Below are 72,089 nucleotides of genomic sequence, written 5' to 3'. Positions count from 1 at the left end.
ATACGTGCTTCTTTCACTGTTTTCATAACTATTTTCAGTTCTGTAAATATTTGTTTTATGAAAAACTCTAATGTTTCTTCCATTAAGCTTACGAATAAAGAAATATTATACGGCTCTTTTTATGGATAAGGTATTTGAATAGAGAGATTGTTAATAATGCATAGCTTGGCATAAAGAAAGTCGTTATTGTTTTCCACGAAAGCAAAAAATTCTCACAATAGAACTTTTAGGAAAATAACAAGCTCCAAAGACATACTACAAGCCAATAAGGTCTGACGTCTTCATCCATTAAGTGAAGCGATAGCTACTCGTAACAGATTTCCCATTATACGTTTATTTTAATATCTGCGTTTGTTTCAGTTTGATGCATGTAACGTGTATTGTTGGATGTGTATTGCGCAAGTTCCGTCTGTTTTCTAAATTTATAGAAGATTCTCGAAAGTAAGAATCAACAATACATGTTTTACAAAAACATTAGCGTATCTTCGAATATTGTTGAACATTTGAGAATCTCGCCTTAAAATATATAAATAAACGCGGCGATATAGTGATATAATATTTTTTAATCGCTACAGTCAGTATACTATAAACTCGGAATCAATAATTGTTATAAACGCTTATGAGTCGAAAAACTATAGATATTTGACCACGAATGTTTATAAATTTCGAACATTACAAACCCTTCAATGCCAGAGAATTAACTTCGGACGTTAGTATTTGTACGAAGACGTCGCATAACTTCAGCAGAAAAAAACTCACGTGTAAAGAATAGAGCATTTCCGTCAAGTGAAGTGCATCTGTATATCAACAAAAAAGTAATTTGCGCCTCGTGGACCTAGACCATTAATAGAATATTCAGTTTCAGACCATATAGAAGACTGAATATTGTTTGTCAGTTTGCAAACGTTTTACATATTTTAATAACCGTTATTATATGTCTCTTTGAATTTCGCATAAAGCTACACGAGGGCTGTTTATGCTAGCAGTTCCTAATTTAGCCAACTCTTGGGTTACTCATTTACCAACAACTAGTGGGACTGACCGTCACATTATAAAACTACCATGGCTGTAAAGGCAAGCATAGTTGGTGTGAGACAGATTTGAACCCGTGACTCTCAGATTACGAGTCAAGTGCCCTAATCACCTGGTCATGCCGGTTCTATCATTATTAAGAATTATATTGTTGTTTGTATATTAAAATATATTTGTGTTAAAAAAGAAAATTGTGTGTATCAATCGTGTTGGCAAAATCATAACTTTGATACATACTGACATTTAATTAACTTCTAAATTCAAATTCATATTTCCGGCTTTTAGAAATTGTAATAAGGAATGAGCGTAACATAATAAATCAGGGACTCGTCCAAGATAAATTATGATACGTAACATAATATAACTAAACAGAATCCTCAGATCCAAAATTTCTGCATGATGAAACAATACATATTTGATGTCACTATTTATAAAATAATAAGCAAGAATCTGATGTTGTGAAGGTTTTGTAAACCACAAAAGCTATAAAATTTCTTTCACATTTGAAAACAAAAATCTGTTTCCCGAAAAAGATTTTGTCAAACTAAATTGAAATACTAATTGCCATATTATGAAATAAGGGGTCAGTGTGGCCATATTATAAAGTAAGGGATCAGAGTGGCCATATTGTGAAGTAAGGAGTCAGTGTGGTTATATTGTGAAGTAAGGGATCAGTGTGGCCATATTGTGAAGTAATGGATCAGTGTGGCCATATTATGAAGTAATGAATCAATGTGGCCATATTATAAAGTAAGGGATCAGAGTGGCCATATTGTGAAGAAAGGGATCAGTATGGCCATATTGTGAAGTAAGGGATGAGTGTGGTCATATTATGAAGTAAGTATGGTGTATTTAACTTTCCACGAGCTTAGCTTAGTTGTGTAGTGCACAGACTAGATTAATGATGTCATGTCAACAATCTTCTAGCGTGGACGTGGTTACATAAAAAAAAGTCACTTTATTCTGGGTCTACTTAGCTTCAAATAATTGAACAGCAGCTCTAACAGTCTCTACTCCACTTAAAACTCACAGCTATAGTTTTGTCTTAGAGATTTTTCAGTAACTAAATTTGAGATGACCACCATAACAACAAATGATCAAACTTAAAGATAAATTGAGAGGTTACGTTTTTTCTAGGGTGACCACATACTCAACAATTTTTTTTTCCAAAAGCAGCTCTAATGGGCTTCTGTATTTTCTCCTTGTTAAAAAGTCGTCTTGAAGACTTACGTCCGCATAATCCGGAGAGTCTTGGTAAATATTGTCAATATGTGTAGTCTAGGAATGACTTTATCCTTACAGAAGTCAAATGCGATGAAAATTGTTGTTGAGTAAGTTTGGTTTGTTTGAATTTCGCGCAATGCTACTCGAGGGCTATCTGCGCTAGTCGTTCCTAATTTAGCAGTGTAAGACTAGAGGGAAGATAGCTAGTCATCACCACCCACCGCCAACTCTTGGACTACTCTTTTACCAACGAATGTAAGTATTGACCGTCACATTATAACGCCCCACGGCTAAAAGGGCGAGCATGTTTTGCGTTACGGGCATTTGAGCCCGCAACCCTCAAATTACGAATCGAGTGCCTTAACCACCTGGCCATGCCGGACCGTGTCAGGCAGTAATACACAATTAGGAGAACATGAGTAGTGGCTGATGAAAGAGTTCTAAGGGCAGCACTGGATCTGGAACACTTTTCTTGTGGTTAACTCTTAGTCACTAAAGGATGAAGGATGCTTACATTTATTATATTATTCTCATTTTGTTTGAAGGGCTATCTTAACACTAAAGTGAATAGATTAAAGGAGCTAATATCCAGGCTAAAAGACTAAAACGTAAATACGTAAAAGGTAAATACAAACTTTATTTAAGCCTAAAAAAAAGAATCTACTATGTCCTGTATAATTTGCTTGAGAACGTCTTACAAAAAAGTATTTGAAATAATTTTAAGTTAACAAGAATTGTTTCAAATCTCTTTAGTTATACTTAAATATAATGAGAATTCTGTTTTCATTGTGACTTTCCTAATTGCTGGTTTTTATTCCATTAAAAGTTAGCTTAACATTGAGGTGATTCTGCTCCAATCTTACTACATCAGAATTAAAATTCGTTATACTACGCACAACTGCGCATTCAGTGGTTAGTAGATGATTCTGCAGGCTTTCGACGCTAAAAATCGAGTTTTGGTACCCATTGTGCGACATTATGTTTAACAACAATCAAACCAGACCATTGTTGTCGTCTTCTTTCTTAACTATTAAACTGGGTCCTAAATTCAAATAGAAGCCGATTAAACATTTAGCCACTTACAATTTGCTTTTACCTAGGGATACAACTTTTAATTGATAGAATCATGTATGCAAACAAGTTTACATAAAGACGAGCAACATTTCGGAAATCAAAAGTTAAACGAAGACTTTCCACCGAAATAACTTCTATCTGATCAACTACATTATGTCTATAAAAACAAAACTTACCAAAACCCTTTAAAGCATCTCCATCAACCTATTAGTAAAATTTTAGTAAACAAATAAACAACGAGATATTAACAAAAATAACAGCGTGTATTCTCAAGTTTGAATAGTTGTTTATATTTGAGAACCTTTAAATCGGGTCATCAATTAGGATTTTTAATAATAAAATATTTTATAGTTTTGTGTGTGTGTGTTTTCTTATAGCAAAGCTATATCGGGCTATCTGCTCTGTCCACCAAAATGAATTGAACTCCTGAGTTGTAACTCCGTAGAGTTACCACTGTATCAGCGGGGTACTGTAAAAATATATCATACCCAGCATTCTATTCTATCTTCATCTGAGAATGTGAATCTTAATCACTTAGCACACCAGCTACTACCACGAGCTCCAACTGCTAATCCTTATATCACACACAGATCTTAAGCATTTACTTTAGTGACTTTATCACACTTAACATTCATATACTTACATACAGATTGCTTATTTGAAGTTAAGCACAAAGCTACACAATGGGCTATCTGTGCATTAAATACAGAAACAATAATAATTTGATAAAAGTAAATGTAATATATTGATGGTAATACGGATTTATTTTCACATTAAAAAATGCCTCATCATATTGTATTCTTGGTTATAGAAAAAAAAAAACACCAAAAAACTAAAAGCTGAGAAACAGTCGAGTTGCTTACGTGTTACGGTTTTTATTGGCTGAAGTGATTTTTATAACCTTATTTTTCATGACACATGAGCATGTTTTATTCATCTACGTACTAGCATCATTCCATACGCCAAGTATTTTCTTATAGCAGTTCACATATTTGTTTTCTCTTCAGAAAGACGGGGTTTAGTAAAATGATCCAAATGCACACGTTACCACTGTTGTTCGGCCTTTGAATTATGAGCGTTTTGAGCTAACAAAGTGCCACCTATTAAATTTATAGCGCATAACAACTAAACTTATGTTTTTTTCCTAAAAACGTTCTGTTGTATTTTGATATCATACCCTTCAGCCTGTCTTTTCATTTCGTTATGTGACTTTTTGAATATATCGAACTTTTCATTCTGTTTTTATTAATGTTTACTACTGGCTACTGGGGTCTTACAGATTCTCTGTTATGTTTCCTGTTTTGAAAGGTGACATTTATTCACGTTATTCATATTACTCCTGAATTTCTGTTCTATAACAAACTAAAAGACTACATGTGGGCGTGAGTGTTTGACAGTTACTACTGTTTTTAATATTTGGCAGAAGTTGACGAATTTTACCTTCTTTGAGTTGGGAAATCTGTGTTTCACTGGCCATCAGTAGCAATACTCTTTACACACACACACACACACGTATATATATATGTGTGTGTGTGAACAAATGTTACAAACAAATATCTTCCAGTATCAGCTTTTGATTTTAAATATGAATATCGAGATTCTGAAAATGCTGTATATGCTATATCAACTTCTTTAGAAATTATGCTAGTTTAAATAAAATTAATATCATATGAAACCAAAATATGAACACTGACCAATGTCAGTTTCTGAGGAGTTTCTTCTGTAATACAAACTTTATTAGAGCAACTGATGAACTAACTCGAGCGACCGAGTTAATTTACAAGCACGTTCTCTATTATACAGCACATAACGGTAGTTCTTCTTTAAGATGTTAAAAGAATGCAAATGGGAAAAACGTTGTTTTGAAATACATAAAAAAACTTTAGACCACACACGCAAGGCTTGAATTATATTGCTCTAAAAACAACATAAACTTGTATAAATCAAGAACATGATCGACAAACAACATCTATGTTTTTAATCGTGAGAGAGGGAAGTAACTTCCTTGAATTGTAAACATTATCACAGCAAGGTAAACATGCCTAAACAAGTGAATATCTCCAAATCTTCATTGTCGCTATCGTCAAGTTGTACTGTTGATTAAGGATTCCATAAGGAAACTCTTAAATTCAAAATAGATATAATCAAAACATTTTCACATACGGAAAAAAGAACCAAATTAGAATAAAAGGGTCAGTCATATGAAGAAGTAAAAACAACATTGGACAAATCAGCCAAGGCGTTTGATTAAACAAATGCATATATTGTGATAAAAACAAATTACGAACCTTGTAGAATTTCATATATGCTAACGTTTTGAAGACAAATCTTTTGGAAGTTAATCTCAACCACTTATAAACCTCTTACAAGTTACAGACTATCAGATAAATTATGATAGTTACAAACAGTGCAAAACAACTACTGAAATAACTTCTTTGATCAAAATATTTTATATACACAAAAAAATAGAATAAGGATAGATTTAGTGTAAGATTAAGCAAGTTAAATAAGAAAGATTTAGGAAACGTCTACCCCGATTTCTGAATTTGTTTTGAATTTCGCACAAAGCTATACCAGGGCTATCTGTGCTAGCCGTCCCAAATTTAGCAGTGTAAGACTAGAGGGAAGGCAGCTAGTCATCACCACCCACCGCCAACTCTTGGGCTACTCTTACCAACGAATAGTGTGACTGATCGTCACATTATAACGCCACCACGACTGAAAGGGCGAGCATGTTTGGCGTGACGGTGATTCAAATTCGCGACCCTTGGATTAGGAGTCGAGTGCCTTAACCACCTGACCATACCGGACCTTTTGCATTCATTTGGAACAAGCTACAATATCAATATTAAAGTAAGCAGAGAGTTAAGTTTTTCCCCATTTTTTTTCTAATTGTTTAACTTACCCAGGTTTAAATCTTGACATAGCTTGGTCTTGTGTACAGCCTGGTTCAGTTTTAACTTGGTGGTTGTGAGGAACAATCAACCAATAAAACGATTACTAAACAAATGAACATATTCATTTGTTTTACATAATATTTTTCCTTTTGATAAAAAGGAGAAAAAGAACAATAATTTTACCACTTTTCAACTGCTTATTTCGTTTAATTAAAAAACATTATACAATTTGTTTGTTATTATGCACAAAGTTACACAAAGGACTATCTGTGCTCTGCCCACCACGGATATCGAAATCCTGTTTCTAGGAGTTTAAATCCGCAGATACACCACCGTGTCACTGGGGGCGTGATATACAACGATATATGTTGAGAAACGTAATGACAGTCGCATGTCAGCATTTGGAACCGATGTGATAACACTTTAGATCTGACCAAAAATTCGACACGTAAGCATTTCTCCTTCCTTCTAACATGTAAGGGGTCCCTAACGTACTACTAGACTACATATTTTTAGCCTCTTTCTATCCAGTTTTAAAGTAAGAATAAAATTATTTAAGGCAGCCTGTAACTTTACATGTTTTGTTGATGTTTCGGCTCTGTCTTAAGACTCACACGAACCTACACGCTAATGCAAAGAGTTGAATCAAACGCTTGCCTCAAGTGAGTGCAACAGACTTGTTCAATCAAACTTTCCTATTATCTCAGCTTAAACCAACGGTGAATGTAGTTTGCATAGAAAAAAACAAGAAACGAGAATACTTCGATGAACTCACTGATATCTGAAGTAACTCACAATAGATCAGACTTAATCTTTTTAATAAAAGTATTGAGTCGAGAAAAAAAAAACATCTTGAAGTCAACATCACTTTCCTCAGTAATCCATAAATTTTAAGCAGAATAATATGTCAAGATGGAAAAGCATAATTCTTCTATAAGATAGAAAATCATAATATTTTTAAAAAATCATACAGCTTTTACATGCATGTTAACAAAACTGTGGCTGTTAGAAATTATCAACAGAATACTTCAATCTTTAAGAACATTAAAAATATCAATCTAGCTAATTTTTTCGACAGAATATGAAACCGTTCTCCTCTGATCTTAGGTTTCTATTTTTCTCCAATAATAATAATTATTTCATTAATAGCAAAATGAAATCTGTATTTAAAACTTATTTTCACAATTTTGACAGAGGAGCAAATCTTTAACGTTGCTCTGTGGAAGAGTACTGGTGATTAAGACACTCGATTCGCTTTGGGTCGCGGGTTCGAATCCCCCTGCCATTGTCTCTGTCAGCCGTGTAAGCGTTATAAAGTCACGGCTAATTCCACTATTCGTTGGAAAGAGCACTTCAAGAGTTAACAGTGAGTAAAGTTGAGAAATTGTCTTTTGTGTAATGTATCACTGCTAAGTGAGGAACGGATAGCTCTCTTGTAGCTTTAGAACAATTCGAAGTTTCAAACATATGTTTTAAATTGTTGTACAATATTTCCATGGGAAGAAAAATTATTAAGATAATTTTTGCAATACCGTTAACAGAAATTATGTTTATGGCATATTAAGATAATTCGAATATCATTTTCATTTCGAACAAATCTACAACTAGGGCTATCTGTGCTATCCGTCCCTAATTTAGTAGTGTAAGAATAGAGGGAAGTGAGTTTAAACAAAGTTTGGAACGATCTCTTTATTTGAGGCTTGTCTCCAAATTTTATAATAGGCTCAAACTGTTAAGCTCAAACACTGAATGAGACGCGACGACAGAAATAATTTGACAAAAATGCCACAAAACTCTTCCTATGCACTTTTCGCACTTGAAACATATCAAAATTTTTTGTTGTTGTTTTTAAACATTGTTTGAAATATATATACTGTCTGTTGAACTTTTGTATCGAACATTACAATCAACTTAACGTTGGAATTATTATTAACCACATCAAATAATTAATGTAAATATAAACATCTATAAAAATAGTCTTTTGGCTGTCTTGCTAAATAAGGAAAGAGATCCAAAATTAGAAGAAAATATTTCTTCCATGCGGACGTGTGACTAGTTTCAATTCGAATATTTTGTTTGTTAACATCTTTGTTTGGCCCGGCATGGTCAGATGGTTAATGCACTCCACTCGTCATCCGAGGTTTGCGGGTTCGAATCCCCATTGCATCAAACATGCTCGCCCTTTTAGCCATTGGGGCGTTATAATGTAACGGTAAATCTCACTATTCGTTGTTAAAAGAGTAACCCAAGGGTTGGCGGTGAATGGTGATGATTAGCTACCTCCCTTCTAGTCTTACACTGCTAAATTAGGAACGATTAGTGAAAAGATAGCCCTCGAGTAGCTTTGCTCGAAATTCAAAACAAACAAACAAAACATCTTGCGATTCCTAACATGTAAACTCGATCAGTTCACAAGAACAAACATACAAAAAATTTAAGTTTAGCTTTTAGCCCACCATGTTCACATTGGAAAAGTGTGAAAGAATACAGTTAATTTTCAATAAAAAAAGATGTGATATGTTGCTCGACATTCTGTTGGAACTACTTTTTTTATACGTTTGAGAAGCAACGAAAACTTCAAACGATTAAATAAATAATTTATGTTAGATATTGCTTGTTTGATGTTAAGCGCAAAGTTACACAGTGGGCTATCTGAGCTCTAACCGCCGTGGGCATCAGAGCCCGATTTTTAACGTCATAAATCTTCACACAACCTAAATGACACGGCGCTGACTCATATTGTTTGAAGAAAACTGCACTGTTGTGAAAAACTATTTTCAATAATCTCTTGATATAACCACACGAACTTATTAAATTAAATTCGAAAATATATTTAATACTGTTTGATATTCATAAACACTTATGCAATTTCATATATTTATTGGATGAAAAGTATGCAAATACGGTGAATGTTATTTATCAAAACGATTTTCTTCTTGTTTTCCCAGGAGTTGCGGAATATACTTTAATACAGTGATTCTTTAATACAGAGGATTTTTCACAAGTTTAATCATCACTGGTATTGTGTAAAACAAACACGTAATGAAAGGGAGGACAATTTAACAAACACGTAATGAAAGAGAGGACGATTTAACAAACACGTAATGAAAGAGAGGACGATTTTCATATTTATCGTTTCCGATATCATCAAAATTCACACTATGAATACTAAAATGAAATCACAGCAATGGCCTCCGGCACAGTTGTATATCATGCGAAACCGGGTTTCGATACCTGCGGTGGACAAAGAAAAGATAGCTATTTGTGCAATATTTTGCTTAATATCAAACAACAACAATTATTGCAATTGTTTATACTAAAAGCGCATGACAAACCTCATTAACTTAGTGGATATTTTTAATAATGTTTGCTCTTTCAATTCTGATTCTACACTCAAGCGCTAAATAATAGAAATATTGAGCTTGAAAAAATAAAATTAGTTCTTCTTTTAATACGTTTTATTATCACCAGTGTTTTCCTCATGATCGTGAAACTCTTCAGTTGGCTAAAATACCTTGTGATTGTGGAACTGTTCGACTGACTAAAAGGCCTCGTGATCATGAAGCTTTTCGATTAGCTAAAAGACTTTGTGATCATAAAGTTGCTCTGCTGATTGAAAGGCCTCGTGAACACAAAGATGTTTGACTGACTAAATGGCGTCGTGATCGTGGAACTGTTCGATTGACAAAACGGCCTCGTAATCATGAAGCTGTTCGACTGTCATACTTCCGTAACTTGAAATGCATCTTTTAAAAATAAAAGAGAGCCTATAATTCAGTCTTCACGGTTGTTTTCATATAATTTCCAGGAATTCTGTTAGCATTATACCTTTATTTTCCAGTTTATAAACTGAAATCCTATGTAATACACTATTGTTTTCAAATAAAAACACACTTTGAGAAGCACTGCTTGATTGTTTTATATAAATGTTCGTCCTATAAGCTCCAAGTTTTACTGTAATGACAACATGATGCGTTAGAACATTTTGAACTCTCTGAAAATCTGAGAAGCTCTTTCTGAATTCGTAGCAGGAAACAACTCCGTTGAATCAATTTCCATTCGGATTTCTGTCATTGGCAATTGCTAATAAAGAAATATTTTTGAAATCATTCCATTTAGCTGATGACGAATTAAATTAATCACGACATCCATTTTAGACTATTTCTGTAAGAGTTAGTGATGTTACGATAGCTCATATAAAATTCGTTGTATCAGTAAATACATAAGCACCTATTGTGATGATTATGAAACAGATTTTCTAACTGACTCGTGAAAACAATAAATGAAATCTACATTTGGCGAATGCCAAAACTTGGATGATACTGAATAACGCATAAGCCGCAAATTCATTGCATTTAAGATAAAAATATTCACTCCATTTTGCATTAACACTTAACTACAACAATACTAAGTAAGCCAGCTAGTGTGTAGACTGATGAGTATCTGCTCAGACTACGAATACAGGGGTTCATGGTTTCCAGCTAGTTGTCACAAAAATGCTTAAGTAACTATTGTTCCGTAAGACATGAGAAGAAAACTTTGATAAGTGATAATGACGAATAAATTGGCATGTTTAATGAAAATTATTTTCTACTATGTTTTTGCGACGTTTCAGTGAAATGCCCTTCGCCAGGAAGTTGAGACCGTATTATAATGGAATTAGGCTCAAAAAGAATCGTTGAAACGTAAAATATACGAAGGTTCTAATTATACGGACTTAACGTGGAGCACAATGACAACAATACTGATAAAACTTTTATGGGATTTTCATAAACATTTTAATCACCAATAAAATAGTCCAAAATAATTTATGTATTTGTATAATTTTAGACTTGTGCCTAAAATTATATCATTATTCCATACTATATATATCAGACCAACTATTTAATGATTGCATATATATACTAAAGAAATACAATTAGGCCTCCTATAATGGTTGTAATGGTGAAAACTGACACAAGTTGTGTGTTTTTTTTATTTCGCCCAAAACTACACAATAGATATCTGCGCTAGCTGTCCCTAATTTAGCGGTATAAGACTAAAGAGAAGGCAGCTAGTCTTCACCACCCACCACCAACTCTTGAATTACTTTTTACCAACGAACAGTGGGATTGACCGTCACATAATAATGTCCCCATGGATAAATGAGCGAGCGTTTTTGGTGTGATGAGGATTCGAACCTGCGACCCTCAGATTTCGAGATGAGTGCCTTAACCACCTGGCCATGCCTGATTGGTTGTACTTTGAGCTGTTGACTTCAGTCTCGTCTTTTCAAGGCTCATCCACATAGCTTGAGGCCCGGCATGGCCAGGTGGTTAAATAATTATGGGAAGGAGAAAATGTGCTTTGTTATTTGGGGTGATGAGTTCACTATGATGACTTGTGGTGGTCAAAACTCACTATTCATTCAAAAAAGAGTAGCTGATGAGTAAAGATGGCTGCCTTCCCTCCAGATTTATCAGTTAAAAATTAACTAATAATATCATAAAAATGCTATGAACGTTTTCTTTAGCAATTCAATCAATTTTTTTACATAATCCTATTATTATCAAAAAACATAGTGAAGTTAAAAAACGTGACGAAAAGAGTTTAATGTAGTTTGTTTATGAACTTGTAAACAATTCATCCATGCAACAAAATTTGTTTCTGAAATCTAGCTTTAAAGCAGTAAGAACAGAAACCTGAATCTGTTCAATAACTAAGTACAGCGTTACAGTAAAGTTTTCTTCATACATTGGCACCCTAGGTAACTAACGGTAGAACCAGTAAACCAAATATATTACACTCACGTATTGTAAATAATACACTTAGTTAGGCCTCAACAATACGTGACAGGGAACAATGAATGTGCACGACTCTACTTCATAAGCTAACCTCCAAAAAATATATCTTACGAATGAAAACGATGAAAAACAATTAAAATAAAAAGAGAAAAAAATACAAGTGAATTTGCTATTCTTGCAAGTAATTGTGCAACAAATGGGTACCACAAGTAAACATTAATAAATGAATTACACTAATTTGTGTTAGTAGTAGGCTAAGCCTACTTTTTCCACGTATAATTAATATCGGATCATTCGTGGTAAGAACAATAAATGTAATGCCCCACGTATCACTCTCTTAAATTCTATAAATAGACATAAGGAAGGTGCTACGATTTTCAGCAAACACAAACCGTCTGATTACTGGCTAACTAAACATGATAACAAACGTACTTTACAGATATAAAGGTGGCATAAATAAATATACTTTAATCGCTGTAACTAATGTGAAGGTTGTTTTGCTGTCTGCCTTGTAAGGGGTTTTACATTTGTTGTGATGGGGTAATTTGGTACTAACATTCACATGCAACCACATTCCCATCCATTTGTTACATTTTAGTCTTAGAACCAGCTAAGGTTCTGTATTTCTGAGATGTTTGAACGCTAAGATAAGAGTAAATTTCTACATTTACATTAACTGATATCTAAAAACAAGATTCCGTGATCTTATCCAACAGGTAATAAAAATCAATAGATCACGCAACTGTGTTGCTTTCTGAGTAAACTGTACAGAAGAGGTAAATATAATAAATTGTTTGTAGTTCTTTGTTAATGGTGAAATGTTTATTTGTTTTGAATTTCGCGCAAAGCTACTCAAGGGATATCTGCGCTAGCAGTCCCTAATTTAGGAGTGTAAGACTAGAGGGAAGGCAGCTAGTCATCACCACCCACCGCCAACTCTTTTACCAACGAATAGAGGGGTTGAGCGTAACATTATAACGCCCCACGGCTGAAAGGGCGAGCACGTTTGGTGCGACGGGGATTCGAACTCACGACCCTTGGATGACGACTCGAACGCCTTAATCCACCTGGCCATGCCAGGGCCTAATAGTGAAATAGAAGAAGAACATTATACTTTAGATTTCGCTATTTGAAAGCACTCGGTAAGGAAATCGGACAAACTAAAACCTGGTTAGATTCCATAACAAAATAATGTTGAAAGAAATAAAAACTTTCATTGCTACTCCAGTTGTTTCAATGAGTACGTGAATAATGAACAATAAAGCAGCTTCGCTTAATCGTGAAAGAATATCATTTCTTGAAGCATATTCCATGTTCTCTTGCCATTGTCAAAACAACGTCTTTATTAATCTGTTTTCTAAAGCTGTTTCGCTAATGAGCCCAAGTTTCTGTTGACAGTGATGTGTCTTTACTGTAGAAAGGCTATTATTAAGGTACAGGTGTCTGTGGCAATCAAACCCAATTAAGCATTTATGTGTAGCTTTTGTATACTTGGAACAATTGGGACAAAGTGGCAATAACATGGAGAATACTTATTAAGCAGATATCTGTAGAGTATAGCTAAATGTGTGTTGTTAGTGATAGATGTGTACTCCTATTTGAAAACCAAGTATACATAGATATGAAGATTCAATGTATATTATAAGTCAGCCTAAATATTAGTCTAGACAAACAAGTGATTACGTTTATTGTTGTTTCCAAGGGCGATTTGTTGTCAATAAACCAATCAGAAATTAACTTTTAATTATGTGTTCCTAAGGCGACCTTTTGTAAATTCAACTAACTTAAGATTAGTAAGGTATTATAAAACTTTAGGTGGTGTCCAAAATTGCCTAGAAATACTTTAGCGAGATAAAGATGTCTTTGTATTAATTTCTCTAAGTACCTTTACATGTACTAATTTATATCGTTATAATTTTACTTTGAAAATCATCGTTATTTGAACAAGTGTTTGAACCGCTGAACGTTTTACTTTTCAGTTGTAATCCTGCGAATAAAGATATAAATGTATTTATTGAAATGAATAACAGGTCAAAATTTATATTATTTGGTTTTGTTTTTTTGTAATTAAGCACAAAGCTATGCAAAGGAACATCTGTGCTCTGGCCACCACGGGTATCGAAAGCCGGTTTTTAGCAGTTGGATCCACAAACATGCTGCTGTGCCACTGGAGAGGGGGGGGGCTTATTACTTACTATTCTATTTCTTTTCGGCGAGTTTCTTAGCACCTTCTGTATAAAGATAGTACAAAGCTCGTGTTAAAGTAATACAAAACACTCCTGTATTTTGTTCTGTACAACTCATCATCATCTAGATATAGGGGCTATTTGGCAGAGTCGCTCAATATCTTGTGTATGTGCCACTTTTCAGCTATCCAGAACGTCCCAAAATCGATTTATTTGTTTGTTTAGAATTACGCACAAAGCTACACAATGGGATATTTGTGCTCTGCTCACCACGGACATTCGCAGACATACCGCTTTGCCACTTGGGACTTCCTAAAACCGAAAATCGACGAATAGCTAAAACCGAGATTTCTTTTATCGCTCATCATTATTTCTCTTCAACTGGCTATGATATTATAATATCTGAAACAGTCTTCACGATTTTGACTAGATATTTTATTATTATGATATGCAAACCTTTATAAAACTTTAGAATACACTCTACAACCTAACAACCCACGTACACCAACTTATAAACAAGTAAGAAAACAGGTATAAGGTTATAAAGGTATCTCTAACATATATATATACATAGAGCTGGCTACTGAAGTTGAAATAAAAGGACTCAAATAAGAATAGAGATGAAGTTGGACTATATTATTTGATTCGGCTAACGTTCACATAGTAGACTAAGCTGCCTCGAGTTTACATGGAGAATAAAATCTTTACATTATTAACTTTCTCAGCGGCAAAACAAATAGAATACGATTTATTTTTAACCTGTAACGCTAGTGCAGTGGTTTTTAAAAATGTAAGATATGTGATATTATTCTAGTTTGTGTCGTTTCTTTTTAACTTTAATTTACTATAAAACTCTTTGAGTTTCTAGTAATAAAACTAGTTGAAACATGTTTCTGGCATTAAACTTCTTTTAAATATGAACCAACTGTAAAAGAAAAAAATTCTCAAAATAGTAAGTTTTTCAGCTATCTTTCTCCCCAGTGTTCTCTGATGGTAATTCTACGTATTTACAACAATATAAGAGCCAGGTTTCGATCCTCGATGGTGGACACAGCTGATAGCTTAACGTTAACTCATATTCAGGCCCAGTTTGTCAGCTTCGAAGTCCCAAGCTCAATCACAGATCCAACCTGTGCTTTAAAAAGATAAAAAAAAATTCTGGTTTTCTAAAGAATGTAAGGAACATAGATTACAGAAGACAGACCAAAACAAGTGTGTAAATCAAAAGGAAATATTCACTGTATACCTCTGTGTCTCCCGGTTGGACAACTACAGACTTGTGATGCTAAAATCCATGGTTCGATTTCCCACGGTAAGCACAGCAGACAGTCTATTTGGCTCTGCATTAAAAAACAAACACATTTAACATGTGTTACGATTTACGACAGATCTAGTCGGCTTCTTTGTCTTCGGGAACTAATCTAATCAAAGCATTTTACAAAAACTTTTAAATAACAATAAGAGGGGCAACGTTTAAAAAAAAGTGTCATTTAAACAACGAAAAACTGGAGTGTTTGGTCCCCGCTTTTTATTACAACTGAAACAAATATCAACTGTGATTATTATTAGTTCTCAGTCCCGAAAGTATATTTCAGAGTCCTTGCTCTATTCACTGAGCATGTTCACACCTGAACTGTAGTTTAATCATCTGCACGCTTTCAGGCTGTATACCTTTCACACTTAGAAACTGCAAACATACAGTAATGAAATTTGAAATAGAACGAAAACGCATGATAAAAATACACTCCTGAAAACAAACCTTTGATCATTGTATCAAAAGACAAAATAAATAAATGTCGTAAGATAAGTGTTTAGTGTTTTGTTGTTTGTTTTGTTTTTTTTTACAAAATTCTTGCGCAAAGCTACACTAAACGTTATCCGTGAATAACTGCTCTAATTTGTAACTGACAGGCAAGAAACAAGGAATATACCGTGCGCTATGGTAAAAGTTGACCAATTCTCGTCTGACCTACTAACGAGATTTTACCACTTACTTTGTTTGTTGTTTTTTTTTTTAATTTCGCACAAAGCTACTCGAGGGCTATCTGCGCAAGCCGTCCCTAATTTAGCAGTGTAAGACTAAAGGGAAGGCAGCTAGTCATCACTACCCACCGCCAACTCTTGGGCTACTCTTTTACCAACGAATAGTGGTATTGACCGTCACATTATAACGCCCCAAAGGCTGAAAGGGCGAGCATGTTTGGTGCGACCGGGATTCGAACCCGCGACCCTCGGATTACGAGTCGAACGCCTTAACACGCTTGGCCATGCCAGGTCTTTTACCACTTATTCATAAAGTGCACCTACGGTTCTAAAGAATACGTTTTGCAGGGTCGCAACTAGAATACTGAACCCTCTTCTTCACAGTCTGGGTATATTTGGGTGTTTTTCTTTTAACAAAATCACATCTGCCAATCTGCTGTGTCCACCGAGGGGAATCGAACCTCTGATTGTAGCGCTTTAAATCCGTAGACTTACCGCTGTACCAGTGGGGAACTTTCGCAGTCTGAGCATATATAACAAATACTTCTCATTCTGCCGGATACTGTCGTTAACAAATGGGTGTGTGTGTGAGAAGTGTGAGATTACCAATGTAACATTTTCAACCTTGTAATTCATGTATGAAATTCGTCTGGTCTGTAATATTAACGAAACTGAATTACGCAATAGTCCTTAATTATATGATTCATTAAGAAAGAGTTATCTGGGATATAAATCGGTGATGCATTTTAAATGAATAGTGATTAAGTTAATTAATTTGATGGTTATCATACTCGTTCACGAGCTCAATGTTTGTCCGAGTTAGGTTAATAACTTTTGTTACAGCATGAAGTTTTCAACACTTTCAGTCACTACTAATGAAATCTTCAGTAGTTCTTATTTGGTTTTATTATTACCGTAAATGATTTTTAGGAATCAGCAAGTGTTTGGTAAACACAATTCCGAAAATGTGTGTTAATAAGTATCGGAGATACAGTTACGACAAAAAGTGTTCGTACCCCTGCGTCGTGAGTATTTTTTCCTCATAACTTAAAAAGTATCACGATTAGGATAATGAAAGTATAGTATATTAAAAATATTATATTAACACACGTAATTGGTATGAGCAAAAATCTACTCGGGACGCAAGGGTACGAACACTTTCTGTCGTAACTGTGCAATGCAGTTTCCGCTGTTACAACAAATACATTTCAACAGCACCTCGCGTCTACGTATTTATTTAGAGATTGTTACTTCAATCATAATCTTCCGAAATTACTTTGTCTTTAATTTATTGCCTTGTACATTTTATTCTCCTAGAGAGCTTAATATTAAATAATATTAAACTAACGTTCAAAATTAACGTTTCTGGGTCTTGTTTCGATTTGAATTTCGCAAAGCTACACGAGAACTATCTGCACTAATAATCCCTAATTTAGCAGTGAAAGACTAGAGAGAAAGCAATTAGTCTTCATCACCACAGCCAACTCTTATGATACTCTTTTACCAACAAATAGTGGAATTGACTGCTCATTATAATGCCCCTATAGCTGAAAGGACAACCATGTTTTTAGGAATCTTATCACAAAGATGTTATATTAAGGGTGTGTGGTAGCATCGATTACTCCAGAATCTGCTGTCTCAATTTCCATAATTTTTCTTATGCTGACTAGTTACTGTCCGATAGTGTAACTAACTTCTTGTTTTATGATTTTTTAAAAATTGGATTAAATAATGAAATGTCTTTTCTTATTCTCAATCGAAGACTCTTCTATAAACTACAAACAAACAGTGTCGTTTTTGTTGGTTTTTTTGCAATGTATTTAATATTTACAGTCTACTAGCGTATATTTGACTTTAATGTTTACTGCTTGGAGGAACATAATGAAAGTACGTGAAGTCTTGACGTTAACAAAAATATACGAGACAGTAACAAAATTGAAGGATAACAAAGTTTCTATTTATATTGGCACTAATGAGTTCATGTTGGTTCGCAGTCTAATCTCAACAAACATATTTAATGATAGAGGTGGTGAACTAACCGGTGACTTTATAAGGTTGAACTAACTTCTCGTTCTATAGAATTTACCTGATTTATAATATCAATCGACGAAAATACGTGTGACGTAGCCAATAAATAATTGGTATTCAAGTTCCTGGTCTGAAATATACAATAATTTTTGTAAGTACCTTCATTCATATGTATCAGATATAGAAATCAAGTTTCACTACACACACACACACACACATACACATACATATGCCTATAGTTTCAAAGGTTTCCTTCCATATCTGTTATTTGTCTAAACTCGTTGTGTAAATTAACTGTTAATGCAGTTTGTCTAATATCTCTAAAGTCATGATTAGATCAATATTTTGGGTTCTAAGGTGGATGTATTTCCAAGTTCAGTGACAAGAGTAGCCTTATTATCAAAATTTCACCTGTACACATAATGCTATTTATGTGTTATTGTTAAGAGATAGACGATCAAAGATCTTTCAGTATGTCATTTATGACAAACAATATTACTTCATACAACAAAGTAACAATGGCTATTTAGTTGTCGTTTGAACAAAACACAATATTATAAATCTATAAGAACATTTTTGCCCTTAACGATAAAATGCTACAAAAGATAAAAATAATGTAAAAATAGAATGATTAACAGCCCTCCTACCACCCCCACCAAAATGCTTAAGTGGACCTTTATGCTTCACTCAAAATACTCAAGATATTTTAGTGTTTAGCTTTCGGAGAATCTAATTTCTTCCCTCACGGAATGGTACGAGATATTAAGAAGGTCTATTATTCTCAAAATTTGCCACAAAACTGTACGCATATGACGCATCAGAGTTCTCACAGTAGATATCTTGCTCAGAGTTTTAGGTTATATTAATAAATTTGAAATGAAAGTAGTTCTAAACTTTTGATACATGACTGATTCTGAGCACTGAATGAAACAAATTTGATAAAGCTATAACATTTTGAAAACTGATTGAAACGAAAATTTTATAAACTATTGGTTAGAAAATAGCACGATCACAGAGAGATAAAATAAATTAAATGTACTCGCGAAAATTATAAAATTGATCTAAACAGGTATGTATGATTTAAAACATAAATCTATATTAAAAACTAAGATTATATATGTTTCCTTTAATAAAGCTTCTCAAATCGTTGCTAGCAGAGCTATTAGGCCTATTTATTTTGACAGAAATGACAAGCATATTATCGCGGAAGTAATATATTTAACCTATAAAATGTTTTAAATGAGATTCATTATTAAATGTGACTAAATACTTTTCATATATTACTATATATATCACTGCAAGGCGAATAAAAGATCAAATATTAAACGTAACTGCAACATTAGGCAGTAACAAATATTTGGTGTTAAAAAAACACTACATCAAGCTAAAAGCTTTAAAAAGTTGTTTGAAAGCTAGAGAATTATTGGATGAACTAACAGGTCTATGAGACTTATTACACTTCGAATAATCTGCTGCTGACTAATCGTGGAGTTAGATATGTTACTAGAGCCTGGCATGGCCTAGCGTGTTAAGGCGTGCGCTTCGTAATCTGAGGGTCGCGGGTTCGCGCCCGAGTCGTGCCAAACATGCTCGCCCTCCCAGCCATGGGGGCGTTATAATGTGACGGTCAATCCCACTATTCGTTGGTAAAAGAGTAGCCCAAGAGTTGGCGGTGGGTGGTGATGACTAGCTGTCTTCCTCTAGTCTTACACTGCTAAATTAGGGACGGCTAGTACAGATAGCCCTCGAGTAGCTTTGTGCGAAATTCCAAAAACAACAAACAACAGATATGTTACCCAATACGAGAATATATGTTCCAACTTTCTTTTTGTAATGTTGCCTTACACTTTCTGGTTAGTTTCAGAGTTATAAAATTTACAATTTACCAATGAGCTTTGGTTTAACATGAAAATCGTTCTTGACATTAATTCACCAAATATTAGTTCAAACGATATTTATTTCTTGTACATATATTGTTATTTAGATTAGCGTTTCTTAATCAATAGATAATAATCTAGTACTTGAAACTCAAAATGTGAGGAATTGTGTCGAATAGCTTTTTAAAATAGATAGTAATTTATGTATTTACTTATTAAGTATTTAGTAAACCATGTTTTTTTGCGCTACACTTGTTTATTGGGTCGCGACTGGCTATCAACGTTTGCAAATTGGTCGTAAGTCAAAACAAAGTTGGCAAACACTGATTTAGATTGCTAATAAGATATATTATTTTCTATTTCTAAAGTCATTTGCAAAACATGTTGGCTATTCAATTACCATCTCTACATTTAATTTCTTTTTTGAAAAGATTATATTTACTTATAAAGTTTATGAAGTGAAATGGCACGTGCTTTCAGTTATCGTTTTGAATAATGAACATAGGTGGCTTCACTGTTACATAACTACAATAAATCTAACTTTAGTGAAAATATGAATATCGTTTAATAAAATTAGATCATTTCGTAACTGCTGTTCTCTTAAATTTAGCGAAACTATTTACTTATTGCAACTCCTTTAGTATTACCCTGATTTACATTTATTTTGAATATTATAAATAATTTTTGTGAGGAAATAATTAAACATAATTTTCCAAAGACGTATTAGGAAGATTTAAATATCTCTGAAGATTCTAATTTCTCATGAAATCCGTTAATTTTCTCAATAGTGAAAACGATATAATGAAACAATTGTGACATTTTTATTATTGAATTAAAAAAAGTTTGACACTGAGTATAATTATCATCCGACAAATAAAATTATAAACAAACAAACACAAATTTCTCAAATAATATAAAAACTAATAATTCGTTTGTTTCTTTTTGAATTTTGCACAAAGCTACTCGAGGGCTATCTGCGGCAGCCGTCCCTAATTCAGCAGTGTAAGACTAGAGGGAAGGCAGCTAGTCATCACCACCCACCGCCACCTCTTGGGCTACTCTTTTACCAACGAATAAGTGGGATTGACCGTAACATTATAATGCCCCCACGGCTGAAAGGACAAGTATGTTTGGTGCGACCGGGATTTGAACCAGCGACCCTTAGATTAGAGTCGAACGCCGTAATCAACCTGCCCCATGCGGCGCCAGAACTGATAAAATTCTTCAAAAGCACACTACTTCATCAGCGCCCGGCATGGCCAAGCGTGTTAAAGCGTTCGACTCGTAATCCGAGGGTCATGGGTTCGAATCACGGTCGCACCAAACATTATCGCCATTTCAGCTGTGGGGGCATTATAATATGACAGTCAATCCCACTTATTCGTTGGTAAAAGAGTAGTCCAAGAGTTGGTGGTGGGTGGTGATGACTAGCTGCCTTCCCTCTAGTCTTACACTACTAAATTAGGGACGGCTAGCACAGATAGCTCTCGAGTAGCTTTGTGCAAAATTAAAAAAACAAAACAAACAAACAAATAAACTTCATCAGAATTTTTCAGACGAAAATATTGAGTTTCATGAATTAAAACACAATTTTTTCATTACTTGAGATTAAAACAATGAAATAGCGTTGTTTCAAGTACTAAAAAATGTGATTGATACATTTGTTAAATATCCAAAATCAAGCGCCTACAAAATAAACCATTTTGTTTGCTTGAGCTTTAAGATCTATTTTCCCTTGTGTGCGAATCTTTATTGTAATTATTTTATTGATATAGAGAGACCTGACTCTACAAGTGAAATAGATGAATTACTGTAAAATGTTGTAAAAATAGCTGTTTCAAACACGTTTGTTTTCCTTCAAACTTAATATATATAATTATTTTAAATAAAGCTCATTATACAATCTTGTGAAAAAAACAACTCGTGGGATAGGAACTGTTCCCTTGCTTCCATCAGAAATGTAAGAGATGGACTGCTTCTGGCGATCAATGTTGCTGTGTTTCGTTTTGTAAGTTAAAGCTGGTTATCCTGTCTCTTGAAGAATGGCGTTACTGTGATTTTAAGCTGCTGTATTGATCCTCTAAGTTACCTCCCCCACTCCACATCTCCACCATAACTAGTTAGCTCTCGATAGCATAAAGTATTATCATTACAAATGGTTTCCTAAGCTTAATCGTGTCTAGTGCGCGAGCGCGCACGTATATACATATTTGTTTTAATAACTCTTAAGTTCAACATAAACAATTAAAAACAAATCCTAAGTGGCTTTATTGTCACACGTGAGTGTCAGACATATTTTTGCTTATAAAAATTAGGAAACCTTTCGTATGGAATGTTTACGGCAAGGTTTAGCTCAGAATTATCTGATTTCAGTTGGTTATTAAACCAAATATTAACTCCGTTACATTATTTAAACTTTCAACACCTCTTGAATTCTTCTGTGTGTTTTATTTCTTCATCTATTGCTACTCTTTTATTTCTCATGTGAAATTGCCCAATGGAGGTTAAGATAGACAGTGTATCTCCTACGCAATTTTAATCCTATTTCCGCAGCCACCTCCAAAACCTAGGGTACATTTTATAATCTCACATTATAGCTTGTACCCTGGGATCTTTTCTATTAGTGCAGCGTTTTTAGTTTAATTTATTTTTGTTTCAGCTTGTTTTTTTTTAAGTTACAACAAACTAAAATAATTAGTCAGAGGTTTGGGTTTCCTGTTTCTAACGCAGTCCTTCCACGTGATTTTGCCTATATAACTCCATTAAAATGCATCCATTTTCATTAAAATACTCGTATATTCAATGTATGTGAATTGTCGCTGACTATGTAGCACCTTCCATTACATTGTTCAATCTTTATGAAGTTAAGTGTAATAGCCTTAACTAATGACATATTGGATAAATATAATTTGGCCTAGTGAGCTGATCACATTAATTATATTGCTGCAAATGTTATAAAATGTACTTTCAAGAGATGTCTCACATGTCCTGTTCTAAATACTTTTCACCCTGTTACTTACATAAGTTCATTTTGTAAAATAAAAGATGCTACTTATCTAACATGTCCTAAATGTAATATGGAATATGCGAGTCAAACTTCAAAACCATTACATATACGTACAAATTTACAAAGATCTCAAGTTAAAAACAATTTAACTAATTATACTGAATTAAAACATTTCAGGATTCACCTTTTTACCTCCGTTAAGATAACTATATTAGAAATTGTTAACAAAAATATCATTATATTTCAAAGGGGAAACTCCTACATTTTAAAACTAAGAACATTTTATTTTTATGGATTAAACCAAGATGTTAATAATTCTACTGATTTGAATTTCAGTAATGATTATTGTATTGCTAATTTTTTTCTTTATAGATAATTTTTTCCATAAAAATATGAAACTAGAGGTAAAGGAAATAATAAATTAAAATAAGTTAATTTTTCAGAATAGTGTAGTTATGGGCATAATAGTGTTTATACTTGTATTAGTTTACGTAAATCATTTTTTAAAAAGATTTATCAGCTTAATCTTCGCAAAATAAAAGTATTAATTAATGTAATAAAAAGTTTATTTTCCAAACGATTATGCAAAACACTTATTGTCATTATAAAATATCGATTAAAAGTCAATGATTTATTAAGTTTTCAAAAAGAGAAACTGCAATTCAAACCTTCATATTGGTCATTAATTTTAGACATAAAATATTCAAAGATTTGCAGATTTCCGAAATTATTCATTAATCTATAAAAAATAATATTTTTCGGTGTAAAAATGTAAAGCCTATCGTCAGTTATAAATATGAAGTTCCAATTGGTTCATTACTAAATAATTATAAAAGTTCGTTTTTTTAAACTAACTTAAATGTAGATGAAGTCAATAACTTATTTTGTAAATGTGAAAATAGTTTATTTACTGATACTTTTCATAATCATATTGTTACTGGTAACTTGAAAATTATAAAAGGTAAAATATTACGTGGAATACTCAAAAAAGAGCTAAATACAGAATAGCAATAAAATGTAATAAGAATAATATTCTAAAATCTATTAAAACCAATATTGATGAATATATTTTAAAACTTAACTATATTACATCTTATCCGCATGGATGGTTTCTGGAATAGGAGTTTTATGTACTTAAAAAATAAAAATAAAATTATCCCATATAAATTATAGAAATATCATACAGATTTCTATACATAATTTCTTTTTTTATATCCATTGCTACTTTTTTATTGCTTATGTGAGACTGCTAAATTTAAGTTAAGACAGATAGATGGTGTATCCCCACCGTAATGTACGTCCTACGCCTTCAGTTACCTCCAAAACTTATGGTACATTTTATAATCCCACATTATAGCTTGAACCCTGTGCAGCGGTTTGGGTTTAATTTATTTTTGTTTAGGCTTATTTTTTAAGTTATAATAAACTAATATAATTAGTCAATTTGAATTTGTTGTCTTCCCTTGCGATTTTGCTTATTCCACTTCATTAAAATATATTCATTTTCATTTATATATATATATATATATATTCGTACTGCCCTATTCTCAAAATGTGCAAGGACAATATGTTCCCGTAATTATTTTGTTCTTGTTTGAACTTGCTATGGCTCAACTATTTTCTACACAGGATGTTGTGCAGAACAAGCTTTGGAATTTCCACTGCTTTAAGTTAGTAGTGAATCTCCTGAACACTTATATATATTTTTTTGGATATATCATTCGCAATGTTTTTTCGCTCTTCATTAGTTTCTACGCATCATATATTTTCAGTTACTTCCACATACATACACGTGCACAGGTATATTGCCGTGAGTATGATATATATATATATATATAAACTCAGTATAGTTTTCTTTATATTATTCTCAAACATAAGCACCTGTTTGAACACCACTTAAGAAAGTACGAGTACTTGACATCGACCTAAAGTTCACATGTTACACAGTGTATAAGATTAAATGCTATTTGAGATTTTCTTTGTGTTAACTTTCGTTTCTGTGTTTCCATATTTACTTTTTTATGTTTTCTTCTAAATGATTGAAGAAGAGTATTTATATTATCATAGTTTCTTCTAGATAGAGGGAATATTTTTTTGTTTTATTCATTTTGTAGCGAAATACATGTACTTGAATGTTTAATTTAGCCTAAATATTACTGTATGCCTGAAAACATCCATTAACGCAAATCCTAAACTGTGTGGTAAATACTAGTTTTGATTAATATACTAGAGGTGTTACTTTGTAAAGTACCCCCTCCTTAAAAGCTCAATAAAGTTTTATTAGTTTATATGAAATGTTCATAAACTGACTGTGATAGGCAACCGTAAAAGATTAAATAAGGTTCAAATTTCGCACCAAGCCAATCTAATCACAGCATGTTACTGGTTTTTACAGCTGGTTAATTAGTTGTAAAACGTCTTCTGATTGTGACTTAAATATTTTAATGTGAAAACCTTGTAAAAATGTTTATAAGGTAACTTAAAAATAAAAACAGCCTACCTGGTATGTATAGACACAAACCTATATTATATTTTGAGAAAAAGGTTTTATGTTGAAATAGCCTTGTTTATCGGAACAATAGTATGTGTGGTGACGAACGACAAATATTTTGCTAAAGTGGCTTCAATCGTATACATTTTTATACTAAAATTGTATTAGATATGCATCCCTATCCAAAGACATCTAAAACGTAATTGGTTTCAATTTTCAGTCGTCGACTTTACTGGGCGAACGAGGACTGACAAGTTTAGAAGCTTAAACACTGAGCTGGGAATTTTAAGCTTTTTATATCCAGTTTGAGCTATCTTGTTTGATATTATAAATTTTAGAGATAAAAAGACATGAAGAAACTCTGGTGTTTAAGTTTAGCCAGAGTGAAATAAAAGTAATCTTACATAATCAAATAATGCAAAAAGAGATTCATAGTGAAAACTGCACCAACTCCACGAGACATCACATTACAGATCAGCTTTATAAAAGGGAATTTCCTGTTAATGAAAATCTTGATGCATATGCGAAATTGTACAATATCAGTTGTCACACGAATTTGAGCCTCTTGTAGCTTAACGATTACCGTGCCAAGTTGCTGATTAAAGGTTGTACTCCCGTTATTTTTTCAAAGAACCAAACAAAGCCTTTGAGGTGCAGATGTTGTTGGCTGATCGGTATCTTAACACCGAAAAATGACCACTTGTGGGAAGAGTATGAAACAGCCCTGTCCGGCTGTCCAAATCATAAACATATGCTCAAATTAAAAGTTTAGAATTCAAAAACGGGATATATCATGCATTTAATGTCATGAAAAAACAAAGGAATATATACATATACATATGAACTTTGGATGTCAAAAACACAGAAAGTTACATACAACAAATCACACTCTATCTCTGGTAAGTAAAGTGTAGCGTCTTGTAATCGGATTAATCCATGATCACAAAAATCAATGGTGAAAACCATTCACGTGTCAAGGTAAGTGTAGGCAACATTATTAAGAAGGATCTCTGTCAGACAGGTAACACAAGTCATGTGTACACAAACAGTATCCTCGAAGTGTCCAGTTGAGTTCAACCGACGTATATCTTAAATAGCTGGTAAAATGAAAATATATTTTATGATATTCTATAAAAAGAAAATAAGTCAACCCACTTATGGATTTCTCTGCAATCGAAATGTCTAGACAGACACTATGGCACCGTGTAACCGTATCATGGAAAGCTAACACGACAGTTTTGCTATGGAGCTTGTTGCAGTGGAAACTACACTTCAGGGCTTTTAAGATACAATTTCGTTATATAGAGTATGGGTTGAACAGGACAATATGATTGTTTCTTTGTTTTTTTAATTTCGCACAAAGCTGCACGAAAGTTATCAGCGTTAGCCGTTCCTAATTTAGTAGTACTGGGAAGATAGCTCGTCATCACCACTCACTGCTTTTTCTTGGGATACTCTTTTATGAATGAATAGTAAAATTAACTGTCACATTATAACGCCCCCACGACAGAAAAAGTGAGCACGTTTGGTGTAACAAAGATCCGAACCCGCGACTCTCAGATTGCGAGTCGAGCGCCCTAACCAATTGGCCATGACGGGCCATTGTAACGATATGAACTGTAACGATGTGGTGAAGTTTTAGAGTCGTTTATAACGTACTAAAAACCTCTGAAATTAAGAATTAGAAACAGAAGGCTAAACAACAATTTTCTGTGGGCCAGACATGGCCAGGTGGTTAAGGCACTCGACTCGTAATCTGAGGGTAGCGGGTTCGAATCCCCGTCGCACTAAACATGCTCGCCCTTTCAGCCTTGTGGGCGTTATAATGTGACGGTCATTCCAACTATTAGTTGGTAAAAGAGTAGCCCAAGTGTTTGCGGTGGGTGGAGATGACTAGCTGCCTTCTCTCTAGTCTTACGCTGCAAAATTAGAAACGGCTCGAGCAGATAGTCCTCAAGTAAACTAAAGTAAACAGAAACCATTTTCTGTATTCAGGTAGAAACAACATCTGTTAATTTTAAAAAGAATCACCAAAATATTCTGATAGAAAACAGAAATAAATTTACTTAGAACAAATATAAGTATATATAAAAATAATATTTATTTTGCATTTATTCGGGTTTTTTCTAACGACCTTTGTTATCTAACCAGAATATTTGATAGTTTTGATAAAACCAATCATCATACTGTGCGAGTAGTTAAAAAATATGATCCCTTCCGTTCAAGCAGCTATGATCTATACGTTACAGATTCTTGTTTGCTAATTCCAGCAAGTATGAATTACATATTACAGTAAAACCTGTCTAAGCCCGAAATATCAAAATTTTACAGCATTATTTAAATACTTTTTTTATAAAAGGTCCTCTGTACAGCGGAACCTGTGTAACGAGGACGAAAACTATCTTTCACCTGCCTCATCTATCAACAAGTAGGATTGGAACCTGAGTAAGGCGGAAAAATGTTTTTGATTAAATATTAATTTCTTATTTAATTAATAATTTCTTTAAATATTAATAAATTCTCACACATTTTGTTACAGTAAGTATTGGTTAAATATATTCTGTTCTTTTTTCTGCCATCATTACTTTTACAGATAAATTAGATTCATGATTTGTAGAAACATATTTGTCTTTTAATGCAAAATTCTACTCTTTAAATAATTCTCAAAAAAAAAAAATTCCTATCTTCCCTAATTTTAAAATTTAGGGAAAATTTACCATGGGTAATAGGTAAAAGTAAAGATCCACACTGTTTCAAAAATTTAAGGAAGAATCAACTTCCTGTGGAATGGAAAGTGAATAATAAAGCATGGATGACAAATGCTATATTTGAGGAATTTAAATTAAACAAAAGAATTGAACAAGAAACTAGGAATATTCTACTTTTCCTAAATAATGCAAGTTGTCTCCTAAAAGTTCAACTCTCAAATATTTGTTTAGTTTTTCTACCTTCATGTACAACATGTAGACAATGGAATTATACAGTGTATAAAACTGAAATACAGAAAATTCATACTTCAGCATACTATTGCAAGCATGGATGACTGTAAGAGAGCATCTGAAATGACCATGAAAATTGACGTGTTAGATGCAATTGCATTTTTAAGACATTCAATCAAATGCGTAAAAGATTAATGCATAATAAAGTGCTTTCGAAACTGTAGATTTATTCTTGATAATGGACGAGATAGTGGAGAAGTTGTTTGTTATGACGATTCTAGTAAAATCCAAATTCTGATTGAGAGGATTGATGCAGATGATTCTGTGAACGCGGAACGTTTTGTTAACGTTGACAAGAATGTTTTAACAGAAACTGATGAAATTGATTTAAAATCTATAATAGAATCACAAGATGGTAACAGTGTAAGAGATTCAGAAGATGAATAAAATATAAAAGATAGTTAGGAAATAGAAATTCATACTTCACCGCAAGTGTTAAGTTATATCAATTCTATCAAATTGTATGCAAAAATGAAGGGGAAAATGAACTTTATGAAAATTCTGTAGAATTGTTCTTTTTTAACCGCACGAGAAAGCCCATTAAAAAAAACTGAACAGTTGAAATTGGATACTTTCTTCAAATAAATTTGGTTAACATTTTATGTACTTGTGTATATTTTGAATGTCTAGTTTTGTTCTTATTTCAATACATATTTCATTTTATTCTTTTAGTGCATAGACTAACACTAATATTAGGTTGTGCTTTTGTTACTAAGCAACATGACATAAAAGTCATTATTGGAACGTAGTGTTACCAAAACACACTGGCATTTCTACATATTAGAAGTTATGAATATAACTTATTTTTGCTAATAGCATAGACCTGCCAGTTTAAACTTCAGAAAAATGTTTTCTTTTAAATAACAGATCTTTCATTATTCAATTACGAAGATTTCGAAAATTATATACATATTTTTTCTATGAGGTAATGATTCTTTACAAATCATGAAAAAAACTGTTACTTAGGTCAAATTAATGTTTCATTTACCACAATAAATATTTATTTATTAATATGTTTGTTATGTTTGGGTTGTAGAATGATCAATAATATCTCATGCCATAATTGGTCTAGAGAAATCTACAGCTAGTTGTTGTCAACATTTTAAGCACAACAACATGTGACCCTATTTCAATGAAAATATGTTACTTATGTAAAAGTACATATGACGTTTAGTGAAAAATCTGCATGTGACAGAGAAAAATGGATATCGTTTTCGGATTCAGTGTACAGGAATTACTGTAGAACATGTAAAAATTCCAAGACAATAAAATCATCGCGGGCCTGTATAATTATTCTCTGAATGTTACCAGTTCATTTTATGAACGACCTTAATATTGTTTGGCTCACAGAAACATTTACCAACGTTTTACTGTCTTGACTTCATCTTTCCACCTCTTGGTCATTTGTGATTTCATAAAATTTATTCATTTCAGTTAGCTATTAAATGTGAGGCTAGACTGTACTATGGGTGTACTTGCCCCGTAATTTTTGAAGGGATTTACGCTAATTTAATATATAGTATAAAATTATGTCATTAGCTTAGCTAGTTGGTTCTTACTAATTACTTTCTTTGCCATATAAACGAATGCTATAACTTTCTTTTCTAAGCTTTATTGTTATTATCAAAATTTTCTTAGGTTTATCACGTTTCCTTTTCGGCTTTTACAAAACACTAAACTCTATTTATTATTTCCCTTTGCTGCTACATGTGTTTTGTTAAGTGACAGAGATTAGTTAACTTGATGTTCAAGTAATTTTGTTAGACACACATCAAAGTACGCGTAGCAAATGGTTTCTTTGTATTACACCACTCTTCTAATTTATTATTATGTGTCTTCATAAATATTTGTTTTGGGACGTGCTCTTGGTAAATTCCCTCGAGACTTGAGTGGGCACAGTTGAAGCACCATCGTGTTGTATTTGTCTAGTTACACTAAAGGTGTCATTTAATAGCTTTTTTATTTGTCATAAGACATGGATAAGTAGAGTTGTAGATAATTCAGTCATTTTATTCTTACGATACGTTTTTCAAAGAAGTATAATTTTACGAAATCGCTTAAAGTCAATAGCTTGCGTGTGTAGATAGAATTATTAAGTAAAGTGTGTTAAGTTACTTCTTAATTGTTGCTATCAAAGTGTGTCAAGTTACTTCTTAATTGTTGTTTTCATTAACACTATTGGTCAATATATCTAATTTTATTACGCGCTAATACTTTTGGACTGTTATGACAGATATTGTCTTGCATTGTAAACTAAATATGTGTATTTAGGAGTAACCTAAATCTCCTAATATGGCCGAACCTCGTGAAATATTGTGATAACGGCAGAAAATATCGAAGGTTTTAAACTGATAAAACAATGATTTTTAATTATTGTGATTAAGAATGTAAGAAAAGTTTATTATATTTGTTATATTCATTACCAGGTAAATAGGTTGCTCTGATTGGAGGTTAATATCTTGAAAATTGCTGAAAAAGACTTGAACAGAAACGAGAACGAAAACTAACTTTCAGCTCTGTGTTTGATATATTTGCAGAGCTGAAGGACTGGAAGAGTGAGTTTTACTGGCGTGAATAAAACAGGTCAGTACATGGAACTTTATGTTTACCGAAGTAAAAGTTTCAATTTCCAACGACAATAGTGTCGAATTAATCAGTTTTATTCAATAATATAGCTACTTTTGGCCTTTTTTGTTTATAGTAGAATTGAGAAAAGGGCGAAATGACATATTTTCCTGTCAATGTTTATACACGAACAATAAACTAATACTGATATTTTCCTGTCAATGTTTATAAACGAACAATAAACTAATACTGATATTTTCCTGTGAAAACATTTAAATACATATTTTGTTTTTGCTCTGTGAGATATTTAAACTTCCTTTATTCACATTTTTGTGGATATATAGTAATAGAAATAATTATGAAAGGGTCTAGCATGGACTAATGACCAGGGCGCTCGACCCACAATTTGTTGGTCAGAGGATAGTTGATAAAGAGTAGTCCAAGAGCTGCTGGTGAGAGATGTTGATTAGCTGGCTTCCTTCGCGTCTGTCACTTCAAAATTAGGGACGGTTAGCGCAAACAGTCCTCGAGTAGCTTTGTACGAACTTCAGCAAAAAAACAGAGAAAACAATTCTAAACGTGCACAAATTATAAAAGAGTTACAAACAGAATGTGTTGACAACAAGATGGTATGAACCACCAAAACATTTATTTGAAGCCACAGAAAGGGAATTTGTTTGTTGGTTTGTTTTGAATTTCGCGAAAAGTTACATGAAAACTATTGGCACTAGCCGTCCCAAAATTAACAGTGTAAGACTAGTAGGAAGGCAGCTAGTCATCACCACCTACCGCCAACTCTTTGGCTTCTCTTTTACCAACGAATAATGGGATTGACAGTAATTTTACAACACCCTCACAGCTGAAAGGGTGAGCATGAGTGATGTGACGGGAATTCGAACCCACGACCCTTAGATTAGGAGTCAAGCGCACTAACTACCTAGTTGTACTGTGCTGTTTCTCTTTACAAAAAGAATGTTTTTGATTTAGAACTTTGCTAATGACTATCAGTTGTTTTCTTTAACATAAACACTAACATCAGAAATCCATATATCTATTCAAAATATCTGAAGCTCAAGTACGTTTTTATTGTTCCACTACAACCTACATAAAAACATAAATTAAAAAAACTATTTTGAATAACTTACTTTACATTAACAATAAGTTAAACAAATCACAACTTGTACTGTGAGGACATAATGAGTTTGATAGCATTGGTTTAAATTTATGAGCTGCAAACCAATCAAGGTGTATAATGCTTATTCTTAGGAACTAGTATCAGCGTAACTGCGGTTTAGTTTGAGAAGATATATTCGAATGAAGTCAGCACAAATAGTACATTGTAAATTATTTAAGTCACTCTAGCGACGGTTCCCACGATACACGTGGACTTTATTTCGTTGCCTTCAAGGAACGGTGTGTACGTACACTATTCGCTACATAGGTCTGTTGGTTCAACTGGATGATAGCATAACTTTTATAGAGATTCAACGTACTGGTCAGCTTCTCCATGGTAGTATGACTATTTTGTTACATTATTTTATTTTCCAGATATGAACCATACCCAAAGACACCACAGTGGAAAAGCGAACAAAAAAGAGGTTTTAGGGTCTCTGTAGGGCATATCCAAGAACCACAGAAATTTTCAAAGTGAACAAAGGTCGGATAGTTGTTTAATATTCGTTACGGACAGACACACAGAACAAGGTATAGATATATAAGAAATATCCTTGTTGGATAAATATCAACATATATGAATGATATTCAAAATAAATCTCAACGGTATCTATTGTTGAAGGCAAACTTTAATTGAGATAACATATTATCCAAAATTATGAATCTTTTTTTAACAAGCGCTTGTGTTAGCGCTAAAACAGAGTTATAAAACTCAAACTTTGAATTTCTATAAATATATTATGTAGCCAGAAATAAGCTATTAAATTCAGACTTCTAAACATTTGAAAGACGTGGATGTGAGTTTAAATAAAAAAAACACAAGTTACATTAATAAATGTATTGACAGATACGGTTCATATTTGCTAAAGCTCTTTTCTGTGACCTTTGATTTATCACTGTTCAGCAAAGTTATTCCGCCCACGTAATGTTTGTGGAGGTTTAAAAACGCATTGTGTCCCATGTTTATATTGTGTCACAAAACGGTTCTAACTTATTTTGAAGATTGATTAAACGTGTTATTTTTTCTTTCAGCTAAAGCAACTTATTTCCATTACACGTAGTTATAAATATCCTACATTTATATTTTTTCACCTCTCATCAACAGTTTGCTTCCAAACCTGAATGCAGCACCGAGACTTTTACGAAAACACATTCTTGACACGTGTTGAAACTGAAACAGCCAATCGTTGACGAGCTTTACGCACACGCAGAACTTTGCGACAAGTTCGATACACACCCCCAATAAAGATACCGGTCTAAAAAGAGGCTGTAAAGTGCCGTATCCATCCAGAGTGTCGATCGCCGTCTCCAGCCTCTTACCAGTGGAGTGAGCAACAAGTAGTTTAAGCAGTGTAGACACCAGGTGATGCTTCACATTCGTCGGTTGGGTGAGTTATGAATATAATTAAGTGTGAGAAGTCCCAGTAATTTAGATCATGGCTCTTTCAGAAAAGGAGTGTTTGATCCAAACTGTTAAATTAAAATTTTAGTAAAGTATTTGTTTGCTTTTGAATTTCTCGCAAACCTACACAGGGTTATCTGTGTCAACCGTCCCTAAGTTGGCAGTGGGTGATGATGACTAGTTATCTTCCCTCTAGTCTTACACTGACAAATTGGTTAAAGCACTCAACTCGTAATCTGAGGGTGGTAGGTTCGAATCCCCCATCGCACCCAATACTCGCCCTTTCAGCCATGGTGGATTCGAACCTACCACCCTCAGATTACGAGTTGAGTGCTTTAACCACTTGGCCATGCCGGATTATTAGTAGAATACACTTGATAAAATAATTTAAGAAATACTTCCATTAACATGTTACTTTCGTATAGCTTGGTTGAAGTACACTCAAAATAAGAGATAGTTTCTTATTGTGTTGTTTGACCTCTTATGCGTTCAATGACACAAATCGAGTAGATGTCAACAAGGTTACTCAGGTGCATATTCTCAGGGCTCACTTAGTATGTTTGTTTGATTTTGAATTTGTGCAAAGATATATCGACCCATCCATAATTTAGCTTAACACTAATCATTCAGGCTACTTTTTTAGTGAGATTGACCATGAACTTTATAATGATAATTTTGAACAGACGTTTTCAGAGTAGGAAGAAGAAAAGAGATTCACATCAGTAAAGGTTATTTTCACCGACTTTTAATACGCCTACGTTTTATTCCCTAATTAGTTCTATTAATCATTCTGTTTTACATTTCTATGTAGGAAGTATTTTTTTAATTTTTGATGAAATGTAGTATTAAAAGGTTGCCCTTGCTTTTTGGTAATTTCTTCTAAGCCACAAGATGTACACTGAATATATATATGTATACACGTGATCACAAGTGGCTCAGGAATACGTTTGAGGCGTATTATGCTAAACATCGGATATCGATACCCACTATAAGCAGAGAAGATATATTCCATTGTATAGATCTGAGCTTAACAACAACAAATATTTAAATATTAAGGTTATTATTGTTGTTTATTGCTGTATTAACAAGGTTATTTCTCACTTGGGTGTGTCTCAAAGCCAAAAATTTCTTATGAACGTAGCCAACAAAATTTCCAAGGTTATTTTTTATTTTAGATTGAGAGAAGGTTATTTTAGTCCTTGATTCATTATATTATTGAAGGAGATTAACTTATGAATTTTTTTAACTGTTAAACTAAATCGTTTCTTCTAAACCTAAATATTGTGCATCACTGGTTAATTGTTGTACTGGACGGGGACTTTGGTAAAAAAGAAAACTTTATCTTTCATGATTTTAAATTTACTTTTTCTATTATTATTTTATACATTATAAATTGCATTAACCCTCAACTGAGTTGTACAGTCTTTTAAAAGAAAGTTAATCTACATTTTATTCGCTGTAGCATTAAAAGGTAATTCCTAACATTGGATCACTTCAGAACTAAATTCCTTTCAATACTGGTTGTTTGGTTTGAATTTTGCACGGAGCTACACGAGGTCTATCTGCGCTAGTCGTCTATAATTTAGCAGTGTAAGACGAGAAAGAAGGCAGCTAGTTATCACCGTCAACGCTTCGACTAATTTACTAACGAATAGAGGTATGATTGTCACAGTATAACGCCCCACCGGCTGAATGGGTGAACATGTGGGGTTTCGAACCAGAGACCCTCAGATTACACGTCGAGCGCCCTAACCACTTGGCCATGTATTCCTTGTAGATTTAGAAGCTTATTATGAACTTCGTTCACTCTATAATTAATTGTTTTTCTTCACTGGACAAAGTATACTACGGAAAGTAATTCTAATTTAAGTATTCACGGTAAAACTCAAAGAGTATTTATCCATTGTCTAATACATCGCACATATGAATGGTTTGTTTGTAATATGCAAGCTGTACATTGAGAAAATTTTCACTTCTGGTTTACTTTTGTGTATAAATATTTCTGAATCTTATTTCAGTCTAAAACTAAATGTTGTTGTTTTCTGAATTTGACCAATAGCGGTTATCTTTATCTTGTTATTTAGGGTTCTACTTTGACATAAGGTTACTTTTGATTCTTGTAAAGAATGCGGTTTATTTTCATTTCTAAAAACTGTATATTTATATTAATTATTTTAATTTTACTAACCTGTTAAATATTATTCAAAGTTATTTAAATAAAAAAATATATTTCAGTTTTCGCATAAGTATGCATATGTATCTCAATAAAATATATATTTGTTATGAAAAGGTGTTTAAATTGAAAATAATCATTTTCTGAACATAGGAATTTATGTACAATTAATTAACTAGTATGTTTAAAACTGGTCGTTCACCCACAAAATGTGTAAGCCTGTCTTTTGTTTTGTTTTGAATTTTGCGCAAAGCTACACAAGAGCTATCTGCTCTAGTCATCCCTAATTTAGCAGTGCAAAACTAGAGTGAGGGCAGCTATTCAATACCAACCACCGCCAACTCTTTGGCTACTCTTTTATCAACGAATAGTGGGATTGACCGTCACATAATAACGCCCCCAAGGCGGACAGAGCGAGCATGTTTGATGTAACAGGGATTCAAACCCGCGACCCTCAGGTTACATTGTCTAATACATCGCACATATGAATGGTTTCTTTTTAGATCTGGACAAAGTCTGTCTTTAACCAAAAAATCGTGGGTCTTAGTGCAACGTTTTTATGATGGGAGAACAACACTTATCGTTTATGAAACGTAAAAAGATTTCTTATTCAAAACAAACATTTATATTTGTAAAAACAATACTAAACGCCTTAGACAAATATAGTGGAGTATCTTTCTGGTATCTTTGGTGTTTATTATATACTTTCTCAGAACGATTCCAGTTTATTATCCAAAGAGTGCTGTTGGTGTTTTCTGGTTTTCTACGGAATGGGCCATTTCTATTTTGAACAAGAACAGTTTAAGGCTAATTTTAGGAAATACCTGAAAAATATGTTACGAAAAGTTAATAATACTAAAACATCAGATGTTACCTGTAACAGTAGCTACAAAATTAAAAGTACCTATCTTATGCTGGACTAGCGGTAAGTTTACGAATTTGCAACGTTAAAATTGGGGGTTTAATTCTTCATGGTGGATGTCAGTTATGAGAACATTACAGAAATGCTGCACACTAGCACTTTCTCAGACTAAAATTTCAAGGTGACGCAAAAATTATCTGAAGTTTGTAGTTTATAAATGTAGAAGCACATAGATTTCGTTAGAATTTCTTTTTTATAGATGAATATGTTAAAGTTTTTTCTTGAATGTTTGTTTGTTTTTAATTTGTTGCCAACTTTGATGGTAAAATATTTTTATGACTTTTTTATTTGTGTTGTAAGGTGTAACTAACGCACGAGACAGTAAATATAATTATTCGGTTTGTCTCTTCTGGTTACGAGTATGTATTATTTAAAGGTTATTGTTTTTAACAAGTTTTTGCCATATTCAATTATTGTGTACTGATACTCACGGACTTCTGTGAGGATCTCGTCATTGGTTGAGTTCTAGCGAGTTTGTTTTGCTTCACCAATAATTGTATCACGTTTTACTCTAACGGATGATTACAGTTATAACATATATATATAGAGAGAAGACATTTTCTTTTATTAAAGTGTAGTGGTTAACTTTCCGGAAACAGAAATAAAATGTGATCGTGAGATAGAATACAAGTCCTAGTAGTAAAATGTTGATTGTCATCATTGTTTATAAAAAAAAAACTCTAGTGATGCTGCTTAATGTTTCTTCTCTTGAATCTTGAAACAGTTTTTTCAACTGCAAAATACTTTCCATAAAAGAAATACGTTTATCATAGCTCATTTGTATTAAAAGGCTAGACCTATGTATAGATCATTCAGTATGACATACAAGCTATAGATATTTTTCGATTTTTGAAAGTCATTACTGATACGTCTTCAAAGTATTGTTAATCTACTTGTTTAAAAAATAAGAGTACGATAAATGTCTGACAACTAAACAATATATAGCTGAGTGTCATTGGTTGTTTCACTTCTCCTATTTCTTAGCAATAAATCTGATTTCACAAAATTAATTAAGTTACAATCTACGAAAAAAAAAAACAGCACTCTCTCCTCACATTACAACTCTCATCATCCGCTAGAGTAAAACATGGTTCAGTTATTGGTGGACAAAAACGTGTTGACTGAAACTCCACCAATGACGAGAAACAAAAAGAAATCCGTGAACATCTTGAATGTGTTCATGTTAATGAGTAAACATATAATTATGCAGAGAACATTTTAATAACATACAATTTTACAGAGAACGTTTTAAGAACATACAATTGTACAGATAACGTTCTAAGAACATATAATTTTTTCAGAGAACATTTTAATAACATACAATTATACAGAGAACATTTTAATAGCATACAATTATACAGAGAACATTTTAATAACATACAATTTTACAGAGAACGTTTTAAGAACATACAATTATACAGAGAACATTTTAAGAACGTATAATTATACAGAGAACATTTTAAGAACATATAATTATACAGAGAACGTTTTAAGAAGAGACAAATCGAACAATTTCTTTATCTCTTACATCCTTCGTACTTTAATACAAAAATAAAAACCCCGTATGATCTGAACTTCCGGCCCGGCAAGGCCAGTTGAGTTAAGACGTTCGACTCGTAATCTGAGGGTCGCTGGTTCGAATCCCCGTCGTACCAATCATATTCGTCCTTTCAGACATGAGGGCGCCACTATGAGACGGTCAATTCCACTGTTTATTGGTAAAAGACTAGCCCAAGAGTTGGCGGTGGGTGGTGACGACTAGCTGTCTTCCCTCTAATCTTACACTGTTAAATTAGGGACGGCTACCGCAGATAGCCTTCGTGTAGCTTTTGGCAAAATTCAAACAAACGAACAGAACTTCCCATCAGAGTTGCTCAAAAGTGTAGTCGTACTTTAAAATAAATTTTGACACAATTAGCAAATATCGTTAGAATGTGTAGAGCAGACTTCCTAATCAGAACTGCTTGCCATTATTTCTAACTTTACCTATTACCTGATGCGACATATTTATATAAAATTACAGAACATTTTCCAGCTGTCTTCACAATTAAGTCTGATAAATAAACAAAAACTTCAGGTCAATATTTCTGTAATTAACATTATTTACAGAGCTTCCTTTTCCAGTGTCCCCTCGTAAGTCACAAGCTGATTTAATATTTAGCTTGCTAAAGAAACTGTTGTTTGAGTATTGTGGTCTTCATTATTTTATTTCTTTATTTATGGATACTGCTATTTTTGTCAGTAACAGTAATCGTCTGCAGCGAATTGTTTATCATTATCCTTAAACTATTGTTGTACTATCCATTCCACATAAACCTGGAAAACAGCAATGGCACTTTTTAGATAATAAACTGGAATTCTTCTTCTAAAAGTGGGCCCGGCATGGCAAAGCGTGTTTAGGCGTTCGACTTGTAATCCGAGGGTTCGAATCCCGGTCGCACCAAATATGCTCGCCCTTTCAGCCGTGGGGGCGATAAAATGTGGTGATCAATCCCACTATTCGTTGGTAAAAGAGTAGCCCAAGAGTTGGCGGTGGGTGGTGATGACTAGCTGCCTTCTCTCTAGTCTTACACTGCTAAATTAGGGACGGCTAGCGCAGATAGCCCTCGTGTAGCTTTGCGCGAAATTCAAAACAATAATACGATTACGAGTCGAGTGCCTTAACCACCTGGCCATACCGGGCCCCTATTTTGTAAGAATCAGTACTTTATGTATAGTTAAAAACAAATTCACACAATTGTTTGTTTATTTATTGTTAAGTATAGAGTGCATAAAGTACATAAAGCCACTTGAGAAGAGGCATCTTTAAATACGAAAATGTTATTTGGAGGAACCATCATAAAATGTGGCTAAACAACCAAGTCTTAAAATCACCAGTTAGTTACTTATTTATAAATTCCTATGTTTAAAAATAAACTCTTTTTATTTTCAATTATAATCACTACATTATATTAAATATATATTTTCTTGAGACAAATATTAGAACATGCAAGGAGAATCAAGTACAATTTTAGTTGTCTTATGTAATAAAAATTACAAGTAAAACTTAAAAATTAGTAAATTAGAAAACAAGAAATAAATGAAATTATAAAGTTTTATTTATTTAAAAACGTAATTTCTTTCGATCATGCAAAATATATATTAAAAATGAACAACATGCCAATAAAATATCAAAGCACTACATATATCATATATATCCTTCTATGTTTATAATAAATTCAATATTCTAACACAATATCAATTGGTAAATAATATTATCCTTGTCAATCGTAAAAAAGGGTAAATAATTCGATGAAATGAATTTATATCTGACATGGCTTTACTTTCACAGTGTTTCTCGAAAAATTTATGTGAGAGCCATATAAATACAAATATAAAATACTGGGAATATTGTTAGTTTGAATAGTATCCTTGGAAACTCTCATAAGCGTATTAGAAAACGAAAAAATGAAAGGGAACATGAAGTAAAATTAAGATAATGCAAACCATTAAAATATACTAGTGGCAATTTATTTATATGAGAACGAAACTTTAATTATTCTTTGTTATTTCTATATTAGCCTATCGTTTGTCACATTTTTATTTCCCTGACTTCTAGGCATATACTCGTTTCGCTTTCGTTCGTTGTTGAAGTTTCATTCATATTTTGTTTAACTTCGTGCGTGAGTGAAACAAATACTAGTGCATTTGAAAGATAACTTGGTTTTTATTATTTTCGTTAATACATGTTGTATGAAGAGTTAGCTGTCTTCTAGCTTTGAAATGGCGTAATTCTAACGAACAATTTATGTAACGACTGTTAAGGAAATTAATGGGCTGTTTTAACTGCCCAAACCATCTAGACTGGTTTTAGTTAAACGAAATACATTCTAAGCTTATTGAGTTAAAGTAGTGAATGTTTGTGACGAACCCTAATACAGATAATTAACGGATGATTCTGCAGCTGAATCTAACAGAAACGTCTATAGGTGTTCATAATTTATAAACCGAAATAGGACTTCATGGAATGTTGAATGTGTGGTCGGGTGGTACTTTTGCTTTATTTTATAAATATCAGTGTGTGTATGTGGCTAACTGGTCTACTCAAATTTGGAGGTTTAATAACAATATGACAATGTTGGTATGAAGTACGTTATGTATTATAATGAATCTTGAACAAATCCCCGTCTTACTACGTATTACGATTTCAACTAGCCAGAAGTTTGAATTTGAATTTAAAAGTTAATTAGATGACAATATGTATTAAATTCACGACATTTGCCAACAAGATTGATACACACAATTTTCTTTCTTAATACAAATATATTTTAATATACAAACAACAATACAGTTTATAATAACGGTTATTACATTCGATAATTTATATACAAAAGTTTTACAAAGTTACAAACAAATCAAGCCTTCAATCTAGTCTGGAACTGAATATTTTGTCGGCGGTTCACGAGGAGCAAATTAATTTTATGTTGATACATTTCACTTGAAGGAAATGCTAGCAAGCCCTATTCTTCAAACGTGAGTTTTTTTTTTCGACGAAAATATCTAATGTCCTAGTAGAAATACTTAGTCCAAAGTTCATTCAATGAAGTTTCTAACGTTCAGAATCTATAAATGTTTCTGGTCAAAATGTTTCTGTTGTTTCCCGATTAATAAGCGTTTGTCACAATTATTGCTTCCGAAGCATATAGTATTTTGGCTGTAGTAGACCAACAATATTATTAAACTGTCACTACGCGTGTTGATTTATAAACTTTAAGGAGACGTTTAAAAAAGGTCAGTATGCATCAACATAAAACATATATTTTTTATTATTAAACTAGAAAATCTTCTAAAATTTAGAAAACAGATGGGACTTGCGTAGTAGACATTTAACAATATAAGTTACATACATTTGTAAACATATATTAAATTGTAACAAACATTGATATCAAAGTAAAAGTATAACATTAAATCCGTTATACTAAACAACGATGTCTTATGTCTTATTCATATCGTTGGGTAAACTGAAGTTTCCAGAAACACTCCTCACATCTATTAAACGTAACCAACGCGACGCGCCAAGAGACAGTACATATTATTAGCTTGCTGTAGTTGGAGTGTTATACATCTCGGAAGCTATAACTGTGATTAATGCTTTTTAATGTGTAAACTTCATATATTTCACCAGGAACGTTTATGAATTTCAAACATAACAAACCATTTAACTTCAGTGGATTTACATCGACCATTAGTATTTTTATTAAAACATTATAAAACTTCAATGGTGGAATAACTCAGCGAGTGGCCGGTGAAATTAGAATAACTCAGAGCTAGCTATCTCCCGATTAAGTGAATTTTATCTAAATCAACTCGAAAGTAACTCGTTCACGTGAACCTTCGATAAAATATCAAGGAAGTTCCTGATCAGAAAAAAGACTCGATATTGTTTTTAAGTTTGTAAAACTCTTGTACATAAATCATCATTTGTAATAACTGTTATTGTAAATTGTTTTATTATTTGTATATTAATATATATATATATAATATAATTAAATATATAAAATATATATTGCGAACATGGTGAAGAAACTTAACCACCCACGACCATTAACCGAATTAAACATTTGTGAATTTCTCAATGATTACTACACAGTTTGAACACTGAGTTTGTTTTCTAATATAAAATATTTTAAACCTTTTTTTAAATTTTATTTAATACTATTAATGTAGAAGAAAAAAATTTGACCAATATTTCTTGCGGTGACATAATTTGGTTACATTATTTGTAAAATGTTAATGTATTAAGTTTTTAAAGAGGTAACAAATATTTTGTTGTTATTCAAAATTGTTGCGCAGATATTTAAACATTTTAAGAATAAAGATAGGAAAAAAATAATCATTTACTCTCTATATAATAATAATAACGAGGCTTCATGAAGGCTATTACTAGAAAACCCTGATGAAGCCTCAAGGTCAAAATAATTTTTTTTTATCTGAAGAGTAAATTTTGTTTATTCTCTAACTCTATTGTAAAAATAACGAATATTATGTTTTGGGTGTTTACATGGGTATTGTTGTCCTTGGTTATTACGACTAAGGTGCAGTGAAAAGCCTTTTTCAATATTTAATGAATAATGTTATTTGTTTGCCATGGAACATTTTGTTAACATGCTTTTCTTATAGGTTTCGTAACCATGAGAACGTTCATCTATCCAAGCTGCGTGATCTCTGACTGCTTATGTAATTGTTTGATTCATTTCAGCTAATTTTATCACAAAAATAAAAGATATATAACTAACACTGGGCAGTTATGTGTTATATTTCTTCCTTTAACCGCTTAACAAATGATAATTATGTTTATACAGTCATTCTTGAAAATATTAATGCAATGTTTATGTAATAATCTAGTAAAACTATGCTAAACACGCTAGGTTAGAATTTTAGGCAATGAAATATTATAATATTTACTAAAATTATTTTAAAAATTAAACCGTCATGAGGTAAAATATAATCACCGTCATGAATATCATGTTTAATGTAAATGTTAATGTATCATGAATTAACATGTTTAATTCACATATATTACTGATTTTATCTAATGTGTTAACTCTTTTAAGGTCAGTAAGTAAAAAATTCTCATCGGTGAGCAAACTTTGAATTTAATTTCCCTGAACAACACTTTATTTCATTTCATTTCATTCTTCACACACCAGATGGAAACCGTTGAGAGAAAATATTATTTTCTTAAGATAACTTGATCATATAATATTTGAAAATTACTGGATGTAAAAAGGACATTGTTCTTAACAAATGCTCCCAAGTAGAACAGCGGCATGTCTGCGGACATGTAACGCTAAAAACAGAGTTTCGATACCCATAGTGGGCAGAGCACAGATTGCCCGTTGTTGCAGCATGTTCTTGACTTCAAACAAATAAACAACTTAATGAAATAATAAGACACAATCTGTTTACACAACATGGAATGCTATTCAGAGTAATGTAGATGTTTTAAAAAATAATAAGACACAATCTGTTTACACAACATGGAATGCTATTCAAGTATCAATTTTAACTTTTAACTTTAGATGGACCCAGCATGACTGATGGTTAGGGGAATCGACTCGTAATCTGAGGGTGGCGGGTTTGAATCCCCATCACACCAAACATGTTCGACCTTTTAGCGGTGGAGGAGTTATAATATGACGGTCAATCTCACTACTCGTTGGTGAAAGAATAGCTCAAGAGTTGGCGGAGGGTGGTGATGATTAGCTGATTTCCCTCTAGTCTTACACTGCTAAATTAGGAATGGCTAGCGCAGGCAGCCCTTCTGTAGCTTTGCACGAAATTCAAAAGACAAACGAACTTTATGATTTGAAGAAACAGCGTGGATACTTAATGTTTGATTTTTTAACAATTATCTCTACCCTGCTACATTATTTGTTTAGTATTTGTCTTTTTTATTTCCAGCCTTAGCAGAGTTTATAAAATAATGTATTTATTTAGATAACTATTAAACTTTAATACCGTGCCTTTACATATTTCTCGATGTTCATGAGCTTCAGAATAAGGCGAAGGCTGTTCATAAAATTAAGAAATATAACTGAAAAAATTGCATAAAGATTAGAAGTAAATTTGAATATTTATTGATGCTGTACGTTAATAAAACTTTCAACGTAAAGTAAATTACTTGTGGCTCCAAGAAATTTACAGGTCTGAAAGCATGTTGTAGTCGTCGTACTCATGCAAGTTACATTTTGTAGTTAACGAAATAACGTGTTTATCGATGAAGTAAAACCTTTTAATGGCTTTGACAAGAGTGAATTTATTGATCAAATATCATCACATTTCTGCTTAAGAAGAGGTATAAAGTTATTAGATGAGCTCTTACATATAAATTAATAATGTGTTTGTTTGTTTTTGAATTTTGCACAAAGCTACTCAAGAGCTATGTGCGCTAGCCGTCCCTAATTTAGCATCGTAAGACTAGAGAGAAAGGAACTAGTCATCACCACCCACCACCAACTCTTGGGCTACTCTTTTACCAACGAATAGTGGGATTTAACATCACATTATAACGCCCTCACGGCTGAAAGAGCGAGGAATGTTTGGTGTTACCGGGATTCGAACTCGCGACCCTCAGATTACGAGTCGAACGCCTTAACCCACCTGGCCATGCCGGGTCCCGCAATGAGTTATCAGTGTTGTTTTCTCCACGGGCATCGAAACCTGTTTTTTAGCGCTGTAAACGTTTTTCTGCTCGGCATTTTTCAACAAAGTCAAATAGTGCTGTTTGATTGATCTTCAGAGAATGTCCCCTAGTGGCACATCTGTTGACTCACACCGCTAAAAATCGAGTTTGATACCCTTCATGGGCAGAGCACAAAGAATCCATTGTGTAGATTTGTGCTTAATTCTAAACATACATACCTACAGAGAACTATTTACAATCTGTTTAAATACATATTTTAGTGACTATTTTTTACATTTAACCTAAATTAAATTAACTTTAGTTAATTTAATATGTGCTAACTTTTGTTAATATGTGCTAACGATTTTAAACAACATTATTATTATACACAAAAAATAAGAAATATTTATTATAATCTATTTATATTTTTCGCGTGTTTCGCAGTTAACTTGTTTTAATTATTATTTTAACGTAAGGTATTCTCATTTCTTGTACATTAAACAATTCTTAGAGGCGAAATAATGAATTACAATTTTAGTGTTTAATTTCGGCTTATTTTTTGTTTGCATGTTTAGACCGAATGAGAAACATGCTGAAACTAAACATGTTTAATGTAACTGTACAAAATTATGTAACCTATCTAAGCCTTATAAGTACTGCATTTTTCCATTCTTATAGCTTTTAATATTGTGTAGTGCTGAGTTGCTACTCAGAATCTTAGTTTGGCGTGAAGAGGGCCAGAGGAAGATGGAAAACTTTAAAACATGTCTATAACCTTACTTATTAGAAATGGCAATAATAACCAGGATATGAAAGACAAGATATTCAACGTTCTTATACACAATTCTAAAATTGTGTAAATTATTTAAGAAAGAAAGATAAAGCTATTCTAAATTTGAAATTTTATGATTTCCTTAGTATAATAAATTGGAGTTAGTTGTTATTTTATTTCCACAGATGGCGTAACAAGTTGATTAAGCTTAATATTTCGAGCGTTTGTTTATGGTTGAACACAAAACTATCAAATGGACTATTTGTACTGTGCCCCCATTGGTTGTATCAAAGCCCAAATTTAGCACTATAAGCTTGCATTGTTATCACTTAACAACTAAAGAGTGGCACGTTTTAGCAAAATAGCAAATTATGAGTGGTATCTAAGACTTATTGTCTAAGTATGTTGACTTTTCATCAACATTTTCGTAAGTATAAAACCTCATCCAAAAACATCTTTTATGTGTGTGTTTATATATATATGATATTGAGGAAATGTTTAATAATTATTCAAGTAAAGGAAACAATTAAATGAAATACTATGATAACTCAGAACTGTCAACTGTTGTGTAATATATTACATATAAGACGATTGTAAATAATTATTACAAGAGTAGAGATGGTTTGGATTGCAGGTAACAAATTACAAACACTCTCAATCTATTGCGCATTTTATCTTTGACTATAATTTATTTGAATTAGTTTAGCCTAAAACTAGAAGGATTCTAAATGTAAGGTTGTGTCTAAATGCCATTTGCAATATAAGAAAGGCCCGACATCACCAGATGGTTAAAACACTCGACTCGTAATCCGAAGGTCACGGGTTCGAATCCCCATCACACCACACATGCTCGCCCTTTCAGCTGTGGGGGCGTTAAAATGTGACGATCAGTCCCACTATTCGTTAGTAAAAGAGTAGCCCAAAAGTTGGCGGTGGATGGTGACCAACTGGTTTTCCTCTAGCCTTACACTGCTAAATTAGGGACGGCTAGCAGAGATAGCCCTCGTGTAGCTTTGCACGAAACTCAGAAACAAACAAACAGTATAAGAAAGTCTGAATGACATAATGTTATTCTGTTTTAATTTAACAAAGGTTATCTGATCTATTTTAACTTTTTGTTTGTTAGTTATTAAACTCGAAATTAAGCAATGGGTTATCTGTGCCTTGCTCACCAGAAGCGTCAAACCCCGACTCTCTCTCTTTTCTTTTTTTTTTTTCAGCGTTGCAAACCATCAAAGTTATCGTTGAGCAACAGGGGAAAATGAATTCGTTTTTAATTATCATAATTCCCTGCATTGTTGTTACAAAAACAAAACTAAAATATTCATTCCTTGCTTACTTGAAAAACCACTAAGAAGATAGCGAAAAACAATAAAATTACAAAAGCAACGCTCCCCAGTGACTCAGTGGTATGTCTATGGACTCAAACAGCTAGAAACCGGCTTTCGATACCCGTAGTGGGCAGAGCCCTGATAACCAATTGTGTAGCTTTATGTTTAATTTCAAACAAATAAAGAGCAACAATGTTAAACCTGGATTACATTAATATAGAATATTCATGGAAAATAAGAATAAATAATTATCACAAAAATCATAATAATATAAGGGTATTGAAGATGTCAAAATGTGTCCTTTTATTATTAATATTCCCTAAACAAATATTCATTGCAATATATTACATTACGCCCGTGGTGTCAGACTATACAGTTTGTTCACAATGAAAATTTATATTATTAAAAATAATAAATTATAATTGTTGTATAGGAGTAAATTTTTGTTGTAGAGGAAAACATTTTAATCATATGTTGACTGATAATTACTTTATCAGGGAATCCGTAACAATGTAGAAACCAGGTGTCACCAGGTTTGAGCGAAATAATTATTCACATCAGTTGAAAATTGAAGTGTGTGGTTAAAATGCGAATGCGTGGAGTATATAGTTGTTTATTTATTCAGTTAAAGAGAGTCAGACGTACATGACGTGTATGTCTTACCTAAAACGTTTTTAAATACAAAATTAACAAAACTAAACTTAACACAAAATTCATCATTTCTATTCAAAATCAAATGAGTGAGTTGTTAAGTTCTCACTCTCTTTTCATGAATTCCATAACATTATTTACATTAAGACTCAAACGTTACAACAAGAACAAAAATGTCCCTGAAATTATGCCAGAATGACCAATGAGGCTTTTATTGTTTTAATAGTCCCTTTAACCTGTTATATATTTTCTTATATCAGATCATGACATTCCCTGTGGTAAGTCTACGAATTTACAAAGTTAAAATCCAGCATTCATTTTCTCGCAGTGGTTAAAGCAGATAGTCTAATATGGTTTTGTTCTAAAAGAAATAAAATAACACTATTACTCAGGTGACTTTAAACGTTTATCAGGAGATTTAGTCATTCAAGTAGTTACTTCGATTAGAACACTTTGCCATTCAGCTTGCATTAAACACTGTTCTGTTTTATATTATCGAACTAGACGTTAACATGCTGAGCATTTTTATTATTTTAGACTTTAATTTATACAACTGAAAAGAAGCTTTATTTCTAAACTGTTTCCTAGAATATCATATATACTCTGACCAGCTACTTTATTTGAATTTCCACCTCATTTCTTCCCTATAGTTCAGCGATAAGTTTACACACTTACAACTCTAGAGTTCGATTCCCTGCTTTGTAGATAGAGCTCAGACAGCCTACTGAGTAGCTTTATGATAAAATCAAACAAGCTAATCCATTTCATCTTTCAACATTCTAAAAGTCAGGATATTATTGAAAATATTTTATTCGATTTTAGCTCATTTGTCAAGTTATATAATTTGAGATTAACTCACATTAGTCAGTATCTAGTCACCACCACCCACCGCCAACTCTTTAGCTACTTTTTTGCCAACTTTGACCTACATCTTATCGTCCCCATGGTTGAAATGGCGAGCGTGTTTGGTGTGACGGGGATTCGAACCCTCTACCTTCAGATTACTTGTCGAGCGCCATAACCTCCTGGTCTTGCCGGACGCATATAGAAGAAATAAGTTACATCAGTGAAATACAAAATATGTGTAGGCCAGAACTATAGTAAAACAAAACACTACTGTGTATAAATCATTAGTTATTGAGGTTTTACATACAAAACATTTTGAATTTCTTTTAATATTTCAGAACTTCGTGACGATAAACCAAACGTGTCTATAAAACAAATTTAGAATTTTCTTCTTTAATATTCTTAGTGAACGCGTAACAAAAATCACCAACCAAAACCGATAAATAACTCTTTCTTCAAAGTTTTGATAACACCAAATGGTACATTAATTTTAACCATCCTGATATACCGCTCAAAGTTCCGCCTTTAATTTCGGCTACGTTTGATTTTTTTTTCCCCCAATTAAGATTTTCTAACACAAACTCAACAGTATTGAGGTTTGGTCTCTAGAGACAGCACACTATACGTACTAAGTATTTTTTACTGCTTTTAAGATACAGTTTCACTGTTTTTGAGAAACGGATTCTAACTTTTTCTTTAATTGGCTGGGTTTAAATTTTGCTCAAAGCTATCTGCAAAAACCATTCATAATTTAGCAGTGGCATACTAGAGGGAAAGCAGCTAGTCATCATTACCTACCGCCAACTCTTGGGTTACCCTTTTACCAATGAACTGTTATTACACCCCCACAAATGAAAACGCGAGCATGCTTGGTGGTACGGAGGTTGACAATAAAAGGAATATTAAGGTTGAGTTACACACTTTGTCCTAATTTTAGTCTAAAAATACCAATAGGTGGCGCTACAACTCTAACCTAACGGTTGTTGTTTCTTATTACGCGCAAACCTACAAATACTCTGCAAACCACGGATACTGACACCAAGGTGCTAAAGGTACAAATCCACAGACTTTCCACTGTATCGCTGGGGACCTTATGTTTGGTGAACCAATAGGATTTAGGTAATACCAGCTGAGGGTACTCGTAAATAAAACGGCTCAGTATGGCTAAGTGGTTAAGAAACTCAACTCGTAATCTGAGGGTCGCGGGTTCGAATTCCCGGCACACCAATCATGCTCGCCCTTTCAGCCGTGGGGCATTATAATATGATGGTCAATCCCACTATTAGTTGATAAAAGAGTAGCCCAAAAGTTGGCGGTGGGTGGTGATGAGTAGCTCCCTTCTCTCTAGTCTTACGGTGCTAAATTAGGGACGGCTAGAGCACGTAGTCCTTGGGTAACTTTGCGCGAAATTAAAAAAACACAACAAACAAAAACTGTATAAAGAACACTGTTCAGAAATGTTTCCTTTCGTTAATTCTTTTGTCTTTAAACCTCTAATGATTTCATTAGATGCTAAACATACACTGCTTCGTAGAAGGTAATAATTGACTTATTTAACTGATTCAGTACCTGTGTCTTTAAATTAAAAGTCAAAACTTTATAAAGGAGTGAAAATATCCACTGTTTTAGGTTTTTTACCTCTCGTAAAAATTTTAACTAAAATAGCCCATGCGCAATGTCAGACAGTTTCCAAGTTTCCGAAGATTATAGTAATTGAATAGAAAGTGGATATTATTTCTATTTCGTGGTTTTTTGTCGCTGTTCTTTGAAGATGATTATTATAAGCGTTATTAAAATAACCGCCCTCTTCCCAATAACAGATAAGACGTAGAGTACTCTTAGCAGTGTGGATTTTCGAGTATAAGAATATAAATAATTATAAACTTATCATTTCAGGGATGAAATTTCTATTGTATAACGTAATATCTTTAGAAGTAGTGATTTTTTTTAAGTTAATGTCAACCGTATTTTCTTCAGGATATTTAACTTATTCTAGTTCATGGCTCTCGCTAATGACATACGTAGAACGTATTTGAAGAGGGCTATAGAACGTGATCATACTTTGATTTCATCCTGTCCTTTTTGGTTACATCAAAAGTTCTATGATGTGGAGAAATTAGGTGGAGAAAGGACAGAGGGTATAGTATTGAGGTCTTTGATTGTCTTGTGTGTGAAGCTGACATCAGTGATGATGAAGTTAGTAAAACTTTTGCAACATCTTAAAGGAAACACATTTCCAGGGGAAGATTGTTGATTGTTTTGTTCTTTTAATTTCGGGCAAAGCTACACAAGGGCTGTCTTCGCTAGCCGTTCTCAGTTTAGCGATGTAAGACTAGAGGGAAGGGAGCTAATCATCATCATCCAACGCTAACTCTTGGGCTACTCTTTTACCAACGAATAACGGGATTGACCTTAACCCACACGGCCATGCCGGACCCCAGGGGAAAATGGATCCACAATAGAATTTTACGGGTGTTTTATGCCTTTCTTAGTTAAGGATTTTGTGTGTATTTTACAGGGAGTTTTCTTATGATGTATCTTACTTGATAGTATGGAGCATGATGTACTTAATTTACTTGCCAAGACCAGTCTGGGTGTATTCCGGGTAAGAATGTAGTTGTAGTACCTCTCATTTTGAAGTTGTAGATGAACTATCTCGAACGAACACAACGGAAGATATTCTGTCAAGGTTGATCAATTGAGGGGTTTTTGATCATGTTGAACATAGTTACTTGTTGTTGTTGATTAAGCGATGTTGGTTTGGATATAACTTCCTCAAGTGAATCACTATGTGTTATTCTTGGGTTTCTAGTATTGTAAAATACAATGGACATTTTACTTACTCTATCACTATTACTCAAGGTCTCTGCCAGGGGTGTCCTCTGTCGGCTTTGTTACACATTATTTGTGTGGAACCTTTCCATAATGTAATTATTCAGCATTATGGTATTTCTGGTTTACCATTTTCGTCAGATGCTAGTCTGCTGTATCAACAAGCTAAAAATACAACTTTGACGTTCAGTAATGTCACTTTTATAACTTCAGACAAATTTGTCAACTTATGTCGGATAGTCTGGTTAACTACGGTAAAAGTAAAGGGCTGTGGCTAGGAAATTGGGTCTCTTGAGGAGTAAACGCTTTAGAAGGGATTGCAGTATCCTCCCAACCATGCAGTATCCTCCCAACCATTAAAAGTTCTTGGTATCCAGTTTTATCCTGATAGTGATGCGATGTATCGTATAAATTACCATGGTATTTGTTGATGTGTCACACATGTTTTAACAACCTGGTGTCATATAGGGTTATCTTTCAGGGGTAGGGTGTTGATGGTTATTGCTTTAGTGGGAACACCCTTTGTTTCTAAATCCTAATCTTGTCAATAGCTGTGGACAAACGTTTTATTTTACCGTGTTATGTGCTGCGGGAATCACCGACTTCATCATTTACATTATGAGGGTATACCTCGTTTTCTCCGGAAATCGGCTGCTCCTGAGTTGGTTTCTTCTAACAATAGTGAGCTACCTAAAGAGTTTGTTACTAAACGTTTCCATTAACTTTACTCAGCGTTAGTCTCAGGTTGGATATATTTACTTACGTCTAAATTACCTTCAGGTATGTGTTATCTTACGTGAGTTTATGTACCTTACACACAGTAATGGTTTGAATTTTAGTTTCTTTCAGGGTCTTTATTTTGAGAAGGATATTTTGTGGATTATAGAATAATTTTTATCCTCACGTGCAACATCAGTTTTGTAAAGACATTGTATCTGTACTGATTGGCCGTCTCTTTGGAAGGGCTATTTTGATTCTTTTGTTGGTTATTGAAATTGTAACTTAGACTGACTTCTTTGGCATCATGGGATAGCTACATGTTAAATTAGTTCACGTGTTTAGACATCCGACAGGGTTATGTTCCTTCTGTAGTCGTACTCGAGAAACTATAAGTTCATTTGTTTTTCCAGTATCCTAATGTACAGGATTTGTGGGCTTTGGTATGTAGTTTGTTGGAGATAGTTGTTGGGTTGTTTTTTATTGGCTCAAGAGAAACGACTGGTGGCTTTAATTGGACATTTACCGAGTTCAAGTTCATATCAGCGCTAGCTCTTCCGTTTCTGTACGTGTTTTGCAAAACTTGTGGTATATTCTGCACGTATCAAGGTTTTGATATGTGGTGTTTGTAAACATTTGTACATTTCTTTAAAGCTCGACTTAAAAATAAAATGTATTTTGATTTCCTACTGTTCAAGTTGAAAGACAAGCTGTCTTTTATAATATCTACAGTGATCGTGGCCATTTGGTGAATGAGAATCTACAGGTGTATGTACTGTGTGAGATGCTGCAGTAATATTTTGTGAGTGTTCACCGTCTTGTTATTTGATAAATGTCTCATCAGTATTCTTCTTGACAGTGTATAATAATATGAATATTATAATTAGTTGTGTAATTCATTGTTATCTAAAGTTAGTAACATATTATGTTATGAAAATATGATGAGTTTATGTTTATACCCCATCTATATAGGCGAATTAGTAAAGGTAAAAAACGTCTGCGGACTTACAACACTAGAAACGGGGTCTCGATATCCTTGGTGGGCAGAGCACAGATGGCCCATTGTGTATCTTTGTGCTTCAATACAAATAAACCTTTATACACATTGTCCGCACTAGATTTTTTCACTACATCTTATTGTTTTTCGAAGTTTTGATTTTGTAAGTTTAAAATTTATGAGGTAAAGAGCGTAAACTCTCTCTCATTACGTTTTACATAGTTGTTCATAATATATGTATCTCATACTAACTTATTGTTCATGCTGACTACACAAGTAATAACACAACTGTTATGTCAAGAATGAAACAAAGAGTGAATGATAGCTGATGAAATGACGATGGTTCGGAACGTTGTCGACACAGCTTAGAACGTTGTTTTTAATACTTTTTTAATGATTTCACTGCTTTCAACTAAAATGTTCTGAAAATCATCACTAATATACTTCGAAGAAAAAAGTGGTAATTCAGCCGGAACTTAAAGCTGTTATTTGGTTCTAAAACAGGTAAGTCTGGTAGGATACAGAAAACTGAATATCTCCAATACTGGTAATGCAGTTTCACTAAAAAGTATTATATACATATATGTATATGTATTTGCAAGCCACGTTTATAACTGCTTGTGTATCCATAAATATGACTATTTCAGGGAGGTAAGCAATCTTATAATGCTGCAAAGTGGCTTATGTTTAAGAAGGATTTGGTGAGAAATACCGGAATAATTTGTTTAGATTAAGAATATTTTTACTGCTTTGAAACTGAAAAGTAAATATATTTAAGAAAACATTCAGAACTAACTAAATGTAGAAGAAATTGAAAAAGAGATTTAAAAAAAAAGATTTATTCATTTCTGTACATAGTAACTTAGAATAGTTTAAAGGATGAAAAGGCGTTAGGTTCTTAGATACGAGCATTATTATTCAGGCAAATTTCTCTATATGGTGGGTGTTTTCGTATCAATGACTTGGAAGGAACGTAGGCTGTAATCCATAATACAATCATTATATCTGAAACCGGGAGATATTTTATTATGTGCAACACGTATAAAGAGGCGAGTAAATAAATAGTTTTAAGGAGTAATCCGAACCGTTAAAGTACAAACAAACTTCGGGTTTATAATCAGATCAATTAGATATCTTAAACCGCTTTATAACGAACATAAATGGAAGACGTTTACTTTCTAAACATGGTAACCGATGAGTAGGATGCAATAATGGCAGCTCACTTGAATAGTGCGAAAATACACAACTGGTTAATTGGAACAACAATTACCACAGTATTACTTAGACTGGATATTCTTTGCGTGATGAGGCAAGTGTTTAGATGTATACAACTTTAACCGTATTCACATTACACGAACAGCATGATAGAAATGGTTTGTTTTGAATTTCACGAAAAGCTACTCGAGGGCTATCTGTGCTAGCCGTCCCTAAGTTAGCAGTGTAAGATTAGAGGGAAGGCAGCTAGTCATCACCACCCACCGCCAACTCTTGGGCTACTCTTTTACCAACGCTTGACCGTCACATTATGACACTCCACGGCTGAAAGGGCGAGCATGTTTGGTGCGATCGGGATTCGAACCCGCGACCCTCGGATTACGAGTCGAACGCCTTAACACGCTTGGCCATGTGAGGCCCATGATAGAAATACCTTCATCCAAACAAAATATTTTATTTTGGCAAATAAAAATTATTGTCAAAACTAGAACTTTAACACTTCATAATTTATTTGAAGTAATCACTACGCGATATTTAAAACCACCATATTGTTTAATTTTAATAATACTGTGAATCTGTAAATTAAAACTACTTTACAAACTAAATGATTTAGTCAATATGAAATTATTAATATTTATATTTTGAAATAAGTTATTCATCTTAATTTCATGAAGATTAATACATATTATTTTTGTTGTCTAGGGCTCGGGCTGCTTTGTGGTAGAGTATTGCATGTCAGACGTCGGAGCTGGCGAGTTGAGTTCGAATTCATATAACATCATAAAATATTTTACGCATTTTATGTTATCGATGCGTTATAAGAGCGACAGTTAATCCAATAACATAAGTGACGGGTACTTCTGACATGTTGCCTTTGTTATAGGTAAAGAATTAGTAATGACGGTTTAGGTTTATTAGTTTTGAAATACCATCGCTCCACTGCACTGTTCAGAGGATTCAATATACCGATCAGGCTTCTCCATTATCTACAATTACCAATATAACCAAGCTTCGTTCCAGTAGTTTGTGAGAGGAGACATAAACAAAGTTATAAACATGGCACCCAGATAACCCCAACGACGTTCAGGAGCATAAAATTGGTTACAGATGCAGGTTCAACTCCCCTGAAAATCTAGTCCTCGTTCCAAATCACGCTTTGCTGACCATCTATTGTATTTTCCTTATCATGTAAGATTTTGGATAAAACCTCGGAACAGGTCTTAATTATTCAAACATGTTCTAACAAAACACTAAATTCTCAACATATATTATCGTTCGGTATTTTATAAAGGTTTTCTTCATTGTGAAAAGTAGAATGTTAGCAATTTTATGTAACGTTTATTTGTTATCCACAAACTTTCCGTTTCATTCGCGTATTCGTGTAGGACTTCTATAAATACATTCATAATTAAAACAGTTTTCGGGCCCGGCATGGCCAAGCGTGTTACGGCATTCGACTCCTAGTCGCACCAAATATGCTCGCCCTTATAGCCGTGGGGGCGTTTTAATGTGCGCTGAAACCCACTATTCGTTGGTAAAAGAGTAGCCCAAGAGTTGGCGGTGGGTGGTGATGACTAGCTGCCTTCCCTCTAGTCTTACACTGCTAAATTAAGGACGGCTAGTGCAGACAGCCCTCGAGTAGCTTTGTGCGAAATTCAAGACAAACAAAACACTTTTTCTAATCACGTGTTTATTAGTACTAATTATATATTAAACTATTGCCTACAAATCATGTCTTACTGCTTATTTTATATTGCTAAAAGTAAAATCAGATGTTAAATACAACGATGATTAACAGATACATACTGCTATGATTATTGTTAAAATTTTCTCTTGGCTATGATGTCTGACATGCGAGTAATACAAAAAAGTAATTGAAATAAATAAGTCATATGTTTTGCACTACATATGTTTGATTTCATAAATTTGACCAGTGCAAACAATGTCTATTCAGGGATACTTACGCAGCGATATTTCAGGATATTAAACCAATGTCATGATATCTAATTTACTGTCGCAATTCTTTTGTATTATATGTTTAATACTCATGCAAAATTTAAGAAAGAAACTGTTATTACGATATTTAATGTTTTAACATTATCTTTATTTGAATAATTACTATACCATTACTTGTAAAGCTGCTATCAGTGTATGAAACCATTAAACAGAAGAAGCAGAATGCTTAATTAGGTTTAAACAAAATATAAGATAAAAGCCACTTTTAACTGTAGATATATTTTATCATCATTGTTATTTCTGAACTGACTAATAATACTGAACAGTTTCATTAGCTGAGAATTCCTTTTCAACTTGGAAGAAGTTGATGATACAAAACAGTTTTCCGTCACCACAGAGACCGCATTTAATGGAAAAGATAGTTTTATATTAAGGTTTAGTCGTAGCAAAATCAGCAAGTACATTCTGCTATTATTATTTAATCCCATGATCGTGTTGAGTTCCTTTAATTATCATTACGTATATCCACAAATGAAGTTATATATTTGTTGTTTACCAAATCTAAGGAAACCCTAGGCTCAAGAAATACCAAAACGACAGTTCTGTATCAGGCAGCTGAAAGAGGGATATCTACCTTCATCTGGTAAAACAGACTCTAAATATTAACTTTCGTAAATGCGAAACACGCACTACTTCTCTACATAGATATTGCTGAATGCATAGCGTTTAAGATATTGAAAACTTCCGACCCAAAAGTTGCTTAATCAGTGAATCCGAGATAAGACTGTCTTTTCAGCAGCCATTCAAGTATACTAAAATCCCACTTAAATTATTTTGCTGTCGTCGTTGTAAAGAGTTGCCCGAATTTGCAGCATTAGGTTCAACAACAACATAAATAAATAAACTTCGTCAATAATACCCTCCGAATAAAAATGAAAAATCAGGTTTATGGGATTAGTTACAAAATAATGTCTCTTTGGACTCGAAAAGCTGCTCAACTGAGAAATACCTCATGATTATCACTTTAAGAATGTTCTCAACGTGGAGAAAATAACAAGCAAGTGTTACCACAGACTAGAAACACTTTAAATATACTATATAATGAAAGCTGCTAAAAATGAAATCATTATTTAATTAGCATCATATCAAGTAGTTTAGGAGTTTTATACAAAACTAATGGCTTCAACTTTTCGAGAATAATTATTGATCTCGTTGAAAAATTCAAATGGGGAACAACAAATAAAATTTGTGACTCTTCAAAAACGAATACGGTATTGATAGGATAAAAAGTATATTAATTATTTAATAAAGAAATTTATTATTGATAACACGTACGTACTGTCAAAAAATGATTCCACAACGAAGGTAACCAGAAAAATAAAATTACCAAACATACCATAACAAAACTAAGCTAATTTGTTTTGTTCAGAGAAACAAAATGTCATATTGTTACTCGAGTGCATCAGTGAGCATTTAAGTAATTACATCATCAGTAGGCATGTCAGTGTGTTAAACACAAATATAATAGCTGGCATTCGGTCAAACTGGCTGACTAAATTAAGATGTGAATTAGTTAGTTATCACCATTAGATTCCACCTAGGAACATAGGGCCGCAATCGCTTGCGGATTCTTCAACAAAGTGAGTAGGTTGTTAGCCCACTGCACCGAGCCGTCCCTAATTTAGCAGTGTAAGACTAGAGGGAAGGCAGCTAGTCATCACCACCCATCCGCCAACTCTTGGGCTACTCTTTTACCAACGAATAGTGGGATTGACCGCACATTATAATGCCCCCACGGCTGGGAGGGCGAGCATGTTTGGCGCGAACCCGCGACCCTCGGATTACGAGTCGCACGCCTTACGCGCTTGGCCATGCCAGGCCAAGATATGAATTAGTTGAAATTAAATGTCGAAATTATTTATCACATAATATATATATATATATATATAAATAATATTTGATTTTCAGCTTTGATTCGTGAAAATAAGTGCTTGATGTTTTGCAGGGTGGTTTCAAGTGATAATGCCTTCCAGGTATATTCTGACCTTCAGTTTCTGGATAGTCTTGCTTCCGTTATTCCTACATGGTGGAGAAGCCGTACAGTCGAAAGCCACTGATGTTGGTGAGTCAAGTATTACTCTTTAAGTTACTATAGTTAAATGGTAACTTCAAATAATATTATTATAAATATATGTTATAAGACGTCACTCATGAAGGAAAGAATTATGAATACCTTCAGTATAATAGCCACTAAGTGGTTTTTAAAGTTTGATTTATGTAACACAGTAAAATACTATTTTATGTAATTGTGTTATGCGCTTATTATTAACTTTCTGAAAACAAGGTGGATCTCACTCCATTACTACTTGACTAGTACAACTGAAGAAGTTCTCATCTGTATCTACACTTTCAAAGTAGTACTTTGTAAAATAATACGAAATACTGATACTTCATTTACCCAACTTAGTTCGTTCTTCTGTCAGTTACGTAAACAATCAAATACCTACTAGATTTAGCTCATTAAGTACCCATCAAGATGCGTTAAGCAAGTACATAACCAACTGACTTTCCTCTGTTTCTTACTTGCTTATTCCATGCAGTATATTAAATTTTCCAACCTATATTATAACAAGCTGAATGAATACACAATATATTTGTATGGAGATATGAAAGAAGTAACATAAGCTACACCATGCATATCTTTAGTAAATTCTATAAACAGATGTAGCAATTCTTTTATAAATTAGGAGATAATAAAAAAAGCTGTATGTACTATTAATCTTTACGTTTTTTTGAGTAGTTTAAGCGAAACAGAATGTACCTGCGATATTTAAACATGTTAAATAACCAAAATGAAACCAATTAAAGATGCATGTCTTATACCACGCAAGACTTTAGTAAGTTAACTGAAACAGAATCCAGTTAATAAACCTTAAACCAAGAAATTCTTAAATAAGATCGCATGGCGTGGCCATTTGTTTAGTGCATGCCAAGTTTTGGATCTCAGACTACCAGACTTTAGGTTACTTCAAACTTTCGTATTTTAAGCAAATATGAAACTTGCATGGTACTGTAGCTTACGTGATAGTTTAATAAACCTAAAAATACACTTACAGAAATACTTTGTAGCATTCATTTTAAGTTAATTGAAAATAGCATAACAAGTTACTTTGCGTCACGCAATACTTTAATAAATTAAGTGATCAAAAATATACCTGCTAAATGGAATACCTTGGTAACATGCTGTGGAAGAATTAGCTTCAAGATAATTTACTAAGTGTATTGAAAAGAATGTTGTACAAACTTTCACCTATCATTCATTGGACAGGGATAGTGATCATGTTATCAAGTTCAACATTAAGTTAGCATTACGACAACGAATAGACACTAAAAGAACTTTGAATAAACTATTGGCAGAAAACAACAACTAATGCTTTAGAATGAGCTTTGCTTCGAAATACTTTAAACGTATTTAATATAATTAAATATGCATACCATTCCCTCACCAAAACTAACTAGGCGTGTAGTCGTACAAGAATAACTCATCTAATATGGTGTAATATACTACACTTGATATAAATAGCTACTTTTGTGATTTTTTACTTGTTTTGAATTTCGCAGAAAGCCTTCGAGTAGATTTGTAAATTAGCAGTGATAGGCTAGAGGAAAGCAGCTACTCAACACCATCCAATGCCAACTCTCGAGTTATTATTTCATTAACGAATAATGGGGTTCACCGACACATTATAACACCCCCCACGGTAACGGGAATTTGAACCCACGACTCGAGTCAAAATCTTTGTTAATAAGGCATTGCAGAGCCATTTTTTTATGAGAAACGTAATTTAAACCAGATTTCGATAGTCGTCTGGTTAATTTTACTTGAATTCTTGCCTGTTTTTGCCTCCAGACAAATATGTGATGATTACTTTGAAACTGAATAAATCAGGTCTCAACATAACATAAAATTCACTGTCAGCTATTTAAGTTCCTGAGGTGATGCACTCTTTCCGTATAACATATAATATCTTATGGCACGGTGAATACAGATATCGCTGTACATATCTGGTTACAGTAAATTAATCGCATGGATCACTTCTGGCTCCTTTTTTACACTCGTAACAACTGAAAGTTTGTCACGTTCTGACAGCACTTTTACCCAAGATGAACACTCTTTTATATTTTTAACTATGTACTACCAAGTTCCCAAAACGACCTTTTCACATATCGACTTTTCACATAATTTTTATAAGTTTATTTTAATATTCATGCAAGTCATTGATCGTGTGTGTTTAACTTCAACAGATGAAAACACTATTTGTCTACATATCAGACAATAAATCCATTTGCAGAAGGTTTTGAGTGATCTTTCTTATAAATCCAGATGTTTATGATAAGACATTGTGTATATATTATTTAAATTTATCGGTAGGTATCTAAAAATTGAACTTTATAAAATGAAGCTACAATAAAATCGTTTGTTGTTGTGATATATAGGTTTCGCAGCCACGCCACTTCCTGGTGTTTGTGCCGCCATTTTGGAGTGATAACAGATGTGGGGAAAACGGGGTTTGTTTGCCTGTGGCAAACAGCGGTTAATCATCTTTTCGAAGTTATGGAATACATTTCAGCACGAGTTTTCAAGTCACTTAGTCGTTTAATAAATATTTCGAAGCAAACGATTATGCATTTACTTTAAAGAAAAAAAATCCTTAAAAAAACTAAATTCATTTTTTCTCAATTTTTCTGTTTGTAGCCAAAAACCAAAACAAGAGTAGAGCCAAAGTAAAGTATATGATATTAATTACATTGTTCAACATTTTGGAGATTCTTGGAACACGCACCTCAAATAAATTGGCTAAGTACTGTTTAGAGACATTTATACGTTATGTCATTCATGTTAACAGAAGTTGCTTGAATACTTGGAGCATAAAGCTTTCTGTTAAATATTATATAGATTGTTCGTATGAGTGTTTAAATGTCTTATCAGGCTGTAAAGGAATGAAACGTTTAACTTTATCATAATTTAATATGATCTCTTCGTAAACTGAAAACTTCTTGACTCATTTTTCAACAATTGATTTTTTTCTTCTTAAAGAAATCTTATCAACATGTATGGCTTCAAGACTAGCCACATTTATGCCAGTTTTCACACTGCCCATTTGAAAGGTATTCGCATATGCTGTCGTATATTGATAGCGATTGGTTAGTTGTTTTTCGAGAATCACTGAAGGAACATAAAGGCTACGCAAACCTTCTGTGTTACATCTGTTGATAACCAGTTAGTTTCTTCTGTTTTAAATGTTGTATTCCATTGTCGCTTCGGAAATCCCTTTCTGCCTTTATCTTCTTATGTGATAGAATAGGCTTAAAAACTGACGGTGTAATGGGTTGGTGACGAAGGTTAATTGGTAATCACACTTTGAAAGTAAATTAAAACCAAAGTATTATATATTTCCTGGAACAGAATGGGCTACTACACACACACACACACACAACTGAATATAGGATTTTAAAATGTAGAAACACTTTATGATGTTAATGTGACAGAACCCTAGTTATATTAATTAATAAGCATGTGTTTTTGTCACAGATCTAAGTATGAATGCTTTTACTGTCAAGTCATTTGGATTCGTCTATTATAAAACTATAAAGGATTCGGAAACTTCACTACGATGTCCATTATATTTGATTCTACAGTACGATGCAGGTACATAATAATATAAGCAACGGTCAAATGCATCACTTACCTCTGACAGAATGTTCGTCACACATACGACTGTTGACATCTCGTCACCAGTCTTACCTGATATTTAATAGTATTGACATCTCGTCACCAGTCTTACCTGATATTTAATAGTATTGACATCTCATCACCAGTTATACCTGATATTTAATAGTATTGATATCTCGTCACCAATCATACCTGATATTTAATAGTCATACCACCAGTGATATTTAATAGTCTTGACATCTTGCCTGATATTCGTCACCAGTCTTGCCTGATATTTAATAGTCTTGATATCTCGTCACCAGTCTTACCTGATATTTAATAGTCTTGACATATCGTCACCAGTCTTGCCTGATATTTAATAGTCTTGACATATCGTCACCAGTCTTACCTGATATTTAATAGTCTTGACATCTCGTCACCAGTCTTGCCTGATATTTAATAGTCTTGACATATCGTCACCAGTCTTACCTGATATTTACTAGTCTTCTTGTTTTAATGCAGCTATCTGTTTCTCACGTTCGTCAACATTGACAGAAAATCTCCAGAAAAACAGAGGTCAGGCATTTCCCTTTATAGTTTTCATACATGAAAGTTCAGTCAAATTATCCTTGATTCTGCAAATATCATAGATTTTCCTCTGTATTTGTAAAATGCACGTTACATGAACGATATTCTTTTTTTTATTTCGCGCAAAGCTACTCCAGGGCTATCTGCGCTAGCCGTCCCTAATTTAGCAGTGTAAGACTAGAGGGAGGGCAACTAGTCATCACCACCCACCGCCAACTCTTGGGCTACTCTTTTACCAACGTATAGTGGGATTGATTGTAACATTACAACGCCCCCACGGCTGGAAAGGCGACCATGTTTGGTGTGACGGGGATGCGAACCCGCAACCCTCGGATTACGAGTCGCACGACTTAACCCACCTAGCCATGCCGGGCCCATGAACAATATGATGAAGTTATTTTCACTCCAAATTGGCTGGATAAGAGGAGATGACGTATACGTGACGTACCACACAAAACACTTCGAGTTGATTTTCCTGAATGAATTTTTTGTGATGAACTTTACATGAAAGCTTTCAAGTTAGTAAAATTAAGATCTATTTTGGTATAAAGTAGATAAGTATGATTAACGAATTATGAGACCAGATAAATATTTGTACTTTTAATTTGTTTTTCTGAGGTGCATTTTAGCGTTGAAATTTATATAATTGGAAAATTGCTATATGTTTTAAAAGCAAACTTTAAATAGAGATAAACCGATTGCTGACATTTGTAATATTATCATCTGTTTCTAAGTTTAATTTTGACTGATAATGTCGTTGAGTTTCGTCTCTACTATGCACTATAATTTTAGACCTTTTATCGCTTTTCTTCCAAGTAGTACTTTTAAAATTAATTTGATATTGTCCTCATATTGATATGTACATATGATATTTTTTCTAATATATGTATACGATTGAAAATATCTAATAATTTTCATTTAATTTTTTCTCTTCTTTGTATCAACAATAAATCCAGAAACAGAAACTATTTATGTTTACATTCACCTTAGAAGATACATTAAATAGATTGTTAAACACCTTAGTTTGTAAATTAATCACACTCATGCTGTTAAAACCAATTATCAGACCGGTGTGCATCATAAAACAAGTCTCTTGCGATAGTTATATTTAGAAAATAGTAAGTATTAGTACGTTTTGCTTACAAAGTGGAGTGTTAGTTAAAACCTGGCGTCTCGAAATAATTCTACGACTATGCAAAGAAGGAAACAAAAAGCTAAAATACACACTCTGACATCTCACACTACATTTATCGTTATACTTACAGTGAAACATGAAGTTACAAGACATACTCTGACATACTACTGCTCTTCGTCATGTATACATAAAATAAGGCAAAACGTTACAACATATCTTCTTGCACCACAATGCATATGTATCATCAATACACATAGTATAAGAAGTTACACCACGTATTCTGAGATCTCACAGTGCTTTTTCATGTATACATACAGTGAAACTAAAGGTTACAATACATCCGACACTCAACTGCGTTTCCTGTTCTGCATAAAATACAGTGAAATAAAATTTTATAGTTCATGTTATAGCAACTTATTAAACATGAAGAATATTGGAAAACAATTACAGCTATATTCAATACAGCATTTTAAGAATGTTAACAATGTTCTGTATTTTGAATGTTTGTATTAACTTATACTGTCATTTTTCTTTCACAACTATCTTTCAGATAACGTTTACAATAAATGGCAGCTTCCTGAAATGCTACAAAAACACGAGTTTCCAATCGGTATTTTGAATGGAAAATGGAAAATGAAGTTCCCAGGTATGTTTTCTGAACTTAACTTCATTAATCTACTTCGCCATTTTGAGGAAGAGAAACGAGCTAGAAACTATGAAGAAAGTCTGAAAAATAAAGACGATGATGAAAGAAAACGAGGACATACCCTCATTCATTTTGGAAAACGAAATGTCGATCTCAGAAAGAAGACAGGAAACGTTTTTGAAAACCTACAGCAGAGACATGAACCCGTTGTTTTCCCTTATTACACAGAATATGAAGTAAATAATTTTCCGAAGTATGTAAATCAACAAAATGACGAAAAGTCTGATGATGAAGATCACAGTAAAATATGGTTTAGAAAACGTTTTGAAAGTAATTCTAAAGATAAGTCACGTTCTATAATGCATTTTACTAAAAAATCACTTGAAAATACCCTCAAAGAAATAAATAAAAAGCACAAAATAGCTCATAACGTGGAAGGAAGTAAACAGAGCAGTGGTCATACTATAATGTCCCTTGGAAAACGACTGTATAGTAAACGCAGTTACAGCAGTAATGAGCTCAACCATCAAATGATAGAGTTTGTGAATCATGACAACGAACCTAAGCATTACCTGATTCACATAAGAAAAAGAATCGATAACGATCGTCTACCCGACCGCCACGAGCTGCTTTTTGAGAAAAATATAGACGACGAACGACCTGGTAATAACATGATATATCTTAGAAAACAGATGAAAAATAAACAGCAAAATGGTCATAACATGATGTATTTTGGTAAACGAATGGACAAAGAACAGCAAAGTGGTCATAACATGATGTATTTTGGTAAACGAATGGACAAAGAACAGCAAAGTGGTCATAACATGATGTATTTTGGTAAACGAATGGACAAAGAACAGCAAAGTGGTCATAACATGATGTATTTTGGTAAACGAATGGACAAAGAACAGCAAAGTGGCCATAACATGATGTATTTTGGTAAACGAATGGACAAAGAACAGCAAAGTGGCCATCACTTGACGTACTTTGGAGAAAGAATGAAAAGTGAAAAGCAACCTCTTCTGCAAATAACGTATTTCAGTGATGAAGAAAAACTGCCTGATTCACAAATGGTGTTCTTGGGTAAAAAGAACAATGACGACAGTACAACTAGTCATCAAATAATGCATTTTGGTAAAAGACAGGAGGTTAGAGATGACGAAACTGCGAGTGACGATGTTAGAGTAAAATCAAACAGTTTATCTGAGAATAGTAATAATATACTTCAGAAAAGACTAAGAAATACACGTTACCAGGACAACCATGGATCAACTTTCTCTAGTTTGTATAGTCGGACTTCCGGATTGCTAGACAATGGAAACAACCCATTCGATTACAGCTGGTTTACCTATGCTGAGGATATTAATAGAAGTAAACAATCTCTCTCTCCTAATCTGGAAGAGATAGGTGAGAACAGAAATATAGGCAAAAATCGTGTAGCTAGTCTCACTGATATTCTCCCAAAAGTCATATATCTTTTTCGAGATCAAAACAAGACTCTGAAAAATAATTCATATTCATTGAATCATTTTGAGAAACGATCGGTGAACATGAAAAAGACAAGTAAAGCCCATAACCGTAAATATGACGTTTCAATAAATCCGACATCACAAAGCTTGGTTTATTCAAACAAGTTCGACTCAAACGATAAAAATAATGTGGTAGCAGACAGAAATGAAAAAAAACGGAATGATTCGTCAAAACTGAATCGAGTACAGAAAAACACTTTTGTATCCGATGGAACTTCCTCCGAAATAATAGATGCCTTCCCAGAGTACTATATCTTACCTAGCAGGAAAGACGATGATTTATATTTCAAGAAACGGTTATTCAGAATCTATGGTTTCTTCCCTTTTCACTTAGAGGAATCTTTTCCACCTCTAGTAACCAAAAAAGGCCAAAGGCAGTATCCAGATGTGCAGTATTATTTTAGAGAAGACAGGAGTGGCGATAAACTGGCAAATGAGCGAAACGCCTTTTTACATTTTGGCAAACGCTAGTAAATTCAACTACTAGATTGAACGACAGAGAAGCAGTGTCCCAGATACCAGATGAAATCCAAGAAAATGTTTTCAAACTAATAAGCTCAACGAGCTAAACCTTAAATACGTCTTCGATACAAAGCTAAACAAATAAGATAACCTTGTAATTCTCAAACATTCATTTGTTCATTGTCTTTGCACCATTATTGAAATATATCAAGTTAAATGATTTACGTGTAATAAAACAATTTCTGTGTAAATGCATAAAAATAGAAATGGAGTGTTCTGAGTCAGAATAAAAGGTTTAATCACACCAAATGTTATATGATTAAAATTAAAATGTTTCAGATAATTTTGAAAAGTTTAAAAGTTGTAGAAATGAGTTTTGATAAGTCTTGTCAAGAATCTTTCAAAACTTAATAAAACTTTGTTCAACGTCTTCTAGTTATAATGACATTTCTGACGTTCATTACAATAAAAACTTCCAGTAACTGACACGTAACTAAAACATCAAATGTATGCTTTAAAATATCATTATTCTTCGATATGTACATTATAAACAATGACGTCATATCACAAATTTTGTGGTATATTTGTTATTTTTTCATCAAAAAATAAAACTTTGTGGTGCCCTGTAATTTAAATCTTTCGGAGGAGAACTATAATAAAAACTACCAGACCGATTATTGATACTGGTGAACATAAGTAGACATCAAATAAAAATACTAAAATCTGAATGTGTTAAACATATATGTAATTATATATATAATATATATGAAGCATATTGGCGCTAGTCAAGTCAAATTAATTACATGTTTGTTTTGCGTGGCATAAACCTGTAAAATAATCTATCTCTGTTCTGCTCACAAAAGATATCAAAACTCGAACACCAGTGTTGAAGTCTTTGAGACTTACCGCTGAGCCACAGAGGGTTTCAATTATATCTAAAGTATAGCATTAACAGAAGAAAAGCTGTTTAAAGAAAATACGACATCATCCAAATAATGTTGATCCTAGGATTAAGTTTACAGTTGAACCTACATGCAAACTGTTACGTATAAATAGTCAATCTGTAAATCATTTGACTTCTAGTGGGTCAGCGGTATGATTCTGGTCTTATCATGCTAAAATCAGAGTGTTTTATTTCCCGTGGAGGTTTAGTTGTTTGTTTGTTTTTGAATACGCGCGGAGCTACTCGAGTGCTGTCTGCGCTTGCCGTCCCTAATTTAGTAGTGCAAGACTATAGGGAAGGCAGCTAGTCATCGCCACCCACCGCCAACTCTTGGGCTACTCTTTTATCAACGAATAGTGGGATTGACCGTCACATTATAACGCCCTCACGGCTGAAAAGGCGAGCATGTTTGGTGTGACAGGGATGCGAACCCGCGACCCTCAGATTACGAGTCGTGTGCCTTAACTGCCTGGCCATGCCGGGGTCTTCTAAGAGAAAACGATGTTAGTATACACAGCCCTGTATTTGTGTGTGTAACTTGAATTCATATATAATGTAGAAAGTAATTTACGGTTTTAATGGTGTGCAGTTTTTGCGATGAAACATTTAGAGAGGTTGAATCGCATTTTGTAAGAAAGATTTGTGTATGCATATCTGCTACATATGCATATCTATGTCGCAGATATACATCCCCACAGATGAAATCTGTAATTAGTATACTTATGTATCTAAAGCTGAATAATTTTGTCCTTGACCGTTGCAAGGAGTGGCATTTATATAGTGAGATTGTTTGTGACTTGAAACTTCAACAGACGTAACACGTCCAAGAAGAGAGTTCCAGTCATCTCCATGGAAATGGAAAATCTCGCATAACAGAACATTCAGGACAGTGATGAATTCTGGAACGGTGACCTGCTTCACTCAGTGGCAACAGCAGCGCCATCTGTAAAGTGAAGTCTCGGGTTCCAAAAAAAGTGTTCTCCAATATAGAAACTAAATTTGAAGAAATTTGATTTACCTATGTAGTACTAGTAATAAGATAACAAAAAATGATTTGAAGTTGACAAAATCTCACATTAAGTGTTTAAATGATATTTACTATGCCTGAAAATCATACAAGAGAAGAAAGAGTAATTACAACATTTTTTTCTGTTACGTATACACCTACAGTCATGTGAAAAAGTTAGGACACTCTATAAAAGCCTGTGTATTTTTGTAACATTTTTTTGGATATATAGATATTTAATCTCAATTTCAACAATACTGAGAGATTATAGGAATATAACTATGCAATTAAAACTGAAGAAAAGACTTTTCAAGATCTTCTGTAAATGTCATGCTACAAAAATGCATATTCTAACTGAGGAAAAAGTTAGGACACCCTACCCCCTAATAGGTAATGTTACCCCCTTTGGCTGAAATAACTGCAGTGAGACGCTTCTTGTAGCCATCTACCAGTCTCTGACATCGGTCTGAAGAAAGTTTACCCCACTCCTTAATGCAGAATCCTTTCAGCTGTGATATATTTGAGGGGTTTCTTGCATGTACAGCCCGTTTCAAGTTACCTCACAGTATCTCAATGGAATTAAGATCTGGGCTTTGACTCGGCCATTTAAAGACTCTCCATTTTTTAGTTTTCAGCCAGTCCTTGGTGGATTTACTGGTATGTTTTGGGTCATTGTCGTGTTGCAGAGTCCGGTTCCGCTTCAGCTTTAATTTTCTTACAGATGGACTCATATGATCCTCAAGCACTCTCTAATACACAATAGAATTCATGGTGGATTCTATGATTGTGAGCTGTCCAGATCCTGCTGCAGCAAAGCAGCCCCATACCATGACACTCCATAACACTTCACAGTTGGTATGAGGTTCTTTTCCTGGAATGCTGTATTTGGTTTACACCAAACACGTTCTCTGTTCTGGTGTCCAAATAATTCAATTTTTATAGGGTGTCCTAACTTTTTCACATGACTGTATAAATACTTATGAAACATATCTAGTGGGCTTTCATGAAATAAACAATTACAGCAGTTTTACTCTATTATACGCCAAATAAAGACTTCAGATGCAGTCCCAGCGGACTCTCATGCTTTCGAGCTGATTAAACGTTGTCTTCAAAGACACAAGGAAAGTTTTTTCAAGATTACCTGTTTAACGTTAACTTTATTTTTCGTAGTGGAAACTTATTTCAATAACATTGTGAAGTGAATGGCCGGAAGTGTGTAAACATGGACGTCATTGATTCTGAGAATCGTCGGTCAAGAAAGCACCAAGAGCCCTGAAGCACCGCCATTATAATAAGTAACTAATTTCAGTAAGTTCTTTACAGAAAAGTTATTAAGGATTAATTTCAAAAATCAAAACTAAAAGTCTTTAAAACTATTCATTTACCTTTTAAGTTTTTGAATTTCGCACAAAGCTACTCGAGGGCTATCTGTGCTAGCCGTCCCTAATTTAGCAGTGTAAGACTAGAGGGAAGGCAGCTAGTCATCACCACCCACCGCCAACTCTTGGGCTACTCTTTTCCAACGAATAGTGCGATTAACTGTCACATTATAACGCCCCCACGGCTGAAAGGACGAGCATGTTTGGCGCGACCGGGATGCGAACCCGCGACCCTCAGATTACGAGTCGCACGCCATAACACGCTTGGCCATGCCGGGCCTACCTTTTAAATCCAACAGTAAATATTTATGACAACCGTTTTCGATCTTGTGGGCATGTAAATTGTACCATATTCCAACGTTTAAAATTGGAAACCACGACAGGAGTGACAATACATGGACTGTAGCTTTCAAATTTAAGTTTTGCTTAAAATATAATGAAAATATATTATTACAAATATAATAAATATATATATATATAATTAGTACTTAAACAGTTTAGCAAACATTAACATCAAAATGCAGAACTGAGTTGAAAACAGCAAATACAAACCTGCGTTTATATATTTTGTTTTTGAATTTCGCGTAAAGCTGCACAAAGGTTTTCTGCAATAGCCGTCCCTAATTTTGTAATATAAGACAAAAGGGAAAGTATCTAGTCATCACCACCTATCGCCAACTTTTGGAATGCTCTTTTACTGGTTTGCTACTTAAAATATATGATAAAATATGTATTTGAAAATATTATTATATTCATTTGTAGCATAGACCGAAAATGAAAACTGGGCTTTCTTTATGACTTGCAAGAACTAAAATTTCTGTAAAATAGAAGTACTTATAATAACTAAATTAAAATGACGTTCAAACGACTGCTAATAACTTTGGCACTGAAAAGTTCTAACCATTTTCCAAGCTTTTAGTGGTTGTGACGCTATGTCTTCATTTAACACTAAAGGTAAGAAAACTGAATAAGAAACATATCCAAATATCACTATCGCTTTTCTTCCATTGGTAGAGTCTCTATAAATTGTCAATGATAATTGTTTACCATTGACTAGGAAATTTGCCATCTTTATGGTTGACTAAAAGAACTCTAGACCATAATGAGATTGAAAATGAAAAAGTCGTTTTATGGCACAATTAAAGAAGAAATATTTATTAAAGATTTGAGTCGATAAATTTCAATGACACAACAATCACTAGTTTTATGTTATCAAATCTTGTCGATAAACATTTAAAATAAAAATTTTATCTTACATTATGATAAAATAAGTGTGTTTTCTTATAGCAAAGCCACATCGGGCTATCAGCTGAGTCCACCGAGGGGAATCGAACCCCTGACTTTAGCGTGGTAAGTCCGTAGACATACTGCTGTACCAAAGAAGGACCAAAATACGTTATTTTTGTTTTTCCCTCTTAACACATTATTATAATATATTAGACTTAAAAATTTCACTAAGCCATGATAACAACGAAGCAGTTACTAACATACATCTAAACTGGTTGAACATAACAAATGGTCAGTGTCAAGGTAAACAACTGCGGGCTGAGTTCAAGCTTCTCCCTAAGTGGCAAGGAACTGATAACGAATTTATTTGAAAGATAGCAACTCTTGTGGACAACACTTTTAGAAGCAATAAAATCCTACATTTAAAATTCGATTTAAATTCAGTAAGATATGTAATCTTCCGAATTCATTCCTAAAGTATGTTTTTTGAATCAATTTTTCATATTTGCTAATAGTGTGATACCTGAAATGATATATTCTATAGTATTAACTAAAGTGTCATGGACAACCTGTGTGGTATACACTGTTGAATGTTAATCTGGTAAATGTTTCAAAATGTCGTTCTTCAACCAGTTTCTATGAGCACATTGCTCACCATATTATTTAACGAATATAAACTGTTGCTAATTATGTTTGTCGTATAACCTGTAGTAATGGAAATATTATAATAATCCAACACTGACCAGAAAAAAACCAAAAGCCACTGACGATCCATTCTGTACAAATTAAGCAAAAATAAGGTAAATAAAAGTATTTATAATATAGACTGATGGAAGGTTTAGAACCATGATTAAGCGACATCAAGATAATACTTGCCTCTTTAAAACACTTTCTAATGTCACACTGTATTATGTTGCCTTTACAACTCATTCAATTTACTGAATACACATGAAAGACCAAAGTCAAGACCATGTAGAACGTTTAGTAAGTCTCCATATTAAACAATGCTTTAATTTGTCATGATAATGTCACCTCAATCTCTTTCTTATAACCCTATGTTAACAATTATTTCTACTCAACCTAAATATAAGACTTTAATTGTGTATAGATGAATATTTCACTAACAGTTTTTTTTTGGGTGTGGTGTTTATTTTCTTAATTCTA

General features: G+C 33.4%; 1 protein-coding gene across 1 annotated transcript; it reads left to right on the top strand.

Annotated features, from left to right (window-relative positions):
* Nucleotides 1–31,007: 31,007 nt before the first annotated feature.
* Nucleotides 31,008–66,803, top strand: LOC143247055 (uncharacterized). The gene is made up of 4 exons (XM_076494426.1): nucleotides 31,008–31,164; nucleotides 33,425–33,707; nucleotides 58,303–58,419; nucleotides 64,284–66,803. The coding sequence occupies exons 2-4, from the start codon at nucleotides 33,686–33,688 to the stop codon at nucleotides 66,377–66,379; spliced, it is 2,235 nt and encodes a 744-aa protein (XP_076350541.1). The 5' UTR covers nucleotides 31,008–31,164; nucleotides 33,425–33,685; the 3' UTR covers nucleotides 66,380–66,803.
* Nucleotides 66,804–72,089: the final 5,286 nt, after the last annotated feature.

Source organism: Tachypleus tridentatus, chromosome 1 (genome assembly GCF_004210375.1).
Source record: "Tachypleus tridentatus isolate NWPU-2018 chromosome 1, ASM421037v1, whole genome shotgun sequence".
In the NCBI taxonomy this organism is placed as follows: domain Eukaryota; kingdom Metazoa; phylum Arthropoda; class Merostomata; order Xiphosura; family Limulidae; genus Tachypleus; species Tachypleus tridentatus.
The sequence above is the reverse complement of the archived record's forward strand: the minus strand, read 5'-3'. Positions and strand labels throughout refer to the sequence as shown.

Excerpts from the sequence above, each read along its gene's own strand:
- LOC143247055 (XM_076494426.1), top strand. The coding sequence starts at position 33,686 with ATGCTTCACATTCGTCGGTTGG. Across the intron at positions 33,708-58,302 it reads GCTTCACATTCGTCGGTTGG|GGTGGTTTCAAGTGATAATG; the intron begins GTGAGTTATGAA and ends GATGTTTTGCAG. Across the intron at positions 58,420-64,283 it reads GTCGAAAGCCACTGATGTTG|ATAACGTTTACAATAAATGG; the intron begins GTGAGTCAAGTA and ends ACTATCTTTCAG.